The sequence below is a fragment of the Mesoplodon mirus genome (genome assembly GCF_964341445.2).
Source record: "Mesoplodon mirus genome assembly, chromosome: 2".
Taxonomy (NCBI): Eukaryota; Metazoa; Chordata; class Mammalia; order Artiodactyla; family Ziphiidae; genus Mesoplodon; species Mesoplodon mirus.
In genome coordinates this window covers 80,671,995-80,744,083 of record NC_138977.1, presented here as the reverse complement: position 1 = coordinate 80,744,083, position 72,089 = coordinate 80,671,995, and positions in this window count along the sequence as shown.

Below are 72,089 nucleotides of genomic sequence, written 5' to 3'. Positions count from 1 at the left end.
TGGAAGAAATGGACAAATTCCTAGAAAAGCACAATCTTCCAAGACTGAACCAGGAAGAAATAGAAAATATAAACAGACCAAAGCACTGAAATTAAGACTGTGATTAAAAATCTTCCAACAAACAAAAGCCCAGCACCAGATGGCTTCACAGGCAAATTCTATCAAACATTTAGAGAAAAGCTAACACCTATCCTTCTGAAACACTTCCAAAATATAGCAGAGTTGGGAACACTCCCAAACTCATTCTATGAGGCCACCATCGCCCTGATACCAAAACCAGACAAAGATGTCACAAAGAAAGAAAACTATAGGCCAATATCACTGATGAACATAGATGCAAAAATCCTCAACAAAATACTAGGAAACAGAATGCAAGAGCACATTAAAAGGATCATACATCATGATCAAGCAGGGTTTATCCCAGGAATGCAAGCATTCTTCAATATATGCAAATCTATCAATATGATAAACCATATTAAAAAATTGAAGGAGAAAAACCATATGATCATCTCAATAGATGCAGAAAAAGCTCTCAACAAAATTCAACACCCATTTATGATAAAAACCCTCCAGAAAGTAGGCATAAATGGAACTTACCTCAACCTCATAAAGGTAAACCTACCTTACCTCATAAAGGCCATATATGACAAACTCAGAGCCAACATCATTCTCAATGGTGAAAAACTGAAACCATTTCAACTAAAATCTGGAACATGACAAGGTTGTCCACTCTCAGCACTATTATTCAACATAGTTTTGGAAGTTTTAGCTACAGCTATCAGAGAAGAAAAAGAAATAAAAGGAATCCAAATCAGAAATGAAGAAGTAAAGTTGTCACTGTTTGAAGATGACATGATACTATACATAGAGGATCCTAAAAATGCCACCAGAAAACTACTAGAGCTAATCAATGAATTTGGTAAAGTAGCAGGATACAAAAGTAATGCACAGAAATCTCTTGCATTCCTATACACTAATGATGAAAAATCTGAAAGAGAAATTAAGGAAACACTCCCAATTACCACTGCAACAAAAAGAATAAAATACCTAGGAATAAACCTACCTATGGAGACAAAAGACCTGTATGCAGAAAACTATAAGACACTGATGAAAGAAATTAAAGATGATACAAACAGATGGAGAGATATACCATGTTCTTGGACTGGAAGAATCAACACTGTGAAAATGACTCTACTACTCAAAGCAATCCCTGTTAAACTATCAATGGCATTTTTCACAGAACTAGAACAAAACATTTCACAATTTGTATGGAAACACAAAAGACCCCAAACAGCCAAAGCAATCTTGAGAAAGAAAAACGGAGCTGGAGGAATCAGACTCCCTGACTTCAGACTATACTACAAAGCTACAGTAATCAAGACAGTATGGTACTGGCACAAAAAGAGAAATATAGATCAATGGAACAGGATAGAAAGCCCAGAGGCCCAGAGATAAACCCATGCACATATGGTCACCTTATCTTTGACAAAGGAGGCAAGAATATACAATGGAGGAAAGACAGCCTCTTCAATAAGTGGTGTTGGGAAAACTGGGCAGCTACATAAAAAAGAATGAAATTAGAACAATCCCTAACTCCATACACAAAAATAAACTAAATGGATTAAAGACCTAAATGTAAGGCCAGACACTATAAACATCTTTGAGGAAAACATAGGGAGAATACTCTATGACGTAAATCACAGCAAAATCCTTTTTGACTCACCTCCTAGAGAAATGGAAATAAAAACAAAAATAAACAAATGGCACCTAATGAAACTCAAAAGGTTTTGCACAGCAAAGGAAACCATAAACAAGACGAAAAGACAACCCTCAGAATGGGAGAAAATATTTGCAAATGAAGCAACTGACAAAGGATTAATCTCCAAAATTTACAAGCAGCTCATGCAGCTCAATAACAAAAAACAAACAACACAATCAAAAAATGGGCAGAAGACTGAAATAGACATTTCTGCAAAGAAGGTTCACAGATTGCCAACAAACACATGAAAGGATGCTCAACATCACTAATCATTAGAGAAATGCAAATCAAAACTACAATGAGGTATCACCACACACCAGTTAGAATGGGCATCATCAGAAAATCTACAAACAAATGCTGGAGAGGGTGTGGAGAAAAGGGAACCCTCTTGCACTGTTGGTGGAAATGTAAATTGATATAGCCACTATGGAGAACAGTATGGAGGTTTCTTAAAAAACTAAAAATAGAATTACCATATGACCCAGAAATCCCACTACTGGGCATATACCCTGAGAAAACCATAGTTCAAAAAGAGTCATGTACCACAATGTTCATTACAGCTCTACTGACAATAGCCAGGACATGAAACCAACCTAAGTGTCCATCGACAGATGAATGGATAAAGAAGATATGGAGCATATATACAGTGGAATATTACTCAGTCATAGAAAGAAATGAAACTGAGTTATTTGTGGTGAGGTGGATGGACCTAGAGTCTGTCATACAGAGTGACGTTAAGTCAGAAAGAGAAAAACAAATACCGTATGCTAACACGTATATATGGAATCTAAAAAAAAAAAAAAAAAAGGGCTCTGAAAAACCTAAGGGCAGGACAGCAATAAAGATGCAGACGTAGAGAATGTACTTGAGGACGGGGGGAGGGGGAAGGGTAAGCTGGGATGAAGTGAGAAAGGGGCATGGACTTATATATACTACAAAATGTAAAATAGATAGCTAGTGGAAAGCAGCCGCATAGCACAGGGAGATTAGCTCGGTGCTTTGTGACCACCTAGAGGGAGGTTGGGAGGGAGATGCTAGAGGGAGGGGATATGGGGATATATGTATATGTATAGCTGATTCACTTTGTTATAAAGCAGATACAACTAACACACCATTGTAAAACAATTATACTCCAGTAAAGATGTTTAAAAAAAATAAAATAAAAGATGCCTAGGGGCTTCCCTGGTGGCGCAGTGGTTGAGAGTCCGCCTGCCGATGCAGGGGACACGGGTTCGTGCCCCGGTCCGGGAGGATCCCACATGCCGCGGAGCAGCTGGGCCCGTGAGCCATGGCCACTGAGCCTGCGCGTCCGGAACCTGTGCTCCACAACGGGAGAGGCCACAACAGTGAGAGGCCCACGTACCACACACACACACAAAAAGATGCCTAGAGAGCTCTCTTGCCCCTTCCACTACGTGGACATAGCAAAAAGACAGCCATCTATGAACCAGGAAGCTTCCTCTCACTGGCCTCTAAATCTTGGGGTTTCCAGCCTCCAGAACTGTGAGAAATAAGTTTCTGTCTTTTATAAGCCACTCAGTCTAGGTATTCTGTCATAGCAGCCCAAATGAACTAAGACACTGTATATCAGAAACTTAGGAATCCTGAATTTTGGTTATCAGGGGCTATACTTAATTTTTTTTTGTTTGTTTTGTTTTTTTTTTGTGGTACGCGGGCCTCTCACTGTTGTGGCCTCTCCCGTTGCGGAGCACAGGCTCTGGACACGCAGGCTCAGCGGCCATGGCTCATGGGTCCAGCCGCTCCGTGGCATGTGGGATCTTCCCGGACTGGGGCACGAACCCATGTCGCCTGCATCGGCAGGCGGACTCTCAACCACTGCGCCACCAGGGAAGCCCTATACTTAATTTTTAAAATATTCTTTTGGAGACACGTATTTAACTGGACATGTCCTGACATTTAAAGCAAATCAATGCTTTTGGAGTTAAATATTCTTTAACTATATATTTTTATTTTTTAAAACATCTTTATTGGAGTATAATTGCTTTACAATGTTGTGTTAGTTTCTGCTTTATAACAAAGTGAATCAGCTATACGTACACATATATCCCTATATCTCCTCCCTCTTGCATCTCCCTCCCAACCTCCCTATCTAACTTTATTGTTTGAAGTATGTATTTATACAGCTTAAATGTCAAATTGAGTTGGGGATGCATAGGCTGGAAGACTGAGAACAATGAAGAAAGGACCCCTACATCCAGCACCCCAATATTCCTAATGTCCAAGCTAGAGGGGAACTTTTGGTCTATAGGGTCTCAGGCTGTTTTGCCAGGGTCCTTGGACTTCCCCGGTGGTGCTTCTGGGGCTGCCTTGGGGGGATGAGAGGAAGCTGAGTAGATGGACTCCAGCCCTGACCCTCGGTTAACCAGAACATCTCCACTTTCATCTCTGCTCTCCACTGGGATTCCTTGTAAAATTAATTCAGGAGAAAAAGGTGGAGAAGGTTTATGTTGTCAAACCCAGTTTAAAATTACTTGGATAGTCAAAATTAAGTTTAAAAACCACTTATTTTCCCCAACATCCTTATTTTATAAATAAGGAAGCTGACACCCAGCAAAGTTCAAATGACTTGATCAAGTGGCAGACGACAACTGAGTTCCCCAATATCCTCCCTTCCTGCTACCAGTATATTGTTATTCCTGAATTAATGCTCAATTTCCACAGATTATGAAAGGGGGAGTTTCCTCCAAAAACGTTAATCCCTGCAAGGGTGGATTTCTTTGGAACAGCTACACATGCAGGAACCTCACACGAGGAAAGGCTTAGGGTTGTAAACCCTTGTCACAGAGGGGAAGGACTTAATGCAACTGAAAATCCCAGAGGTAGATGGACTTTAGGTTTGGTTTGATCAGGGCTCTCATCCTGTAAGCTCTGCTCTCTTCCACGGGTTAAGTTCAGTCTGATACCCCATGTGATAGTTGTCTGAGGGGACAAGCATGAAAATCCTGAAATCAGGAAGTAATCCCAGTCTTTGCTCTGACTGGCCCATCTACGAATAAGTAACTGTAGCAAGCTGACAATTACCTTGCATTTTTGGTATCTGGAGCCCAGTGTTCTCTTGATCATGCTTGTGCTTATTCACAGTTTAAAAGTATCTCTTTAATTCAATTATCTTCTATGATCTAGTGATAAATTTCCTTATTTTTTCCCATTCCTCCTTTTCTGCTAAAGCATTACCTGAGGTGTTTTTTTTTCCTAGTGTCTTGTGATTTAGAGTTCCATATTGTGTCCCTTTAGTGCTGGCTTCACTTTTGACATTGTCCAACCTGAAAATCAGGATGGAATTGCTCAGCTTTTGCAGCTTTCTCCATTAAAGTGATCTGGAGAGTGGTCTGTTCATCTTTCCTAACTGATGGGGTTGAGTTTATATTCCCTGTGCAGCATTTCATGAGTATCTTCTCTTTGGAGAGGACTGTGGCATGTGAGGCTGGGAGAAACATGGCAAGCACCATAGTGAGCTGAAGTTGTTCAGGAAAAGTCATGTGCCCAGATCTCTCTAGCTTCAAACACTGTGTTTTCAGCCACACTGACCCACTTCCCCAGCCAGGAGTGGGGACGTGGGATTAGGGCTGTGGGATATGCCCCAGACTCAACTTTTGGGACATCCCTAGACTTTCTATTTTGTCTGGATTAGCAGCTAGTCTCTTAAATCAAAATGACCTGTGTCTTTGTTCCTAAGCATAATGAAAAAGGATAAAGCTGGCTTGGGGAAGAGGAGCCCTAAAGCATGAGTGAGGTATGATGGGGGGGCTTGGAGAAAGGGATGCGAGTGAGGCCCCACCAAAGGATTTGGGAGCGGAAGACCTGGGTTCTTGACAGAGTTCTTGCTCCTGCGGGTATGTAATGGGAGGATAAGGGAGACAGGTGGGAGCTCTTTGGGGATTTTGAGGAATATCTCAGTCAAAACACTATGCAGTTGTAATTTCATTTGCAGAAGATTGAACTAAACAAATAAATCAAAAGAAAAAGATGCCATAAAAACAACAATTTTTATGTCAGTGTCTATATAACTGTATTTGCTGAAATAGCAAAAAAATGAAAAGTGTTTTGAATATCCAAGGACAGAGAAACTATAAAATAAACCAAGATACCAGTACTATGAAATAGTACATATCCATTGTAAGAAATACATACCATGAATCTTTAGAAATGTATGGCCAGTACTGGAGTCATTTACCCACAGGTGGTTGTCTAAATTTGCATTTAATGAATTAAAATTAAACAAGATAAGAATTCAGTTCCTTGGTTACACTAGCTCCACTTCAAGTGCTTAAGAGTCACATGTGGCTAGTGGCTACCGTCAAAGTGCAGGTATGGGGCATTTTCATTATCACAGAAAGTTCTGCTGGACAGTGATGCTCTAGAAAGCTGGAAAGATGTTTACACGTGACTGTTCAAATGAAACAAAAGTAGCATGAGAAGCACAGCTACAGATTACATTAATATAAAAATCATATACATGCCTGGATATGGATTAATCAAGACAAGGAAGCATTAAAATTATTTCCACAAGGGAAATAAATACACCAGGTGGATTTAAACGTTACCTTTTAGAGTGGTCTAGAGTTCAACTACTAATACATGAAATTATTATGTGTTATAATAATTCGGGAAGCCAATTGTACCTGCTGCTCCTGGGCTAGACATTGAGAAGTTGTGGAGGCACCAGGGCATGGGAGAGTAAGATTCTGATGCTGGCTCTGCAACTGAAACAGCTCTGTGATGTCATGGAAGTCACTGCAATTCTCCTGGCCTCTTTTGTCAGTTGGTGTCTAAGGTGTCTTCCCGCTTAAAGGAATGGTTGTGTTTGTCTTCATGGAGGGCGGGTGTTCAAGGGACCCATTATGTTCCTCCCTGGGAGACTGTAGGAATGGAGAGATGGCGGCAAGTTATCAGGAAGTGAGGGAGTTCGGCAGAGTCTGGGGATAACCATGGATCCCAGGGACAAAGGGGGAGAAGTCGAAGGGATTCCTAAGGATGGAGAAGCTGGGGGATTTGTATTCCAGGCACTAAAGACCTATAAGAAAAAGTGCATCTGTTTTTATTAAATGTTAGAGATTACTTTGATCAGAACCTAAGTGAAACTGCAAACTCAGCTGAGAAAATCCCAGTTCTGTCTGGTTCCAGAAACTCTACCCCCTTTTTCCAGCCAGCTCTCTAGTTACAAGTGGTTCACCAAAACCCTTCCATTGGCTAGTTAATAACACTCCAGGGTAGGGCAGTTCTTTCATTTGTTCAAGTATTTCTCTGACGTCAGATCATAAAATCATACTTCTTGAAAATCACTTATTCTTGATATTTCCTCCCTGAATTGATTTTACAGTTATAACATTTTATCTAAATCATTTTACACTTCTTTTTAAAGTTTGAAAGTATGTAGTGTCTCATCCCATTTCCCTCCTTGTGTATTTTCCTATGAAACATCACATGGAGAAATGTTGCTACTAAGTAAGTGATGTTGTCATCCACCTTTATGAGTTTTGATGCATAATAGCTACACATTCACATGCCTTTGATATGCATCATTTATACTATGGTGTGCTTTACTGTTTATACTTTTATTGTACATTTAAACAAAGCAAACTGAATCTGTACCTTTAAAACCCTTTAATGGTGCAAAAAGTACACGTGAGTTGGTGTATATATATGTGTGTGATCTACACATTCATTGAATAATGAGCCACTTACTATATGCCATGCTCTGTGGGAGATCGAAGCTGAAAATAGTCCTGTCTGCCAAGGAGCTGATAATCAAACAGACATATGCTTTGATCATTTCTTTTTTTTAATTTAAATTAAAAAAAAATTTTGCATCTATTTATTTTGCTTTGATCATTTCTGAACAGCCCCCAAATTAAAAAAAAATTGGGTCCCCCCAATTTTTTTAAAGCTGATGTTTCAGAACCCAAAAGGCTTTTTCCTTATAAAAATCATACACGTTTAATAGTTTTCAATTTGTCGCCCCCAAATGACTGAATGCATACTGTACCCTGAGTGAGTATAACTATATTTGGTGTAATTCAATTTACCAATATGTTTATTGCCTACCTTGTGAGGAACTAGAATACAAAGATGAGTAAGAAGTATTTCTTGCTCTCAAGCAGCTGATATTTTGGTAGGGAAAGCAAACCAGTAAGCAACCAATAAGTTCCAAAAGACACAATGGGTGTTAAGTAGGTCCGGGAAACTTCATGGAGTGCATTGATTGCCAGCCTACCAAGTTCATGGACACCATTGCTTAGGTACAAAACAGGAGGCTTAGAACACATTTTCTACTGTGAGAACCCTGGTGGTAGAAGAGGGAGGATGTGCCTTTCCTACTCTTCCAGTCTACTGATGAGGCTGTGGAGAAGCATGAGCTCCAAGGTAGTAGGATCACAGCCCACAGCAAAGGTTGAAGGACCTGTCAAACCAGGACTTCCTGCCAGTGCCACTGTGCAGGCTAACTTCCTGTTTCATCAGGAACCAGGAAGGACCCCAGGTTTTCTTCCACTGACAGCACCATTGATTTCTTTCCTTTCCTGGCCCACTGTGCAGCTAAGAATAGCCTAAGAAACCCATAAGAGCTTCTCACTACCTTTAGGATAAAATCCAACCTTGCTTCAGGGCTGGTCCTCGTCTACCTCTCCATCTTCCCCCAGCCATACCCCACCATGTTCTCTTTACCACAGCCGTGCTGCACTCCCCACGGTTCCTCCAGCACTCCACACTTTCCAGTCTTTCCTCCAATCTCTTATCTATACTCTTCCTTTGGCCTCAAGACTTTCCCTTCTACTCTTGGACTGGCTGAAGCCTAGTCATTCATCCATCCTGAGATTACACGTCACCTCCTTAGAAAGCTCTTCACTGATCCTCGATGAGGGAGCTCCTGGATGACCCAGCACTTCCCTGATCTTAGTCCTCATCAAACTTCAGATGATTACTCTTTACACTCCTTTCTCCCGTGCACTCCAGAGGGAGGGTACAGACCACATGTCTGGCTCACCACTGCATTCCAGGGCCTGGCCCATCATTTGATGGATGCCGGGTGGGCATCACGGGCGTGCAGCCTGTGTAGTTGCACAGTGTCTCATGTGCAGAAAGGTGAGTTTAATGCTTGGTTTAATGATTTGCTGTCACCATCTTGGAAATTCTTAGTAATGTTGAACAAGAGGCCCTGCATTTTCATTTTGCAGTAGGCCTCACAAATTGTGAGGCTGATCCTACATGGATGAATAATGAATTAATGGATTAATCTTCACAGTTTGTTGAACCAAGGAAATTAAGATTTCTGAAGTCCTAATTTCAAATAAGAAAAAAATATTTTAGGAAGAGGTTGCAATGTATGTTGCAGATATCTTTATGACCTATTTTGCTACTTTCTACATGTTTGTTCATATGAGAAAAGAGAAGCAGTGCCTGAGAGATGCGCATTCTCTCTTTTGTGAGGACTATTTTCATTTAAAGTCACATTTTATTCAACCACAACGTTTATGAATTTACAGAATGATTTACTTTGTCTTGTGCCTGTTTCATTCTAGTCATTGGAAAGATGGGTCTAACTTCTTAAAAAAAGAAAGGCAAAGGAGGTGGAAAATTCTGCAAAGAGTGAGTGCTACCTAGATTGTACCTCTTTAGGATGCATGAACATCAGGAGGAATATCCAAATTTGGATAGTAAAAGTAATATTAGAAAAGAATGAATCTCAAAGGAAAAAGAAGCAAGGTGGGGGCATTCCATTCATAAACTCGAGGACACCATTCAAGTCTGGGCTTTCAGCTTTGAGCTTTCAAGGTCTATAAAGGACCTTGTGGTAAGCTTTGTGAAGACAGTGGGGCGCCTTCTAGTTCTTTTATTAAGGGTCTCTCTGAACCTTCACCACCACCTCTAGTAGTCAGTGGCTGCCTTCACTACCTTTGACCAACTGTGGAGAAGGCAGCTCTTTGGAGAAAGGAGGGTGGGAATGTGGATTCCAGCAGAGAGGGGTCTGGAGCTCTTGACTGTTTTATGAAGCTAATTTCTTCTCACTCTTATTGGTCCAGAGGCCCAGCTCCACTTCTGGCTATGCTGATCACTTGCTGTGTGACCTTAATGATTTCTCACCTCCAGACCTCAGCTTCCTTATGTGTAAAGCCAGAGGTGGATAAAGGTTTCACATCCCCTTCCACCTATCTTTCTAGTACCCCAGCTCTCCACCAAAAGACATTCCCTTCCCTGGCCCTGGGAGCTTGGAACTCACATCCTGATCTCATCCTCTGGGTTCTTCCTCATTGGATCCCCATTTGCCACTTCTTGACCCTCCAATCTTTCTTGGATGTGCTGTTGTCTCTGTCCCTGTGTCCTACTGAATACTCTCCCCTCCTCTCCACACTTTCTTGCTGTAACTGCCTAATGCCTACTCTCCCTTCAAGAAGTTAAATTCCACCCTGCCCAGAGCTCTTTTCAGCTTCAACCTCTACTCCACATTCTACCTAGTCCTGCACTGACTCCTGTGTGTTCTCACAGCCGGTGCTTTCCACCGTTCCAGCTCTCATCACCCTGTATCGTTGTTGTCTATTTCCTTGTTAGTTTCCTTCGGGAGTCCCAGAGTTCTTTGAGGGACTAGACCGTGCCTCTTCAACATCTGGCGCAGTCAGTGGGACACAGTTGGTGTTCAATCAATGTTTGTAGAATGAATGAATGAATGGAACAATGAAGGAAGGAATGAGACCTCATTATCACCCATTTGCAGTATTGTACTTACCTGGGCCTCCTGGAAACACACTGTCTTAATGAGGGAGGGCCAAGTGGTAGAGGTTTGGGCTGGTGGGGCAAAGAGGTCTCTCTGCCACTCAGCTGGCCCTTCTGCTTGGCCTAGGCCCAGCTGGTCCAGCTCGTAGCACAATTGTGGGGAGTAGCAACAGGAGGCATCAGGAAGCTCTTCGCCCACATTTACTGAACATTCTCACCCTGTCTTAATGGTATTGGCAGTAGGAAGGAAGGAACGGGAGCAATTATCCCCATTCATTGTAGCTTCTGCCAGGTTGGCACAATTCCTTCCTCAGAGGTACCTAGGAATGTACGTTAGAGGCATGATCCTCAGGCTTGGCGAGGAGAGTGATGTAGCTGATGGAAGTCATGTATTCAACAAACACTCATGGGGCAGGCACTGTGCTGGTGCTGGCACAGGTACGTGAGAACCAGACATAACACCTGGCCTTGAGAAACTAATAGTCTACTGGGGGAGCCAGACAGGGAACAGAAGCACTACAGTGGAATGGCTATTAGGTAACCTTTTTTTTTTCCTCCTTAGGATATAAACAGCTAAAAATCCCAAATCCCTGCTTTTATGGAAATGGAAATGTCAAGCTAATATTCAGAAGGTTTTAATTAATCAAGCCTTTCTATATACATGATCTTTAGCCCTCACAGAAACCTCATGAGTTAAGTATAATTGTCCTCTTTTCAGGTAAGAAAACTGAGGCTTAGAGAAGTTAAGCAATTTGCTTGAAGTTACCTAGTGTTTAGGGGTGTCTTGGGATCAATACCATTTAGATCATTCTCCTAACTCTACTCCTGGATTTTCCACCCTCCAAAAGCCCTGGTACTCAGGAAGATGTGCCTAAGGCACTGCTAAGTACCCAAGGTGCTTTTGAAACGATCAAGAAGATTATTAGATTCAATATTTAAGTCATAAGTATGTATTTTATTTTCTTGAAAATCAGAAACCCATAGAGGGCACATGACATAAATAAGAGCGGGTCTGGGCGTAAGGGTGGGAAGCTCCAGCCTAGGGTGGGGGACTGGTTGGGAGGGAGGTGAGACAAGCTGTAGGGCTCCTTGGGGTATAGGGAGTGACTTGGGTGCTACTCTGGCTGCAGAGGCCAGGCTGGGAGAGGAGGCCGGATGGTCCAGGCATAATGGGGTCAAAGGGCAGTGCATGCTCCAGCCAAGGCTAGACTAGTGTTGGCACCAATTGGCATCAACGAGTGTAGTCCAGCAATTGGGAGTCAGCCAGACTATGGCCCAGAGCATAGGAGCCAGAGTACGATGGCCGAGGTCAAGACCAAATCTGAAAACAGACCTGCCTGACCCTCCTCCCCAGCATAGGGTGGACAGCAGTGCTCCAAGGAGCTCCAGGACACCCAGGGTGCAACTCTGCTTGACTCTGTGACTGAGTTATTAGGTCCCCGGTATTTCCGAGGCCACTGACTTCTTGCCCCAGTCAGAAACAGAGGCATGTCTGGGCCTGCAAGTAGATGGAGCCAATAAGAGAACTAGCCCAGGGTAGGCAAAGGCCAGGGAAAAGAGGAAGGGCCTGGTGGTAAATGTGGTAACTTGCCATTAAGTGGAAGAGTAAATTACTCAGAAGACCACATTCCTCAACCATTCTGAAATGAGTTTACTGTATTTCCACATAAAAATAAAACTTTCAGAGCTGATACTTAGACACTTGAGTCAAGGTTGGTTTGGTTTTTTCTACAGTTTCAGTATAATTCAGCACTTTCACTTTGTGAAGACAGACCTGAACTTTACGTGGTCTGCAGAATGCTGATTCAGCATCAGGGTAACCAGTGGTGTGATCATGACATGCAACAAGGCTGGTGGTTGTCAGGGTTTTTAAATCTCCTGACTCGGGTTATCCCACGATCTCTCGACACTCTGCCTTTATCTGAAACAAGAGCCCTTGCTGAAGCAGAGGGCTGGGTGTGGTAACATGCATTCAAAACCATTTTTAGAAGGATTTTGTTGTATTTTATGAGGGGTAGAGTAGAGTGCTGATTTAGCACAGGTCTTTCCTCCTTTCCTATAGTAGTTGGCAGCTGAAGGGCTGATGAAAAAAGAAAAGGGGAAGGAAGAGGAGAGAGAAGAGGAAGAGGGGATGGGGAAGAGGAAGGGCCAGCAAGGAAGGCTCACTTTTCCTTCCTTGGAAATATTGTGTTCATTTCCAAACTGTAACTTGAGACTCGCCTGGAAAAGAAGAAGGCTTGGGTTCTCCTAAATGCTTGTTTGTATGATTTTTCTCTGGCTTGATTTTATGGTTCCTCTGGAATCAAACTGGGCATTGAATTATTCCTCCGGTGAAAAACATAGACAAAAGTTCCACCCTCTTCTCCAAAACACAGTGCAGCACCCACCCCCTTACCCCTACCATACCGCAAAGCAACAAATTGACGTGTTCGACATACTTATCGTGAATCAAATCTGCTGTGCACACCAGTAAATAGTGCCAGTAAGCCAGGTGTAACCGATTCAGATTTTGCAGCCTTGACTTCCAGTGGCGAGAACAAGTAAGTGCTGACAGAGAGCAAAAGGACGAGGCGCGGGTGCCCTTTCAGAAGACGGGGTGCGCCGCTGGAGTCTGGGATGAGGGGAGCCTGGAATCAAGGCTGACACAGTGCTCTTCAGGGACAGGCTCAGCAGAAGCCAGATTGGGTCACGTGGCCTCAGGGTGCTCCCCGTAGTTTCTCTGCATTTTCTCTGCAAGAGAGGAGTGAACTCTGGTGCAGATAAAAGGGAAGATGTGAGAAATGATCTGTTCTCTGGCTGGTGGGACCCAAGCCCTGGAGGCAGCCTAAAGCAGCAGCCCCTGATCCAGTTCTTCTCACTTGTTCCTGACTCTCACGGCCCACCTTTGGTTCTTGTTCTGGAAACTCAATTCTTGCTTGAGTCCTTATTGCATTCCTCGAGTCGAGTTGTATCCCTGATCGCCGATGGCTGATATTCTTCCTTGATGCTGACCACAGCTGTTGCTTTGATCCTGCTAGTTTTGCTTCCTCCCTATTCTCCATTTCCGGGCCGTTTCTTCCTTTCCAGCCCCTTGCACTCCCTGCATCCAGCCTTGGACCTCCTTGTAGCTGAGTGTCTTTAGGAGCAAATGTATAGATCTATCATCGCCAGATCCCTTTATGCATTACCCTTCCGCAGAAGGTTTATCTCGTTTCATTTTCTCCATAAAGAAACTCTTCAGTCTCCTTACACAGCATTTTCTATAGTGTACTCCACCATACAGTCTGTGAAAATAGAACTCTAAAGTCAAATTATGCAATCTCTATCACTTTCAGATTCTTTTTTTTTCCCCACACCTTTATTGGAGTATAAATTCTTTACAATGGTGTGTTAGTTTCTGCTGTATAACAAAGTGAATCAGCTATACATATCCATATATCCCCATATCCCCTCCCTCTTGAGTCTCCCTCCCACTCTCCCTATCCCACCCCTCTAGGTGGTCACAAAGCACCGAGCTGATCTCCCTGTGCTATGCGGCTGCTTTCCACTAGCTATCTATTTTATGTTTGGTAGTGTATATATGTCCATGCCACTCTCTCACTTTGTCACAGCTTACTCTTCCCCCTCCCCGTGCCCTCCAGTCCATTCTCTACGTCTGTGTCTGTATTCCTGTCCTGCCACTAGGTTCATCAGTACTGCTTAAATTCCATATATATGTGTTAGCATACGGTATTTGTTTTTCTCTTTCTGACTTACTTCACTCTGTATGACAGACTGTAGGTCCATCCACCTCACTACAAATAACTCAGTTTTGTTCCTTTTTATGACTGAGTAATATTCCATTGTATATATGTGCCACATCTTCTTTATCAGATTCTTATTAGCATATTACAGATATTTTGTTAGTAAAGAAAGTGGTTTTGCTCTGTAAATCTGACTGAGAGTTGTTTTTGCCATTGTGGCTCGCATGGTGCCTAGTGTTCCACAGCACCTGCTTTGGGAAACATTGCCCTTCCTGCTGACGGGCAGTGTGGTACAACAGCTGAGTACCTTGCTAGGGGACCATACTGCCTCTTACTAGAATCACCTTGGGTGAGTTAATCTCTTCTTCATCTGTGAAATCAGGCTGATCATAATATATTGCTTTATAAGGACACAATGAGATCATTGAAGCAAGGTGCTCAGAATAGTAACTAGAATATTATATCCACTCAATAAGAGACATTAGTTAGTATTATTTTTCTTATGTTCTGTTGGGCCACCTCCAGTTCTTCAGTCTGCAATGTCTTCAAGGTGCTCTTTCTTGGCAATAACTAACACCCCAGGGCCAGCCATCCTGTGCAAACATTTTAGATAATTTTCCTATAATTTATGATCTCACATGTGTATACAGTAAAGCCTCTTTGCCATATTTTTGCTCACTTCTGCAAACTCGGGAGGTTTTCCTGCACTTTACTTAGTCACTTGAGCTGTGCTTCAATTTAAACAAAATCTCCATGATGGTTGAGAGGAAAAAAATCAGCTTGTGTCTCTCCCACAAAACAGATGGGAAATGATTCAGAACAAGACTGTTTCTAGAGTTACAAATAGTGCCCTTTCTTTTGGGAGAAAGAATGACTTATTTTTTTGTGCCTATGCCAAAGTCTGGGATAAAGTTAAGTTACTGCTTGTTTATTTCTTTTTTCCTATGTTATCTCCAACTGTCTGGCAACTCTGCCCACTCCGAGTGAAGCATCCTCTCTCCACCCAGAGGTTGTAGATCAAAGGAATAAAACACCTCTCTTAGAAACAAACAAACAAAAAACAAACAACCCCCTGAAAACCCCCCAGACCTCCCAAACAATAAATTAGAAAAACTACTTTATTCTTAATTACAAAGTGACACATCAATACATTCTCTTACAGATAAGCCTGAAATCTCCATTGACTATTGACTCAATCTCAGGACACTTAGTTTGTACACACACACACACAGACACACACACACACAGCATTATCTTGTGTTTGTTTTTAAGTAAATTGCATACCATTTTATTTTTCAGCCTATAGCCTTTGATTAAAAAACGTCTTTCAGAATGATTTCAGTGATTCATGTGTTAGCCATTATCATTCACAGCTATAACTTCATCCAGTGAAAATGCACTCCAATTACTAATAATTAGTATCATTAATATCTGTGACAACCTTTTCTTATTAGATTGCATAGGTCAATAATTCTCAAACTTTGTTACGTACTAGACTTATTGGAAAACTTAAAAAAAATCTTAATACCCAGGCTTCACCCAGGGCCAATGAAATCAGAATTTCTGAGGGTGGGCAGAGGCATCAGTAGTTTAAAAGATGACCAGGTAATTCCAATGTGCAGCCAAGTTTGAGGGCCAGAGGCTTAGGAAATGTCTGGATTCTGCCTCCTCAAGCCTGATTCTTGGAGAACTCTCCTCTCCTTCAAATCCATGTTTAGAGAGGTTCTTTTTTTTTTTTTAAATTAAATTAATTACTTAATGTCTGCGTTGGGCCTTTGTTGCTGCGCGCAGGCTTTCTCTAGCTGTGGCGAGCAGGGGCTACCCTTCCTTACGGTGTGCGAGCTTCTCATTGCGGTGGATTCTCTTGTTGCAGAGCATGGGCTCTAGGCATGTGGGCTTCCGTAGTCATGGCTCATGCGCTCTAGAGCGCAGGCTCAGTAGTTGTGGCGCACGGGCTTAGTTGCTCCACAGCATGTGGGATCTTCCTGGACCAGGACTCGAACCTGTGTCCCCTGCATTGGCAGGCAGATTCTTAACCACTGCGCCACCAGGTAAGTCCTAGAGAGGCTCTGAATGAGCCATTCATCCAGGCTCCCAGGGATGAAACTTGGCTTGCCCAGGCAGATCAGGTGAACCTATTCTCTCGTGGCCACCAACAAAAAGAAAAGTTGAGAAATAGCTTTTTATTGTCATTTCTTCTCTGATAATTTGGAAATATTGTAACAGGTTTCTTCTGAGCCATCAGTAAAAGTTTAGGGAATAATCTGGGATATCTATGGAGGTTTTTTCCCCTTTAAAATTTACATATCAAAAGAGATTTGTTTTCCAGAACTCTGGGATAAGTCCACAGAACTCCTCATTTAAATGTTGCTTTGGTGACAATGCCATGGGTCACAAATAGCACAAGCATGGAATTACAGATCCCCAGCTATATAAGCAATGAAGGGTAAATGATGTAAAATGTTATGGAAAGCAGAATAGTGAAGAGCAAAAGCAAGGACTTAAATTTAGACAGACTCATGTTTAAATATTGGTGCTGCCACTTTATGTGTAACCTTGGTCAAATTACATCATCATCATCATTTTTGAGGTTGTTCTCTCATCTGTAAAGCATACTATTGTCTTCCCCATATATTTGTACTGATGATTGTTGAAAAATTTGCTAAAGTACCAAATAGTTATTGGCACACAGAGGCAGTCAACAAACGTTATCTGATATTTCCATTTCAAAGACTGAAAATAATCCATTATCCAGTTGTTTGTTGGTTTAAACAGAATTTGAATATTGATTCCCCCTCCCCCATATTGGCATTCCACAATTTAAAGAGTGGTGAGATGGTCCACAGCAACAGGAAACAGATTCTTTTTTGAAGCAGAGGGGACTGAACAAGAGATGAAATATTTAAGTATCACCAGTGCTCATTTTGCTTGGTTCTAACATGCACAAATTTCAGTTTACCACAGTTTAGTTAAATAGCACCAGATCTCAGCAACATAGTTTAAATTTCAGTCACTGTGAGCAATTGTGTAAGTACAAGAAATTACAAGCTTTGTTGCTAAATCTTTCATCCACAAGTCCCTATATAAATAACATGTGTGGTATGATTGTGAGCAATCACATCACTTCTTTCAAAGTCTGCTGTGATTGGTCACTGGGCATCTGTTATTAAGTTCGTACACAGACAGCAGAGCCTGCAGTTGTGTTGCTTCCTTGTCTCCCAGTGATAAACCCATATGACATTTTACAAACATGGATAGTCGGAAGAAGGAATTGGCCACAGAAATGAAAGGGAAGCAAGAAAACAACAGCAGCAACAAAACAATGCTGGAAGTGAATTCGAATTGCACGTAAATAGAAGAAATGGCTGAATCTGAGAGGTTTTAGACATGCAGCCAGAGAAACTTAGTGAAGAGGAACTTAGCAACATAAATGAGGAAAGTGGTTGTGATAAAAAAGATGAAGATTTCCGAGAAATGATGCTAGCAAAAACTAAAGGAATTCTCAGATGTCTTTTAGAACCTTGAAAATGCAAAGGAAGAGGTGTTGGAAGCTCATCCAAACTTAGGAGTACAACAGTTTGGAAATTTGGCATAGGAAAAAAGGATTGTTCCCTATCCTAAGTTACATGGTGAGAAGACAAGCACCATCCACACGGCTCTTGATAAGTTTTTGACAAAGAACTAGAACACTTCAATTTTCAATGTCTCTAATATTTTAAATTACCATCTACTAAAACAAACATTAGTTTTACGATTTTTTAATTTCCCTATACATTTATGGTTGACAGTGTTTTTAATGTTTTGACCAAAAATTTAAATATCACAAAACCAGCATCATTTCTCCTTGATTATTAAGATTTGCTCAGCACAGTTTCATCTTGTACGGTCATTTTTATGGTCCCACGCTGCCATGCAAACCCTGCATTTCCAAGCTGTATGAAAGAGAACTTGTAGTTGAGTGAGTGAGATTAAATGCAATCAACAGGAAGCTTGGCTCCTCCCTCTGCTACTTCCGGGGAAAGCAAATATGAACATCTGTGCCCCTCCAAAAGCCACAAGTGAGAGGAGCCCATGGAAAACTACTTAGATTTTTTCTGAGGCTTAGTCTTTTCCTAAGAATTTCTTTAAGGTCTGTACTGTGAACTATTACATCTGCTTCTGTAGAGCCATCAGCTTCTAGAGTTGCAGGCAGGATTTGATGAGAATACAAGCATAAAGCACTTGCATTGTGCCTGACATGTAGTATGTGTTCAATAAATTATTATGATTGTCAAGAATCTTGTTGTTTGACTTTATGCTGACTGACTGTCCCAGTTTGTCCAGGAACCAGGGGGTTTCCTGGGTACAGGATTTTCAGTGCTGAAACTGGGACAGACCCAGGCAAACCAAGATGGTTGCTTACCCTATTTGACTCTCTAGATCTGGGCCAGACAAAATACTGAAACTATTGCAAGAAATTTTCTTGGGATTTAGGAAGTAATTAGAAGAGAGAACATTCCCCATGCATAGTTTCTAGATTAGAACTTTAGGGGTAGAAAAGAGGTTGGGGCCCATGCTTCAACACCACACAGCAGGGCCTATAATTCCTCCCATGCAGACTCTGTTTTTGAAAGCTTACAAGGGGAGAAAATGAATGACGTATTCAATTGATAAATGTCATGCAGCAATCACTCTGCCAGAGGCTGAGGGAAATACTAGGTAAATGAGACTCATTTGTGACTCTATAGAAGCTTACATTCTAGAAAGAGAGAACACCAGTTATATGCACCATGAATTACCAAGAAACCACCCTTTACAGAGAACTGACACTGTGCAAGGGGCTTTAGACATGTGATCTCATTTAGTCTTCATGATAACTCCCAAAATGTAGTATTATGGTTCCATTTTACAGATGAGAAAACTGAGGTTCAGAGAGATTGAGTTGTGCAAAGTCACAAAGCTAACAGGTCCTGTAATTGATCTCAGGACCCAGGCTGAGAGCATGGGCTATGGAGTTTGCAAGTCTGTGTTTGAATCCTGATTTCCACTGGCTTGCTACATGACAAATGCCCATGAGCTGCTGTTTCCTCCTCTGAAAAATGGGACTAATAATAATATCCACTTGTGTGAGCTGTGAAGATTAAATGAGAAATGCACTTAGCATGTGCTTGACATATAGTAAATGTTCAAAAAATATTTATCAGTGTCACCATTAAACCAAAGCCTGTGTATTTCCCCCATAGCAAAGTGGCCTCTTCCATGTCTTGGCAAATCCTTAGAGGAAGGAGAAATAAATGAACTGCTTCAAGAGTTCAGAGGTGAGGATGACTATTTCAATCTGTGATGATAAATAAAGGCCTCTTGCAATGCTGGAACTTGATCTTCAAGAATGGATAGACTTTTAATAAGTTGAGCTTGGCGCAGGCAGGGGAATATTCCAGGCAGAGGGAAAGATTTTAGCTGAGGTAAAGAATCAGGAAAGCACAATGAGTTTGGGGAATGATAACTACTGATGGTTGGAGTGTAGGTGTCTTGTAAGGAGCCTGGTGGAGAAAAGGCAGAACGAGTGAACGCCTCACAAGTCAGGTGATGTTCTAGGAAGCATTACGTGAACCTTTCCTTCATAGGCTGCTTCCACTGTCTTCTCAAAGCTGGTCTCTCAAATGGGCTGAGATCAAGAATTGCTTCACCTGTGCTCACTCCTGCCTGGGGCTCCTCCCCTTGACCCTGCACATCACTATCTTGCTATCTGTCTTCATGCCTCTCCTGCGGGTGCTGGAACTGTGGTGTTGCATTCTTCCTCCTCCAGGGTGTTCTCAGATAATGTCCCAACTCCTCGCCGGCTGCCTGGGATTGGGGGTGGGGCCGAGGCTGAAAGAGAGTCACAATGGACTAGCCAGTCTGGACAAAGACAGGAAAGACAGCGCTTGTTTCCAAGATGAACAAGTTTCAGGTTTCTTGGCTTTTTCTAGAGGATTAGATCAAATCAAAACAAAACACAATACAGCAGCCTGTGGCATGTATTGGAGACGTGTATTTCTCAGAAGGTTTATTTTTGAAAAGACGGTCCTGAGCCCTCAGAGGAAATTTAGAAGGATGAGCTTTTATTTCTAGAAAGAGAGGATTACATGGAGGGAAATCTCTGGAAAGGATAGAAGAAAAGGAACAAATGCAGTGTTATGACCTGGAGAATAATAACTGCCTTTTCCAATAACGTAGGCAGCAGGAAGTTGTTCTGCATGGAGGGTGTTATGGGCTGGATTGTGTTCCCTCTCAGATTCATATGCTGAAAATGTGACTGTATCTGGAGACAGAGTCTTTAAAGAGGGAATTAAAGTTAAATGAGGTCAGGCTTCCGTGGTGGCGCAGTGGTTAAGAATCCGCCTGCCTAATGCAAGGGACACGGGTTCGAGCCCTGGTCGGGGAGAATCCCACACACCACGGAGCATCCAAGCCTGCGCACCACAATTACTGAGCCTGCACTCCAGAGCCCACGAGCCACAACTACTGAGCCCGCGTGCCAAAACTACTGAAGCCCGCGTGCCTAGAGCCCGTGCTCCGCAACAAGAGAAGCCATGACAATGACAGGCCCATGCACTTCAACAAAGAGTAGCTCCCGCTCACTGCAACTAGAGAAAGCCCGCGCACAACAACGAAAACCCAGCGCAGCCAAATAAATAAATAAATTTATATATTAAAAAAAAGTTAAATGAGGTCATCCGAGTGGGCCCTAATTCATATTAGGACACAGACACACAGAGAGGAAAACTATGTAAAGGTGAAGGGAGAGAAGGCCATCTACAAGTCAAGGAGGGAGAGGCCTCAGCAAAAAACCAACTCTCATGACCCTTTGGTCTTCTATTCTCCAGAACTTTAAGAAAATAAATTTCTGTCATTTAAGCTACCCAGTCTGTGGTCCGTTACAGCGGCCCCAGCAAACGAATACAGAGGGCGAGTGAATACTCTTGGCTCTGTTCCGATAGCATTTGTCGATGTGTCGATTCTTTTTCATTTCGCTATAATATGTTCCTAAAAGGCCACACACTTCAAGGATTTACATGTTTATTTTTCAGGATGCTGTCAAAGGTACAAATGAAGACAATGAATTCCCTCCACCCGATGGATCCCAGAGACCTGCGTACCTGGATGTGGCTCCTCCAGTGGCGGCCTTGAAGCAGGTGCCCCAAAGCGAACCACGGAGATTTCACGGAGGACCGTGAGGGGAGCGGGCAGAGGGTGGGTCTATCACACAGCCAACAGTAAACCACTGAGCCAATAACCCTTTAAGGTCTCTGACCCTTTAGGCCTCCTCCCCTGGGTTTTCTCTCAACCCCTTCCTCAAGCCGTCCCTGGACCTCCCCTGTGTTTATGCAGCGTGATTCAGCTCTGCCTAGCTCTGCCCATCCAAGGGCTCCGCCTCTCCACTCGCTTACCGAAGCCTTGACTTGACAAAAGTGGGTCTTTCCTAGGAGCTTCTTCTGCTGCCGAGGAAACCATGGTCCTTTTCTGTACGTGCCTCTCCCGCTGGGCTAATATTTGCCACCTTTGACTCACCGATCAGACTTTCCTCTGTAAGAAGTGCGGGAAGAGAAAACGAGACACAAGACCCAGCTCCACCTGGACGTGAAGGGGTGCCTGGCTGGCCAGGCTGGGGCGGGAGGCCCTCAGACAGGAAGCACGGCGACCCTTCTGGAAGCTGAACAACCGGGCTGAATAAGGAAGCAGCGTCTCAAGAGGGGTCCAGCCAGGGAAAGGAGAGGGGAGGTTGACCTTGGATCTGAGGAGGGAAGAGCAAGTGTAAAGACCCTGCGGCGGATGCGGCTGCCGTCAACGTGAGAGGAGGAGAGTTAGCACAGGGGCAGCAGAGGAGGGGTGAGGCAAAGGTTAGGGAGGGGTGCTGGTCAGACAGAATGATCTGGGGACTCGGAAAGACTAGGTTATTCATGACTAGAATTAGCATCGTTTTGTTATATTATCTATCTTACCCATAATTTTTACAAATTGCATATTTTATATATATCCTGCTCAATCTCTGATAGCAGGGTTTGGAGAGATTATCATTGTCTACTACATTATATATTTCCATAATGTTTGATTTTGTATATTTTGGTATTGTTTACAATTAGATAAATGGTATTTTAAAAATAGAAAAAAATAATGCTGAGAGGAATAAAGGGTAGAAGAACAAGAGCCAATGAAAGAACTGGTGAAAGAGCATCCAAGGTAAGAAAACAGTCAGCATAGGGTTCTAGAAGCTAAGAGTTTAAAAAGGAAGAGGTAGCTTTCAGGTGCAACAATGAAAGCTGAGAAGAGGGAACTTTGGGACAAGTAGAAGGTCGTTGGTGACTCAGAAAAAATAATTTCTGTGCATTTACAGAAGCTAGACACAGCAAATGAGACCCAAATAAGTGGCAAAAAAGGTAAAGGCAGATTTAGAGTACATTTTTCAAGGCCTTAGTGAGAATGGGAATCTCTGGGATATAACAATTTTTTAAATTGTAAAATCATCAAACCATTTTATGTACCATTTGTTACACTGTTTGCAATTCCTAAATTTTGGATTTAGGAATTAAATCCTTTTAAAATAAAGATATAAGATACACACACACACAGCCACACACACACACACACATACACACACAGACCCTGCGGGCGGGAGCAAAAGCTGGTGTGTGCCGAGGACAGGGCGGGGCAGGGGGGAGGGCCTGTGCCGGGGACCGGGCGGGGCCGTGGGGAGGGACGGTGGTGAGCAGGCAGGGCGGGCAGGGGCGGCCCACAGACAGCTTCGCTCCGAGCGTCCGAACCTCAGAGGCCTGAGGCGCACTCCTCGCCTCCCAACCCTAAACCCAAAGAGGTGCCTCCGCACCATATCGCTCACTTGTGTCCCCTGCGACAACCCTTTCCACCAGCCTTCGCTTCCTCTTCCCGAGTGAATCTGGGAGCCTCCCTGTTCCCTGGTGAGGTGTTTGTTTATTTTTTTTCTTTATTTTGTTATAAACACTCCTTTAGGCCTGATTTTCAAAACTGTGTTTACACAGCTAGGAGTAGCTGCGAAGTCTTTCGATTCTGTCACAGAGGGGTCTCTGGCCTTTCTGTTGCTGCGAGGTCAGAGACTTGCCATATGGAAGCCAGCCTCTCACTGCGCCAGCGTGTGCTTGTTTGAGGGCCAGCGGGCGTTCCACCACAGAGAGGCTTCTGTGGCTTTGAGGCCTCGCATAATCCCTAATACCAGAACCTTGCAAACTTTCCACTAATTTGTTGCTTCTCCACCCGGGGGTTGCCAGCCAGGTCTGCAGCGTGTCTGCTGCGTAGTCAGTCTACAGCTCGAGGTCTCCTCTGCTGTCCTTGGCTGGTGCTCTCCCCAGGTGTCCATAGCCTCGGGCAGTGCTTGCTGGACAGTCAGCCCCTCAAAAGGCCTCCAGGCCCCAGGTAAACCCATAGCAGCAGGTGAGGCTGGGCTCAGGAGTGCAGTTCATCTCTGCACTGGCTCTCCTGTCACCTTCTGGGACAGAATCCCAGTTCTCAAGGACTAAGGGGCCTCCAGCAAGGCCAGCTTCCACACTATCCATTCGCCTGGGATTTTATGGTGCCAGCCTGACGTCCTCTCTCTCCAGCAGTCAGGTTGAGGGTGCCCACGTCAATCTCTTCTCGGAGGATGGTTTAATGTGAGCTAAGGCTGGCTCCTGCCCTAAAGATCCTGAGTGGGACTGAGAACCATAGCCCAGGTTTCTCACACGAAGCCCGGTTTCACCCCAAGCCAACCACAAATTTTGTCAATACGTTTTCATATCCCCAAAATGAAATACAGAGTAATGTGTAAAGCTATAGAGTAATGTAGATTACACGGAGAATTTAAGGAGGAGGAGACGAAAAGGGCTCACATGACACACAGTGTAGCAAATAACAAAACTCTCTGTCGACCACTTTGGTTTTCCAGACCTCCAGCCGATTAAGTCCCTCCTCAACCGAACAGCTGCTTGGTCTCCCACTCCCCAACGCCCCAGTCGTCTCTCTGAACCCCCCTTTTTTTTAATTTTTTTTTTTTGGCTGTATCGGGTCTTTGTTGCTGCGCGCAGGCTTTCTCTAGTTGTGGCGAGCGGGGGCTACTCTTCGTTGTGGTGCGCAGGCTTCTCTTTGCAGTGGTTTCTCTTTGTTGGGGAGCACGGACTCTAGGCGTGTGGGCTCACTAGTTGTGGCACACGGGCTTAGTTGTTCCGCGGCATGTGGGATCTTCCCGGACCAGGGCTCAAACCCACGTCCCCTGTATTGTCAGGCAGACTCTCAACCACTGCCCCACCAGGGAAGCCCCTGAACCCCTTTTTCACATTTATATTGTTCAGTTGTTTGATGGCGTGTCCCATAAATGCCAGTGAGGTCAAATTGCTGGCAGTGCTGTTCAAATCTTCTGTAGTCTTACTAGAGTCATTTTCAAGTTATCTTTTGTTCCTTCTACCCACACTGTTATCTCTGTTTCTTCTGAGTTCCTCTTCCATTTGTCTATTTGGTTGTTTGGGTTTGGTCTCTGTTTGTCACGTTAATTTTCCTCAAATGTCTGATGATCCTTGGATGTCCATTTATAGTTAAGAGTGAGGCACTCTTTCACGGTGATGAAAGCTCTGTGTTTGCACAGGATTTGTTGATCTGTGGGTTATAAGGTGATTAAATGGGACTCAAAAGGGGGGGACTCATAAATGCCTGTATTTCTGAGTCTTTTTTATTCCAAGTTGTATTTCTCTGGAGAAGAATTCTCTGGGGTCAAGAGGGGGAAGGCATAGAAATCTCACTGTTCAGGGAGCACATAACCCCCTTGACTTCAACAAGGAGCTCCCCACTTGCCCTCCTCTGTCCACAGAAAATACCAGTTTGGCTTCTCTGAGAATAAACCCAGTGGGAGAAGGGCAGCTGCCTCACTCTTCTGGGTGAAGGGAGGAATCTAGGTATCTGATTATCCTTCATTAAGGTTTTGAACCAGTCCTGATATTTCCAGACCTACCTGTCCCTGCATGGTTGCAAACTGGGCTTCCAATTACTGAGTCTTTCCAGGGTGCTGTGATTTGAATGGGCTTGCTTTTATTGGCACCATCCCCTGACCCCAAGAGAGTTAGGTTTCAGCTTTCTTCACTTTTTCACTTTCTTCATTTTTTAAAAAATTGGATGTCTAGCAAATAAATTCATCAATGGATGGTGGAGAGAGAAGAGAAAAGGGGGCTTTGAAAGGTTTACAAAGGAAATGGCATTTTGATTGGGTCTTGAAGAATCAGTGGATTTTGACTATTGTAAGACTGGCTGGAGTATTAGGATATGGGGAAGAAAAATTCTAAGTCGAAGAAATTACATGAGCAAGTGAGGAGCAAAGTGATTTAGGTTAACTGATTTCTTTACTAAGGCCGTCATCAACTTCACCATCTGCTTTCCATATGCAAGATTTGGACAACTCTGGCCCACTTTTGTCTCTTCTCCTAAACTTTGGTCTCTTTCCATTTTTGATCTTTCTAAATACCTTTACTGCCAATTTAATGGGGCTTGGCTGTAGGGCAGTAATAAATACATTTGTTTAATCCAGGATTTCTCAGCCTCAGCACTGTTGCTATTTGGGGCCAGATGGTTCTTTGTTGGAGGGAAAGGGCTTCCCTGTGCATTGAAGAGGTTTAGCAGCATTCCTGGATGCCAGCGCCTCCCCTGCCCCCTGTTGTGATAAGCAAAAATGTCTCCAGCCTTGCTAAGTGTCCCTTATGGGGGCAGGGGGAGGAGGTGAAAGACTGTCCAGTTAACCATTGGTTTAATCCATAGTTTTTATTGTATGTCTAGAAAAATAGATTTATGAGTGGATGATGGTGAGAGGGAAGAACAGGGGTTCTGGAAGGCTTACTAAATGCATTTGACAGGGTCTTGACGAATCAGTTGGATTTTGATTGGCTAGAGTGTTAGAATGCAGGGAAGGAAATTCTAGGCCAGAGAAACTACATGAACAACGGGAGGAAAGTGATTCAGGTTACATGGTTTTCTACAATCTCAGTGTAAGGTACCCATGGTGGGGAAAAGGCTGCAAAAGTGAGAGGCAGTTTATGAAGGCTTTGACTGCAAACAAATGGAACCTGACCCTTATCCTGCAGTGATGTGATCACATCTTTGACCAATAACTCGAACTTTAGAAAATGAGACCTGAGGACTGGGAGATGAGTTAGGTGTTTAGGGAAATAGTCAGGGATGTCGAGGCCTGACTGGGGCAGTGGAAAATGGAATTAGAATCTTCAAGTGTCTTCATTTTCGTGATAATTAATAATAATTAAAGGGACTGAAGGGGAGCCGGATCATGAGCTCACTATATATTTGCAGATTAAAAGAAAAACTATGTCTTCCTTCAAGGAAAGTACCTTAACTGGTGGGAATTTCACAGGGTGGATACCCTAACAACCACACCCATGAAACAGCAGCCTGCTTTATTGGTGTGTTGTCAGCCCAGGGTCCAATTATAGTAATTGCCTATCACAAATGGCATTGATGCTTGAGGTTAAAAAGGGAACTAATACTTCCTAATGAAGACCGTTTAAATTTGCATTTGAAGGCAAGGTGATCTACAGAAAAGCCAAAATGCTTTCAGAGGGAACATCACTACTGCCACCCTTGACACCTCGGTTCCTAATCTTAGTAAGAGAAACGGAACTACCCTTTTATCTCGGGTCTGCTTGGAAGATCAAGCCAATCTGGCTCTCTGACAGCTGCTGCTATTTTTTTTTTTAAGGTAATTGTAGAAACTGTCTTTGAATAATTTTGTTTTACAAGTAACAAATTCATTAAAAGCAAAAAAGAGAGTGAGAAGAAACTGTTCAGAGATCCTGGAATTTGGTGGGTTAGAGAAGAAATATTTATAGAGGTAGACTTCCTAGAGGTAAAACTGTAAGTGAACAATTGGGACAGCGGTCGTCTTTCCCAGGGACAGGGGAGGTGTCCCAGGGGACAGGCCTTGACCACACCGCTCCAGCTACCCTCTCCACTTTCAGTTTCTCCTTCCTATCCTGCCCTCCTCATTAATGAAATGATGGGGAAGTTTTGGTGTAAAGTGAATACTTCCTGATTTGACTAAAATCAGAAAAAAGTACAAAAAGGAGATATGGTTTTGAGAGCAAAGGGAAATTGACTAAATGTGAAATCTTTGGTGACTATATTAACCTGGGAACCTCCATGGGGAACTTCATGCTGCTGACGGTTTTGGGGGACACAAAGTACCGAGATTCTCACATCTCACAGTGGACTGAGGAATCAGGCCTGATTTAAGTGTCTCTCTGTGATACCTTCACCTTAGATTTTATTTTCAGGCCTGGCTTCCCACTGGAAAACGTGTCACACAGCTGACTGCTATGGAGTTAGAAAGTTGTTCTATCAATAGAGAAAGTCACAATGAAGTTTGAAGATTCCGAAGGCATAAATACTGCTAACAGTAACTTGCTGCTTGAGAGGATAAAACATTAGCTTTTGGAACATATGGTTAATTTAATTTCATATTATCTCCTCTGAATTAAACAAGATGAGAGCAGATACATTTAAACAAATTATTCATCCAAGCCTGTTCTCTTTCCATATAAAATATCCAAGGCAATGGTAAATATACATATATATTTACAATATATATATATATACATACTTACATATACATATATATTTATACATATTAGTCCTAGTCTGCAACGTTTGTCTTTTCTTTCAACTCAGCAGAAGTTTTTATTTTTGTGCAGTATGCCATATTAATGGTACAGTGTCCTGCTGTTTGCAGCTGGGTAGAGATATAACAGTGTACATCTGTAAATTGCCTAATTTGAATTGATTATCGGTATAATAAGGGATTATTATACCCTTATTGACACTGTTGACAGGTCCGTTTGCAATAACAATTTGCCTATAGAGAAGAGTACTGTCTTCTGAAGGTTATTAATAAATAAGTAAACCTGATACGTATTAGACTTGAACAAATGTTGGTAAACTTTGTCACAATCAACAAATGTTCTTTTTATGTTCTTCCAGTTGCTCAGAAGGAGGGCAGTCAGCGGTTAAATAAATAAGCTATAGGATGAAACCCAAATATCTACACAGACTCAATCTATCACTTGCTAATCATTGCTAGACTTTAGCTGGGTCAAGGACCATACCTTTGATAGATACATTGAGAAGAGTAATGTTACTAGATGGTCAATTTCTCCTTTTAAAATTCTCTAAATGTTAATTATTAGCTAAAATCAGTAAACCTCTTGAACTATTTTCTTGTTCTTATGATATAGTGGGGTGCTGATGGGGACTAGATCTTGACTTCTTGCAGCCTAGAAAACTGCCATTTGGAAGACTGAAAGCATCTGATGCCTGTTTGATGGAGCCTGCCATCTGTCTGTGGTACAGATTGGTCTGGGGAGGGCTACTTTGTGGGACTACGTGTCAGGCCCAGATACTAACAATAATGACAACTAGCATTTGTGTAGTGCTCACCATGTGCCAGGTACCCTTCTAAGTGCCTTACATACGTTAATTCATTTAATCCTCAAATGGCCCTTTGATGAGTAGACTGAGGCACAGGGATATTAAATACATTGATTGCCAAAGCCAGGCTTTCTGAAGCCAAAGTCTACCTTTCTAATAATGTAAAAGATATTCCTCTTGAGATAATGATGTCAGGGCAGATAGGGTTATGGCCAATCAAAGGGACACTCATCAACCAGGACAGGCTCGTGGAATATAGACTCCCAAGGATTCCTAGAAACAAGTGGGCAAGGGTGGAGCATGGAGAAGAGAATCAGGAACTCCCCATGTTTAAGGAAGATGGTGATTCAGACTATTATGGGGGGCATTAAAGATTGGAGGGGTTAAGGGTATCTGCATTACATATATTATTATAGTCCAAATTCTAACTATGCTACTTATTTTTAAGCTGTGGTCATGGGGGTGATCAATGTAGGAAGAAGATACAACTTATTACTTAATCTGTCTTCTTATTCAACAAGTATCTATTGTGTGTCTACTGTGCTATCTGTAGCAGATAGTCACACAAAGCAGAAGGCACTGTAGAGTTCCCCTGGGGGGACTTAGGCAGGGTCTATAGACTCTGGACTTCTGTGGCCGTCTCAGTGAGTGCCAGCAACTCAGGCGTGGCCCACCCTTCTGCCTCCTCTGTGCTGGGACTGTGTTCCAGGGAACATCCTCAGGTGTGCTAGACATGGCTGCCAGCACAGTTTGTGGTGGTCCCTGGCAGGACTGGGAGGGGCAGCAGGAACACACAAAGCTGAGGGGACCCGCCCAGGGGAGTGACTTGGGAAGCACTTACCATAATGCCTCTCCTTTCCTGGTACAGGCCTTAATTCCTTACCTATACCTCTGATGGGGTTGGGAGCAAGGGGACTCATCTTTATTTGGCAACGCTACCTGACTGATAAGGGACTGTTTCCTCTCTATTTATTCCACGCAGTGTAAAGTTTTGTATATTTTGCTACAGAGATGTTAATGTGTTTGATTATGTGGCCCCCACCCAATCCCACCAGGTGTGAAAATGTATGATGTGCACACCAGGTTCCTGCGCTGGATGCTTTTTGTTTGCCCAGATCCACTCTCATTCCTTCTCCACTTTGCTCTGGCCCCTGGGAGGCAAGCCGTGAGGGTACTTCAGTGGATACTTCCTGTCCTCCAGCTTCCTGGTCAGGATCAGCCAATGGAAGGCACCAGCTGAGATCAGAGAGCAGGAGGAGAGGGAGATGGGGTATCTATTCCCCTGGCTGCCCTGCTGCTGGGCCAAGAGGTGGCAGTGGCCCAGGTCCTCTATGAAAGGCCACAGCTCTGGTCAGACAGCCTCTCCTAGAGCTGCAGTTATATAGTCCTGTCTGGGTTCCTGTAACCACCAACTTTCCCCTAGCCTTTCAGACCTATGAATTATTAATGTGCTGGGATACTTAAAATATAAGATACAATGACAGGACATAAGGCATCATCTGAAAACTACCTAGGTTGTTGAAATGGTGGAATAAGAGGAATTACAGCTTGGAATGTGGAGTGAACCTTATTGGCTCAGGAGAAAAAGGGAAGGAAGAAGCAGAGAACCAATTAAGTTCAGAGAATGGTCATTCCCTGAGCATCTGTTGTGAGCCAGGTTCATTCACATTTATCATCTTGCTTAATTCAACCAACAGCGCTGTGAGATCTGTTATTATTCCTATTAGAGATTAGGGACTTGGCTGTGGTTACATAGTAACCCCTGCTACTTAACCCCTTTTGACCGTAGGCCTCAAGAGGGGATGAAAATTGGTGCTTCTGTCCCAGGCACCTCCTAGGAATAGGTTGCCCCTTCCTGGCACTGTTGGACTAGGAGTAAAGGGTATAGGAAAAGGGAGGCTGAGATGTCCCAGCGATGGATTCCAGATATCAGAGCCTCTCCTACTTTGGCAAAGGGTGAGCCACAAGGAGGTGGCCCAGGTACCAGAACTAATGGAGGAATCACCTCTGGGAAGGGGGAAAAGTCGCACCAAAAGCCACCCTCAAGTACATCAATGTCAAGTCTCCTGTAAGCGCACCCTGCTTACTTTTAACCATATCAGAAATAAGAGGGAACGTCGTCAGTTTCTTTCCTTTAATGGAAACCATGAATGTGAATAGCTCACAGAGACCGTTGGCCCTGTTACTACCTAGGAATGCCACACAAACTTTATTTTATAGAAGCTTCATACTAAGAGGGTCTTTTAATTGGACACCGTTATTCTTTAGAATCAAAAAGTCAAAAAGTGGTCCTCTGTTTTAAAGAAGAAATTACAAATACTTCTCCCATTAAGAATTACTGTCCACCTGATAATAGCACCTAGAATGATAACTGCATGGTGGATAAGAACATGGCTTTAGCATCAGGCAGAACTGGGTTCAAATTCCAGCTCAGCTTTGAAATAAGTTGGGGTATGGGTTGGCTATATAAAAGAAATCCAAATAACAGAGGTTTCAACAAGAGAGAAGTCTATTTTTTCCATTACTTAATAGTGTGAGGTAGGTGGCTCAGGAATGGTATAGCTGGTCTGTGCTCTGAGGCTGTCAGGAGCCAGGCTCTTTCAACCTTATTTCACCATCTATAGGATGATGCCTACGACCGTAAGGCCCAAGATGTCTCACTACTTCAACATTTCAAGCAGCAGGATGGTGGAAGAGGAGAGAACGGGGAAGCCCCTTCCCTTTAAAGGTAAGTCCAGGAAGTTACCCATACTGTGCTGTACCATTTCCCCTCATAGCCCATTGGCCAGATCTCAGTCTGCGTCTGTAACCAGCTGCAAGGGAAGCTGGGAAATGAAGTCTTTGTTCTAAAAGGTTACATGTTCAGAAAATCAGAGATATGATCACTGTGGGACCAGCTGTGTGATGTTGGGCTAATTAACTTCTGTGTCTCCATTTCTGTATCTGTACAATGGGAATAATAAAAGCTTACCTTGCAGAGTTGATGTGATGATTAAAGAGGAATGTGTTTCAGCACTTAATAAAGCTAGCTATGGTTATTACTGGCTTCCTGAGGCTGGGAACAGTTACAGCACCATCCACCCAGCTTGCCAGGATCCTGACCTTGCCACTTCTTTGCAGTGGAAACTCATGTTTGAATCTTCTAAAGACCTTTCTGGTTAGGGTTCAGTGACCAGAACAATTACCTTCCAACAATGATAAACAAAGGTACATTCCACATGATTCCTAGGAGAAAAGGGGTTGGCAGTGGCTATGATTTCTTTCCCCTGTTTACTAGTTCACCGAGGACCATGGGCTAGGGGTGGGGGGTGGAGGTGTGGAACAGAGTTTGGCTCCATCTTCTGCTGCCTGGCCATGCCCAAAGCTTACCTTTCATCTCCCAAACCCAGCAATCCAGTTTCAAGCTGAAGTATGCCTACTCCCCACACAGTCCTCTTGCTTCCATTCTCACGGCCTGGCCCCCGGCCAACCCACCACAGAGCCAGCCACATTTAGCTGAAGTTGACAATGAATTCTTATTAGAAAATAATTTTTACCAGATTGCCTTTTGCTGGCTTTGTTTCAAGAGGCTGGATAATGGTGCAGGTGCTAAATCAGATGGGAGGGAGAAGCTTCTTCCTTCCAGAAGAAGTATCACCTAGAGCCTTGTTGGAGAATACACTCGCGCTATGACATGGCTAATCCATTTTAAAAGACCCTGTCAAATATCCGGAGTTAAGAAAAGCCACCCAAACCTCTCTGAGGGATAATTGGTGCTGTGGCTTATAAAATAGCAGCTCTTCCTTACACGTGACCCAAAAGGCACTCCTGTTTTCAGGTAGCCACAGTTTTGCTGAATGTCCTCAGTTCAAGGTCTGCAATCATTTGTTGCAGGCTACTCTGTGCCAAGGTCTTCCATAGCCCTTGGGGCTCCCGCCTTCTGGGGTGGCAGGGGTGCTGTCAGCCTGCTTTGTTGATGAGCAATATGACCACTTAGGACAGTTCAACCTCAGACTTCTGTGGTCATTCTTACTGCATTTCAGGACGTTGTTTTCTTGCCCCATTCCTCCCCATGGAAAGAATTATCTCCTTAACTTTATCACTACATCTGGCAGCAAAGACTGAGAGCCTAGGGCAGTTGAAAACATGCCTGTATTTTCAGTCCACAGGGGTTGAAGTTCTTCTTGGCTGTAAATCATCAAAGAATTCCTCAGCTGCAATGGTTCCATTGTTAACACACAGAGATGCTTGTGAAAGATGTTATGTCAATAGCTTTTCTTATTTCCATCCTTCCCTCCCTCCCTTCCTCCCTCCTTCCCTCCCTTCTTTTATTCCTTTCTTCCCTCCCTCCCTTCCTTCTTTCCTTTCTTCCATTTCCCCACTTTTTCTTTGCTCTCCTTTTTAGGGGTGCATATAAATCACTGCGATTGCAATAAACAGTCTAGATTGGGGTTTCAGTGAACTAAGGTTTATGCATCATAGCTAATCACTAGTTTGTCCTCACTGCAGTAAACTTACTTGATGCCCTCTGCACAGTTAAGGGAACCAAAATAAATTCAACTCCTCAGTCTGGTTATCCACAACGAGGACCAATCCCTTGATATGCATCACTTACAATAAAAACTTTGGTTTTTCAAATTGATTCAATGTCCCTCAATTCCATCTGGATAATAGAAGTTGTAATGTAAAACAAAAGCAACTCTTTTTTCTGCATAGAATAAGGGCCATGTGTGGAATCGAAACCACTCCTTTTCAAAGTAGATTATTTTCCAACAGTTTGGGCAATCCCCATTTGTGATAGCGAGGAAAGCTCACAAAAGACAGAAAAGATTCCCTGTATACCCCACCCCCAATCCAATCCTTTAATCTTTTTATGTTGATTCTTTGCCACTTACCTAAGGAAATAACTTGGCTTGAACATAATAGCTATGCATCACCATAACCTGTTGCTAGGTGTGGTTTCAAGACAACTTTTATTTTTCAATATATGTCCTTTGATAATAAAGTAACATGACCCTTCTAGTAATTAGTAATGCTTTTCAACAATCACTCTCACAAGGGAATTGGCATAATTCTGCAAGTATAGTTATGTTTCATATTAGTATTTGTACATAGATACAGGGAGGATCTTATAGACATGCAGAAATACACCCTGTTTAACAACATAGAAACCAATAAAACCCCAATTGGAAAGATTCTCATTCTCCTGTTAGATTCAAAAGGAAAAGGCTAGAAAAAGGCATTCTGTATTTTTAATGGTTTGCTTATTAAAGAAAAAGATCTTATTTCTTCAAAGAAATATAAAACAGAACATAAAGATTCTGGATAACTTTAGTCATGGAAATTGGCTTCAACTACCTTCTTCTTTATTCTAGACCAAAAGACCATTTTCTTTTTTTTTGAATTTTTGAATTTAATTTAATTTATTTTTTTATACAGCAGGTTCTTATTAGTCATCAATTTTATACACATCAGTGTATACCTGTCAATCCCTATCGCCCAATTCAGCACACCACCATGCCCACGCCCCCGCAGCTTTCCCCCCTTGGTGTCCATAGTTTGTTCTCTACATTCGTGTCTCAACTTCTGCCCTGCAAACCAGTTCACCTGTACCATTTTTCTAGGTTCCACATACATGTGTTAATATACGATATTTGTTTTTCTCTTTCTGACTTACTTCACTCTGTATGACAGTCTCTAGGTCCATCCACGTCTCAACAAATGACTCAATTTCGTTCCTTTTTAGGGCTGAGTAATATTCCATTGTATATATGTACCACAACTTCTTTATCCATTTGTCTGTTGATGGGCATTTAGGTTGCTTCCATGTCCTGGCTATTGTAAATAGTGCTGCAATGAACATTGGGGTGCGTGTGTCTTTTTGAATTATGATTTTCTCTGGGTATATGCCCAGTAGTGGAATTGCTGGGTCATATGGTAGTTCTATTTTTAGTTCTTTAAGGAACCTCCATACTGTTCTCCATAGTGGCTGTATCAATTTACATTCCCACCAAGAATGCAAGAGGGTTCCCTTTTCTCCACACCCTCTCCAGCATTTGTTGTTTGTAGATTTTCTGATGATGCCCATTCTAACAAGTGTGAGGTGATACCTCATTGTAGTTTTGATTTGCATTTCTCTAATAATTAGTGATGTTGAGAAGTTTTTCATGTGCTTCCTGGCCATCTGTATGTCTTCTTTGGAGAAATGTCTATTTAGGTCTTCTGCCCATTTTTGGATTGGGTTGTTTGTTTCTTTAATATTGAGCTGCATGAGCTGTTTATATATTTTGGAGATTAATCCTTTGTCCTTTGATTCGTTTGCAAACATTTTCTCCCACTCTGAGGGTTGTCTTTCCATCTTGTTTATGGTTTCCTTTGCTGCGCAAAACCTTTTAAGTTTCATTAGGTCCCATTTGTTTATTTTTGTTTTTATTTCCATTACTCTAGGAGGTGGATCAAAAAAGATCTTGCTGTGATATATATATATGTCAAAGAGTATTCTTCCTATATTTTCCTCTAAGAGTTTTATGGTGTCCGGTCTTACATTTAGGTCTTGAATCCATTTTGAGTTTATTTTTGTGTATGGTGTTAGGGAGTGTTCTAATTTCATTCTTTTACATGTAGCTGTCCAATTTTCCCAGCACCACTTAATAAAGAGACTGTCTTTTCTCCATTGTATATCCTTGCCTCCCTTGTCATAGATTAGTTGACCATAAGTGCATGGGTTTATCTCTGGGCTTTCTATCTTGTTCCATTGATCTATGCTTCTGTTTTTGTGCCAGTACCATATTGTCTTGATTACTGTAGGTTTGTAGTATAGTCTGAAGTCAGGGAGTCTGATTCCTCCAGCTCCGTTTTTTTCCCTCAAGATTGCTTTGGCTATTTGGGGTCTTTTGTGTCTCCATACAAATTTTAAGATTTTTTTGTTCTAGTTCTGTAAAAAATGCCATTGGTAATTTGATAGGGGTTGCACTGACTCTATAGATTGCTTTGGGTAGTATAGTCATTTTCACAATATTGATTCTTCCAATCCAAGAACATGGTATATCTCTCCATCTGTTGGTATCATCTTTAATTTCTTTCATCAGTGTCTTATAGTTTTCTGCATACAGGTCTTTTGTCTCCTTAGGTAGGTTTATTCCTAGGTATTTTATTCTTTTTGTTGTGATGGTAAATTGGAGTGTTTCCTTAATTTCTCTTTCAGATTTTTCATCATTGGTGTATAGGAATGCAAGAGATTTCTGTGCATTACTTTTGTATCCTGCAACTTTACCAAATTCATTGATTAGCTCTAGTAGTTTTCTGGTGGCATTTTTAGGATCCTCTATGTATAGTATCATGTCATCTGCAAACAGTGACAGTTTTACTTCTTCTTTTCCAATTTGGATTCCTTTTATTTCTTTTTCTTCTCTGATTGCCGTGGCTAGGACTTCCAAAACTATGTTGAGTAATAGTGGTGAGAGTGGACATCCTTGTCTCATTCCTGATCTTAGAGGAAATGCTTTCAGTGTTTCACCATTGAGAATGATGTTTGCTGTGGGTTTGTCATTTATGGTCTTTATTATGTTGAGGTAGGTTCCCTCTATGCCCACTTTCTGGAGAGTTTGTATCATAAATGGGTGTTGAATTTTGTCAAAAGCTTTTTCTGCATCTATTGAGATGATCATATGGTTTTTATTCTTCAATTTGTTAATATGGTTTATCACATTGATTGATTTGCGTATATTGAAGAATCCTTGCGTCCCTGGGATAAATCCCACTTGATCATGGTATATGATCCTTTTAATGTGTTGTTGGATTCTGTTTGCTAGTATTTTGTTGAGGATTTCTGCATCTATATTCATCAGTGATATTGGTCTGTAATTTTCTTTTTTTGTAGTATCTTTGTCTGGTTTTGGTATCAGGGTGATAGTGGCCTCATAGAATGAGTTTGGGAGTGTTCCTTCCTCTGCAATTTTTTGAAAGAGTTTGAGAAGGATGAATGTTAGCTCTTCTCTAAATGTTTGATAGTATTCACCTGTGAAGCCATCTGGTCCTGGACTTTTGTTTGTTGGAAGATTTTTAATCACAGTTTCAATTTCATTACTTGTGATTAGTCTGTTCATATTTTCTATATCTTCCCGATTCAGTCTTGGAAGGTTATACTTTTCTAAGAATTTGTCCATTTCTTCCAGGTTGTCCATTTTATTGGCATAGAGTTGCTTGTAGTAGTCTCTTAGGATGCTTTGTATTTCTGCAGTGTCTGTTGTAACTTCTCCTTTTTCATTTCTAATTTTATTGATTTGAGTCCTCTCCCTCTTTTTCTTGGTGAGTCTGGCTAATGGTTTATCAATTTTGTTTATCTTCTCAAAGAACCAGCTTTTAGTTTTATTGATCTTTGCTATTGTTTTCTTTGTTTCTATTTCATTTATTTCTGCTCTGGTCTTTATGATTTCTTTCCTCCTGCTAACTTTGGGTTTTGTTTGTTCTTCTTTCTCTAGTTCCTTGAGGTGTAAGGTTAGATTGTTTATTTGAGATTTTTCTTGTTTCTTGAGATAGGCTTGTATACCTATAAACTTCCCTCTTAGAACTGCTTTTGCTGCATCCCATAGGTTTTGGATCATCGTGTTTTCATTCATTTGTCTCTAGGTATTTTTTGATTTCCTCTTTGATTTCTTCAGTGATCTCTTGGTTATTTAGTCATGTATTGTTTAGCCTCCATATGTTTGTGTTTTTTACGTTTTTTTCCCTGTAATTCATTTCTAATCTCATAGCACTGTGGTCAGAAAAGATGCTTGATATGATTTCAATTTTCTTAAATTTACTGAGGCTTGATTTGTGACCCAAGATGTGATCTATCCTGGAGAATGTTCTGTGCGCACTTGAGAAGAAAGTGTAATCTGCTGTTTTTGGATGGAATGTCCTATAAATATCAATTAAATCTATCTGGTCTATTGTGTCATTTAAAGCTTCTGTTTCCTTATTTATTTTCATTTTGGATGATCTGTCCATTGGTGTAAATGAGGTGTTAAAGTCCCCCAGTATTATTGTGTTACTGTCGATTTCCTCTTTTATAGCTGTTAGCAGTTGCCTTATGTATTGAGGTGCTCCTATGTTGGGTGCATATATATTTATAATTGTTATATCTTCTTCTTGAATTGATCCCTTGATCATTATGTAGTATCCTTCCTTGTCTCTTGTAACATTCTTTATTTTAAAGTCTATTTTATCTGATATGAGTATTGCTACTCCAGCTTTCTTTTGATTGCCATTTGCATGGAGTATCTTTTTCCATTCCCTCACTTTCAGTATGTATGTGTCCGTAGGTCTGAAGTGGGTCTCTTGTAGACAGCATATATATGGGAAAAGACCATTTTTCTATCATGTGATAAAATAGCCCATAAGGCATTATTCAAGGAATGAGGAGAAACATTTCATTTTAGTCACCTTTAATATTGAAAAGTTTGCAGGAAATGTTCATAATTTAAATTTAAGTGAAAGAGAGCGAAATCCCAGATATCATGAGCTCAATTTTGTAAAAACTGGGAAAATACACATTGAAAAGATTGAAAGAATATGTACTGAAACGTTAGCATTTGTTATCTGTGGATATTGAGATTATTTATTGGGAATGTTTACCTTCTTTATTCTTTTGTGCCACTTTCCATTTCTATAGTGGTTCTTTTGTGCCACTTTCCATTTCTATAGTGGTTAAGTTATATTCTTTTAAGAGAAAAATATGATTTTAAGAAAACACAAAATAATGAAAGAGCTCCTTTACCAATAGAAATAAAACAGGAAAAAAAACAGAAAAAAACCTTTCTTTGGGAAAGTGAAACTTTAGGTTTTTTTTTTTTTTCCTTTTTTGTTCCAGGGGTTGACAAACTTTTCTATAAAGGGTCAGTAGTGAATATTTTATGCTTTGTGGGCCGTCAGTCTCTGTTGTAGCAACTCTACCTTGCTATTATAGTGTGAAAGCCGACGTGGACAATACATAAATGAGTGGGCATAGCTGGGTTCCAATAAAACTTTATTTACTGACACTGAAATTTGAATTTCATATAATTTTATAGATTATGAAATATTATTCTTCTTTTGATTTACCCTTACTACTTAAAAATATAAAAACCATTCACAGCTTGTGGCTCATATAAAAACACATGACAGGCCAGATTTAGCCTTCAGGCCATCCTTTGCCAGCCATTGCTCTATTCTATTCTTCTATGTTTTCCCCCAAAATGTAAATAGAAATGCATTAATTTTTTACCAGTTTTCTTAGTTTAGTAATTTGAATGATATCAAAACATTTAACCCACTGATATAGAAAACAAACTTATGGTTACCAAAGGGGAAAGGCGGGGCAGGGATAAATTGGAGGCTGGGATTAACATATACACGCTACTATATATAATACAGATAACTAACAAGGACCTACTGTATAGCACAGGGAAATATATGCAATATTTTGTAATAACATATAGGGGGAAAGAATCTGAAAAAGAAGATATATATATATATATCAGTGTTCTGTACACCTGAAACTAACATGACATTGTAAATCAACTATACCTCAATAAAAAATTAAAAAAAAAATTTTTACATGAGTGCATATACTCAGGTCACTCATAGTACAAAAGTTTATTCCTGTGGGTAGAAACCAAGTTGGGTTCCGCTGCTCCAACTGAAATCCTAGGTCTGGTCAGTCAAGGTTAGAATTCAAGTGGCTGCTGTGTGGCTTCACCGTGCTGATGAAAGGGAAGAGGGTCTTTCCCAACAAATCTGGCCACGGCTAAGCCTCAGAAGCCGTTCCTCTCAAGGTATCTGGTGATGGTGTCAGTGACATTTCCTGAGGCTTCATCAGGACCTCAGTGTGGAGGAAACAATCATTCTCTCGTGGTCACCACAAGGGCTGAACCAGGAGCACTTTCCCCACTAGAATGAGTCAGGAGTAACCCCACACTGGTATCTCACTGGTTCAAAGAGGATGTTGTTTATCGGAGAGGGGGTATGTAAAACTAGAGGCCAGCGCGGTTCAATGTCAGTAATTCTGTGGTCCTTCTAAGTGACTGTTGTCATAAGCTGCGGTGATTTGGGGGTGGGAGAGAGTAGAGTCAGACCCTAACTGTTTTTTTTTTTTTCCAAGTCTTGACAGACTGTTTTGAAAGCTTGTGCATTCCTGGAAACTTTTGTTATTGCTGCTTTTGTTGTTTTTCAAAAATAAGACTTTTCCTCCAGATGTGCAAGCTCAGCGGCCATGGCTCATGGGCCCAGCCGCTCCGCGGCATGTGGGATCTTCCCGAACCGGGGCACAAACCCATGTCCCCTGCATCGGCAGGCAGACTCTTAACCACTGCGCCACCAGGGAAGCCCAAGATGGTTTTTTTTTAACTGCTTCATTACCTCATTCAGTAGAGAACAGAGTCATCTTGGCAAGGTCCAGGTAACTGAGAAAAAGAGAGACAGTGGGCCTTGGGGAGGGGCACAGTTGTGGGAGACTGTCAATGCCATAAACCCAAGAGAGAAGATGGATCAAGGAAGGCAGGGCACGTGCTTCATATCATCAATCAACAAATCTATGGCAAAGCACTCGTTAAATACATACTGTGTTCTAGATTTCTATGGCCCTGGCACATTCTACTTGCTATTCTATACTAATGATCAGACAAACACCATATGCTTCCAGGGCTGATGTGAGGTCAGTGGAAAAGTACAGGGAACATTTTTTAAAAATACAACTTTGCAATTACTGTAAACTCAAAATTATGCTTATCATAACAGGTCTTAGTTTAGGAGACACTGTAGAATTAATTAATATTCTTTGTTTGTGTAAGGATATGTTTCTTAATAGTCCACGTTAAAAAAAGAAAAGCATATCTACAGGTTTCCTATTCAGTAGAGAAGGTTCCCACTGTACAAAGGCACACCTTATAAGGATTTGAACAGAAGAACAGATGAGTCTGATTCATTCACTGTGGGAGGAGTTCCTGACTTTGGAACTCCCGAGGCCCTAACAGTGAGTCATATGAGAGGTTCTCTGCTGATGATCTCCTGACAGTTGTCACCACCTTCTGAGTGTCCCCAAAGGACATCAAGACACCACCCTCGCAGGAGATCAGGGCTAGAGTGTGACCCCAATGGTCTGGAGAACCGGAAGCACCAGAGACGCCCTCCCTCCTTGACAGATTTGCCCTTTTATTCCATATTAAACCAGCAAGAGCCATAGGTGGTCACTTTAGGGGAAGAAATAAATTTAGGTGCTCAGGCCCCTGCAGGGTCTGGGCAAGGGTGTGGCGTGGAGGTGGCACAAAGAGGCTGAAGTTGCCTCACACGTTGGCCTCTTGTAGGCTGGACTTAGTCTCTTGCTGGTTAACAAAGCACAACACTGCTCAGGGATGAAAGGCATTTCAACTTGGAACTATATTTTTTTTCTTGAGGTCAAAACATTCTGTAAGTACATAGCTCTGGAATCACAAATGGGAAAATTTGACTTGTTTTGCAGAAATTAACTTTTTTTCAGGGACATTTTGTTTTCTTTTAATATAAGGTACTGCTATATTATTCCCATCTTAGTGAATCTTATGTTTTCTGGGATTTTTAAAAATTAAACAAAAATGAACTGGAAGAGGAGGTCAAAAAGAAAGATAGGAGTGTGTGTGTGTGCATGTATGAATGAATGAGAGTTGCTGCTATATAAAGAGTTTATGTAAAATACATAATTTTTGAATCAGACAGGCACAGGTTAAAATCCTAACTCCAGCATTTATTACCTAAGTGATTTGGGACGAATTAGATGACCTCAGTTTTTTAATCTGCAAAATGTGTATAACCTCAACTGTTTAGTGCTAACACAGAGGAGGTGCTCAGTGAATGACAGCATTCATTATTACGTGTAATGAAAGCTCAGAAAAAGTTGTATGGAACTCATGGTCCACTTCCATAGTTTTAGAAGTTCTATAGATTTTTATTACTTTACCCATTTGACTAGTGAATCTTCCTACCTGTTAACTTCAGCTTCAGGATTCCAGATTTTGAAATGTGTATAGATCTTATGTCATAGGATTTGAAATGGGACGCCCAGACCCATGGGTTACGGATATGAGGGTTGACCAACCCACTCTGCACATCCCACATCCCAGATCTTAAATCGGTCGTTCTTGATGTCTAACTATGCTGCTGCTCAAGAAAACTTAGAGCTACTAAAGTTATACCGTACTCGTTTGCCAGAGTGAATGAATAAGAAAGAGTATACAGTGTCTGAACTTTACTTCCAGGCAGGAGGGGGCCCAGAAAGTGAGTCCTGGACAAGAGTTCTGGGGATCTGAACTGAAGAGGCAGGGAGCAGGGGCGAGAGAGCAGAGGAAATCCAAAAGTCAGAGTTGAGAGGTAAAGCCAGATTGCAAGACAAGCAGACAGCCCACCTGAAGCATTACTCTAATGAGGCTGAACAGAGCTGTGGATGCATGAAAATAGAATCAATGGAAAACCTTTGGACAAAGTAGGAGGTTTGGGATGGGGAGAGAAGAGAGGCCTGAGAAAACTCCCCAAGATCTTAGAAAGTCACCGCAAGATGTTTGTACATGGGAGGGTCAGGGTCAGAGATTCGGGGCAGGGGAGCTGTCTAGAGCTCCGAGCTGAGTCACACACACACACACACACACACACTCACATGCAGTACAACCTTTATACCACATTCTACTGGGGAGTAAAGAGTCCCTCAAATATATTTGTTTTGCAATAGCTGAATTTTAGGACTTAACACCTTAAAATGATGGTTCTCAACTTTGGCAATCATCTGAGAATCATTGGAGGACCCTTTTATAGAAATGCCAATACCTGGGTCCAAACCCACACAACTGAATGGAATTTGGTGGGGGTGGATCCCAGATGTGGATGTTTTTGAAAAAGCTTCTCCAATGATCCTCCCACACATCTAGATTTGACAACCACTGCCCCCAAACATTTTATATTTAACTTATTTTTTATGAACTGATTGCCACTTACACTAAAGAGTCAGGATGCATAATGCTTTAATTTGCCATTTAGATGTCTTCTTGCTCTGCTGTTACTGTCCACCATTCCACCTCTAGGAGCCATCTGTCCTCCCTCCTCCTCTACTGTGTTCTCAATTGAATCTTCCAATGATGTTCTGATTAACTGGGAAGCTGCTAACCAAACATGTTAGAATTGCGGTTCACGATCATTCTATCCATTCGGAAGCCCTCTGAACTTCCAGTTTCAAGGTCTCCAAGTATTAAAGTGTCAGTAGTTCTTAGGTCATGAGGATTGAGAACTGGAAGCCCAGAAACATAAAACATGGACAAGAGGGTAGGCCAGTCCATTTGATACACGGCAGCCTCACACTTCTTAAACTGTGGAGTTTGAGCAAAAGCCCAAGGGAATCTACTAGATATGGAAAGACAGAACAGAAACAACCCAGATCACTGAGACCTGTGTTTTAATACTGTCTCTCTCATCAGCTGTGTGATCTGAGGCCAGTTATTTTACTTCCTTGGACCTTGGTTTCTTTACAAAATAAGGGAGATGGACTAGAGGGTCTAAAAAGCTATGAGAAAAAAAAAAAGCTGTGAGATATTTCAAACAGAAGTTCGTATAAGATATTTTAAACAGAAGTTCATATAGAATAACATAACATTTAAGTATGTGCTTGTCACGCACTCTAATAACTCCTATTACTTTGCCATATTTGCTTCTTTATATGTTCTTAAGATACCTTTGAAGCCTCCTCTGAACCCTGGCCTAATCCCATTCTCCTCTCTTCATCCCGAGAAACAATCACTATCCATTTAATGGGGTTTATCATTCTCACGTGTATTTTTGACACCCTATGCCTGATGGCAAACAACGTCTCACATCATTTTGCTTGTTTTTACACTTGAAATGAAGGGGATGGCTATTCTCATCCTTTTTCGGTTTGCTTTTCTAAAATTTAATTCCATGTTTGGAGGTTAATCCATGTTGACGCAAGTGGCTCTGGTTTATTCTGTATAATGTCCTGTTAAATGAATATACCATTTGATTTAGCCATCCTTCTGATGATGGATCTTAAGTTGTTCAGAACAGAGAAATTCTAAGGTGCCCACCAGTTTGAGCCTTCCAGAATTTGACATAAAAATACAATTTTTCTGAAGAAGTTTTGTAGCAACATCTTTGGCTTTTCCCATTGTTCTCAGGTGTCCACTTTTTCCAGTGGTACCTTGTGGGTGGGTGTGAGATCTCCAGAAGCCTAATCTTGGACCAACAGGGTCATCCAGATGGTTAGTAAGCACCAGAGAGGCTGCATCATGCAGTGGTTAAAAGCACAGACTTGGGAACCAGTCACACTTTGTTTTGCATCCTAGCTGTGTCATCTGTGAGTTGTGTGGTTTGGGCAAATGATGTAACCTCTCTGAACCTGAATTTCCTTGTCTGGAAAATGGAGAAAACAACTTCTATCCCATAGGGTTGGCCTGAGGATTAAAAAAGATAATGCATGGAAAGTACTGGGCAGCATGCCTGCCACCTAGTAAGTACTAGACAAAGTGATAAGAGATATTATATGGAGAGCTATAAGACAGATATATAGCGAGGGAGAGCACACTGCCACGACCAGAGCTCATGTTTATCATATTCTCTAAGGCATTTCCAGCTCAACATGATGCCTAACACATAGTTTACACTTAATAAATGTTTGCTAAAAAAAGAATGAGTTTCTTACAAAATTAACCATACTTTTACCCTATGATCTGATCGCATTACTTGGTATTTACTTATAGGAATTGAAAACCTATGTCCTCACAAACACCTACACATGGATGTTTGTAGCCGCTTTCTTTATACTTACCAAAACTTGGAAGCAACCAAGATATCCTTCAGCAGGCAAATGGATAAACTTGGTACATTCAGACAATGGAATATGATTCAGTGCTAAAAGGAAATGAGCTATCAAGCCATGGAAAGACATGGAGGAAACTTCAATGCATATTACAGAGTAGAAGAAGCCCATCCAAAAAGGCTACAGACTGTATGATTTCCATTCTGGAAAAGGCAAAGCTATGGAGACAGTACAAGATCAGTGGTTGCCAGGGGTGAGAGGGGGAAGGATGAATAGGCAGAGCACAGAGGATTTTTAGAGCAATAAAAATACGCTGCATGATACTATAATGATGGATGCACATCATTATGCGTTTGTCCAAACCCATATAATGTACAACACCGAGAGTGAACCCTAATGTAAACTGTGGACTTGAAGTGATTGTGATGTGTTAATGTAGGTTCATCCGCTGTGACAGATGCACCGTTCTGGTGGCGGGTGTTGATAATGGGTGACGCTGTGCATGGGGGAATGCAGGGGGAATATGAGAAAGCTTTCCCCCTCAATTTTTCTGTGAACCTTAAACTGCTCTAAAATACAGTTTAATTTACAAATAGAATAAGCAAGTATGTAAATATATAAGTGAGACTATTGGAAAATGCATTTACCCGTGGGATCGAAGAAAGCGTAGCCTATGAAATGACACAGAGGAGCCTTCCAGCGGTTCCTATCAGAAAAGTTTGAGGCAGAAAAGTTAAGAGAATTTTTCCTGAAGATCACACATTCTGTCATCTAAATCAGTCGTTTCTTTCAATCCCCCAAAACAATCTTGCTGAAGCTTCAGAATAGCCCCAGCCTACAGCTCAGATATTACCTACAGTCTCCTATTTGTCACTGTCACAGCTCCTGGCCCTAATTGCTCCATCCTGTCTGATCAGAGTTCATTCTCGAGACAGCCTGACTTCTTAAGTGAATGTCCACGTTTACCCTGGAATAGCAGGCACTTCCTGGCCGGCTCCTTCCAGACAAGGAGCCTCTGTTCGCCTTGGGACTGGGGAGGAAACAGCCTCTGACTGTCCCAGCTGGTGAGTGAGGAGCCCCAGCCCTGGGACAGCAGACCTTACATACATATTTTTGAGCCGTGGATGGGAAGCAAACCAATAGGTTATGAAGTTGCCAGCCTTTTCAAAAGCAGCACTTAGCAATAGCGTTCACAGGCTAGCCTTTAGTACAGCAAAAACGCCTATCTACCAGGAATTCCTTTTCAGTGGTAGAGAGTTTGCAAAGGTGTGTCATTTCTGAAAAAAAAGAGCTTCTGACAGGAGCTCATGCTGAAAAACGGTGGAGTATTGTCATTGTTCTGTTTTACTTTGGAGGTTGTGTTTATATCCTGCTTCAAGCCTTTAAAAATACCGTAGATATGTTTGAGATTGTACTAGTTTACTTGGCTCCTATTTTAAAAAAAAAGAAGATAACTTGTGTTTCTGCCTGACTTAGAGGTTAGTAAATTGAATGTGGCGGGTTTGTGGTCTTTGGTCTGCGCAGCGTAAATACATTCAAATCCCTGCTTTGAATCAGCTTTTGCCTGCCTTGGGGGTCAAACTGGGGCCTTTTGTTAGGGGCCGTCCTGAGTCGGGGGGAGGGCCAGGGAGGTGGAGGAATGACAAGTATTACAGGACTGTAGGTTGCTATTATCTCACAAGCAAGCTCATACAACTAAACTCCTTTCTTCTGTTGAGGAGAAGCTGGATGAAGTGGGAGAGGGGCTCCTGGGCCTGGGGAGAAGGGAGGAGAGGTGAGAGGGGCCGGTGTAGCCACTGAGACCTGCCTGTCCCTCCCTACTCCAGCCCCTGACCCCCCAATCCCATCGCCTTTCTGCTGACCCAGAGAGGGACTAGCAATGACGTGCTTTGCCGGTACAGCGCACCAACTGGCAGTGGCCTGCTTGAGCAGAGGCCGTTTTCTAAGCCACTCACTAATCAGAAGTGACTGAGGCTCTGAAGAGATACAGCCCAGCCTGGGTTCCACCCTCCAATGAAGAAGGCAGGGAGGTGGATAATCAAGGGCGGTGATGTGAATAATTCCACACCGATAATCCAGAGGTAATGAAATGCATCATGAGTTGTGGGTACAGCAGATTTCCTTTACCAGCCAAGGCTGTTTTATGATCAAATGAGCTTGCCTTTCCAAGCACAGAGCAGCTGACCCTGGGAGGAGCCCGGGGGGTGGGGGTGGGAGGGCGGGGTTGTAGGAGGAGCTACCCTGGGATTAAGAATCCAGGCAGCTATTAAAAACAACACTTAGAAGCCTGCATAATCATGCAGGGAAACGCTTGTGATGCGATTTTAAGTGAGAAAATAAAGAAGCATGCAAAGCGAGCATCTTAGACAACCACAGCAATGGACAAAACAAACAAAACTAACCCCAAACACAACTTTATATACACAGAAGAAAGCCTGGAAAGAAATACACCAGAATATTAACAGTAGTTATCTAAGTAGTGGGACTGCAGGTGATTGCTTTCATTCTTCTCTCTGCTATTATTTTCTAAATTTTATATTAACTTGGATTATTTTCCTAATGAAAAAAGGGAGTGTACTAAAAAAAGTATTTGGCTTGGCAGAATTCTTCCCCAGAATAGAGTGTGGAGAAACAACTCCGATGCTAACTTTCTAACTAATGTGGATGGGTACCGTGCCCAGGCAGGCTAGATTTTACTGCCCAAGCTGTTAGAGGTCCCAGCAGCCCTCTTCTGGATGAGAACACTTCCTCTGTCAGATTCAGACTGTATGTGAATCTCCCTGGCCTTGCTTCTCTGAGAATTGAAGAGATGTTTTCAGAGGCAGCAACTTTTTGGCTACATGTTCTCCTTAGGATATAACCAATTTCTACCATATTTAGTAGCTTCCTGGAACCTCCTCCTAATTATCTTTCTTTCCCAAGTTTTCTAGTTTTCAAACTAGTTTTGAAAATAACACTGTCAAATTAAATGGACTCCTTATTTCACTAAGTCATGGGACTGTGGGTTTTATAGTAGATATCTAGGAGGAGATGACTGATTATTCCTCACTCTTACTAATGAGATGAATGTGGGAGAGTTGGTAGCAAATTCTTTGTTGCTTTAAGCTTTTTAATGAATGAAGGGGATCTGCCACCTAAAAACAGAATCCATATTTCCTTCTACAAATGTTTGGGTGTTAAAACAGAAAATCCTTAGGAACCCTTTGAATACTCATTCTTACAATGTTGCTTTTGGCATTGAATCTGCCAGATGTTTCTGCTGCTGTTGGCCACGACCTTCTTTAGGGTGGAGTGGGCGCATTGCTGGAGAGTTACGATCTGCCTGTCTAATGGAGTTGAGTTGATTGCATTACTTAGTGCAATCTTATATCATCCAGATTTTCAAATCTTGTCCTAATACCTTAACATTGATATTTGTGCTAAGGTATAATTATTTCACAGTTCTATGTACTACCACCTAAAAAATGAGGACAATGATGCCTTTAGCTATTCAGAGAATTAAATGAAACGTGTGAAGTGATTAGTACAGTGATCAGCAGATGATAAATTCTGTACTGGACACATCAATCAGGTGTGTGTGAGTTACAGTCCTCACCTGGAGGAAGCCAGAGGATGCTTACAGTACTCACAGACCCTCCTGAGCACTTCTTTGTCAAGTGCTATGAAGTACTTAGGAAGTTGAGTAAGTTCCTTATGTAGTATGGAGACTGTAACAGGGTATTTTTGTTTTGTTTTGGTTTGGCTCTTTTGGTTTTGTTTTTGAGGGATGATGGTCCAAAAGCTCATCAGGAAGAAATATAAACATTTGGGTATGTAGAATACAAAGTTGGGTACTGTCATAAAAGGGAAATTCTGAAATAGAAACTTAAAATGGCTTTCCTGTTTCTTCTTTGAAACATGCGACCTGATACCCTGGGTTGGTGGGAATGCTGCCTTCAGCGTCCTGCTGCATTTCCCCAGGACAGATTGAGAAGAACGTTGGAGCAAGGCTCTGGTTCTTCCAAACATGCTTTTTGTATTGTATTAATGTATTCTTAGTTAAACGAATTAACTTACATTTGCTTTTAAGCAATTTTTTTTCCAAGTATTAAAAACTTTTATTCTAGCGTTCCCCAAGTTGACTGTGGAAGTACAAGTTTCTACATTTAAAAAGTTTATATAAATTACATGAATTGCAATTTTCATAAAAGTCAGAATGAAACATTCTGCATAGAACAGAAATATGCCTAAGCAACATATCACGTTTGCACAAGGCCACTGAATGACATGGATATTAGTAACAATTAAAAAGCTTGTCTACAGCAGACGGAGCAAAGATTTCAGTTTGGTATTCTGTAAGCCAAGATTGTAAACTATTCTCACTATACGGAAGTTCTAATGACATACAGAGTTTTGTGTAGGAACTTTTGTGCTTCTGGTTGGCACATCGCCTACTTTTTAATATGTGAAATTAATACAGAGGTTTGTGAGAGGTTGTGCAAAACCATTGTATTTACAAAAATGGCATAAAAGTGAATTCAGTCAATGTACATGCACACTTTGCTCACATCTTTAACAACAAAAGGCGTCTTAACACCACAGAACTGAATAAGAACGCTAGCTCCAATGGCAGCTGTTAAGCATTAGAGTCACATAAGTTACACCAGAATGGGCAAATATTGTCAAGTAACATTCTATTGTTAAAGCTGAAACAGGTGACAGTGCAGCCACGTCTGCACTCCAAGCCATGTCCCCTTGTCTGCTGCAGATTGGACCAGAGGAGGCCACTGGACCCGAGGACAGTCCTTCTATAGGCTGGTTAATAGCTTATGAAGCTCTCCGCATCTCTGCCCATCTGGAATATTGGCGGCTCTCTTTCTCAGTCAGCTCTCTGAGTGAGCTGGACTCATGATGTACTTGCAGGGTCAGTTAGCAGAAGCAGAAGAGACCAAGTCAGAGGGTAGCTGAGTCGCTGAAGGGGCTGTAGCTTTTGTCTGCCCAGCTTCTTTTCCTGTGCCCCCTTCTGGAAACAGACCCCAACCTTCTGGCCATAGCTACCCAAGCCATGTCAGAGGTCTTCCTCAGCTTTTCCTAATTAAGTTCTCTTTCTTCTCTGCGAAGGAGGCTCTATGGACGCTGGCTTCACAAGCAGATGCCTGCAGGGGCCAGACAGATAACTTCAGTGAGAAATGTTCAGATGCCAAAAAATGGGGCTGAGGAGGGCCTGTGACCAATGAGAAGACATGTCTGCCAAAGGCAATCAAATTAAAGCAGAATTGACACCTGTCTTGGCTAATAAAGTAAACGAGGCCTTTTCCCCCAGGTTTGTTGAGATATATTTGCCATACTAGTACTGTGTAAGTTAAAGGCATACAGCATAATGATCTGACTTATGTATATTGTAAATAAAGGCAGTTCTTCACATGGCCCTTGCTGGGGATTTACTGCCCGAGATAACATCAGCTCAGAAGCCTGGGCCTCATCCACTCACCCTATAGATGGACTTTCTCCAAGAAGTGGCCACTGTGGAGGATGTCATGGGCCAAATGTTTTCATCCTCCTCAAATTCAGAAGTTGAAATCCTAACCCCCAAGGTGATGCTATTAGGAGATTGGGCTTTGGAAGGTGATTAGGTCATAAGGGTAGAGTCCTCGTGATTGGGATTAGTCCCTTGTAAAAGAGACCTCAGAGTTCCTTCACCCTTTCTACCATGTGAAGACACAGTGAGAAAGCATCATCCATGAACCAGGAAGTGGATCCTACCACACACCGGATCTGCCAGCATCTTGCTCTTCTTGGGCTTCCCAGTCTCCAGAACTGTGAGAAATACATTTCTGTTGTTTATAAGTTATTCAGTTTATGGTATTTTTTTATAGCAGCCTGGATGGACTAAGACAGAGTGGTTACTTTGTTTGGTGACTGGCCATCTAAATATTAAAGATGAAAACCCTAAAGGAATAGATCTATTTAACTGAATAAAAAAGATAAAACTTCTACAAGTCAATAAATCATAAGGCAAATGAGAAACTAAAAAAGTACTTACAATAGACATTTTTGATGCTGCCAGCTACAGCTGAGCATTAATGATACATGCATTTCTCTTTCCTTCTGCAGTTTGTCAACTTCCTCAGGCTGGCAGATACAGACAACTTCCTCGGTGAGGTGTATCTATTAGCCTGTGGGTCTTATGTTCTACTCTATCCGAACAACTAATCCCCCAAATCAATCGCAGTTCTTAGACTGTGGGGGAAGTTAAATATTTCATTTTTGAACTTTTTATCGTAATTTCTATGATATGTTAGCTCCAAATGGGACTCTCAGATAATGTATATTGAGGGGAACTTTGAAAGCACAAATTTGTTTTCTATTATTTGGTCTTCTTGGGGTACAACAACAAAACACCACTGCCCAGTTGGGAATGATGACTTCATCTCCCGTGTGCCCCTGGCTCCAAGTCATGTAGGATTGGAAGGATTATGATACCTCCATGCAAAAATGAATGCTTCTATATAAGTACATGGCTTAAATAAGCTCAGTTCAGAGAAAGCTCCCGAATTTCCTGCTTTTGTTGGTCCTATCTTCTATCCTGTGAGAATTAATTAAAATGCCTGGGGTTTTTTTTTCTTGTTTTTTTGTTTGTTTGTTTTGTTTGTTTGTTTTTTTGAGATACGCGGGCCTCTCACTGTTGTGGCCTCTCCCATTGTGGAGCACAGGCTCCGGACACGCAGGCTCAGCAGCCATGGCTCACGGGCCCAGCCGCTCCGCGGCATGTGGGATCTTCCCGGACCGGGGCACAAACCTGTGTCCCCTGCATCGGCAGGCGGACTCTCAACCACTGCTCCACGAGGGAAGCCCAAATGCCTGGGTTTTAAACTAACAACACCATTTCCCAGCTATGATTTCCTTTGTGACCCAGACAACCCCCTAACTTCTACTTCTACTTCATAGAATTAAAACTACTTGTTAACATCAAATAATTGAAGCCTATTGTTTTACTTTGGAATGTGCTGGACCTTGTAACTTCATCCACAATGTCATAGAACTTAAACAGCTTTGGAAAATAAGCTATGAACTGGATGTCAGAAACACTGTTTTAAGGAACGATGACAGTAGAATATATAGTCACAGAGATATTCTCACTGTTAGGGACTATTGAGGTGCTCTTGAAAAACCGATTTTTAAAAGACATAAGGCAAGAAAACTGGAGGACAAGCAGGGGAAATCATCACTTCTTGTTGATAGACAAGGTAGGGCTAATTCATGTTGGAACCCTTAGGATGATCCCCTTTGGTTATGGGGACCCTAGTGTCAGCATCCAGGAAGATACCTGGGAAGGGGAAAGGAGAACAAATCACAAAGGTGAAAAGAAACCCATCATTTTGGTCATCTTGTTACATAATAAGCCACATAAAAAGTTAGTGGCATAGCACAACAATTCATTATTATCTCTCATGATGCCTTGGGTTGACATGGCTGGAAAAGCTGGGACGATGGGGCATTGCTGTCCCCAGAGAATTTGTTACCATCTTTAATCCACCACCATCATCAAGATGATCTTGAAGGGTGAAAGAAGGACCAAATTAGAGCCTGAAGGAGCTAAGTAGAAGGATGGCTGTTCCCTTCCACCTACTGAGCTTTAGGGTATGTAGTTGTGACTTCAGTGACAGGAGAGGGAGATAAGAAATTTGGAGATGTTTTAGAGAGAAGAGGACCCCATGGGGATGATTAAATGTTGGGAAGTGAGATCTGTATAAAGGGATTAAATGACATAGAATTGATATGACCTGAAGCAGGGAAGGCTGAGGAGTAGCTGGATAATCATCTTCAAATACATGAGGCTTATTACGAAAAAGATGCGTGGCCATCAAAAGCTGAACATAAAGGGACTGGGCTGGAAACACTAAATAATTCCCCACTGAGAAATGGGCATCTTTGGGACCTGAAAGAAAATCCCTTTTCCGGAGCTGTTTAAAGAGAACACATTTTATAAGCCTGTAAAACTTTAGGATTAATTATGCTGAAGATAGAAATGTTAGACCAGACCATGTCTTTTTTTTTTTTTTTTTTTTTTTTTTGTAGAAGAATCATTTTTTCAAGTGAAACCTTACATGCAGCAAATGAATGAAAAGTGACGTTGTTTGTGTTGAAGTGATGGCATGGTCATAGTGACACTTACTCTCTTCCCAACTCTTAACACCCCAGGCAGCCCCAAAGTCACCATATGAGACACAAGGACCCCGTTAAAATTAGTTTGAAAATAACAAAAACCAATGAAGAGTCTCCTGACTTTCTACAGAAGGCTGTGGGTGCTTGGAGATTTATTTCAAATGGCAGTTCGGCCTTGAGGGTTTTGTGAGATTGCCGAATTCTTCTCCTGGTTCAAATTTGTGAGACGATGTTATTTCTGAACTCAAGTCCTGTTCTTCTGTGTATTGTCCAATGACATTCTTGTATACACTCTTTAGTAGCACATTTGGTCCTAAGTGTACCAAAGTATAAGGAAAACAAGGGTTGAAATTTTTCATCTTTTGGTAAATTTATTTCATTTGCTTAAATAAAGTTCCAACAAATGAAATCAGCAGTTTTACTTCATTAATGGTCAATGAAATTAAGGGTTTACTTTATTAAGTCTTAAATAAAATCTTTGCAAAAAAGAGAACATCTTATAACCACTGTCATCCCAATGTTACTATCCTAATAGTTTCATGAATAATCCATTTTCTTTGGAATTCTTCCTACACGAAAAGGACAAAATGTATTCTGGCACCACTTTAATACACATCTATTATTATGACTTAATAATTAATAAAGTTTACATAAAATTTTTAAAATATATAAAGACTTCATGGTTGACACAACTTCTAGTTTCATGATGGCGAACTGAGAACCTGCCATTCATACCAAGGCCATGTAATTGGTAGAAAATATTGAAAATGACACACAACTGCATTGAAAATCAAGTATTGTACAGACAGTCCTCAATTTACGATGATTCAACTTATGATTTTTTGACTTTACTATGGTGTTAAAGTGATAAAGTGTTCAGTAGAAATTGTACTTTGAATTTTGATATTTTCCTGGGTGATAGGCAGTACAATCCTCTCTCGTGATGCCAGGCAGGGCAGCAAGCTGCAGCTCCCAGTCAGCCAGGCAATCACAAGGGTAAACAACTGATACGCTTACAACTATTCTGTACCCAGACCACCATTCTGTTTTTCACTTTCAGTATGGTGTTCAATAAATTACATGAGATATTTAACACTTCATTATAAAATAGGTTTTGTGTTAGATGATTTTGCCTAACTGTAGGCTAAAAGAAGTGTTCTGAGCATGATTAGGCTAAGCTAGGATGTTCTGTAGGTTAGGTGTATTTCAGTTTAACAATATTTTCAACTTACTGTGAGTTTATTGGGATGTAACCCCATCGTAAATTAAGGAAGATCTGTGTAGTCAGATTAGATTTTTTAAAAATCCAGCTATGTTTTTTACAAGCAATAACTTAAGAATAAGAGGAAGGTTGAAAATACAGGAATGAAGCAGCTACTATGGAAAAGAGCATGGAGATTTTTCAAAAAATTTTTTTAAAAACTACCATATGATCAGCAGTTCCATTCTTGGATGTATTATCTGAACAAAACAAAAAACTATAGAAAAGACATAAGCACCCTTAAGTTCATTGCAGCATTATTTACAATAGCCAAGATATGTAAGCAACCTAAGTGCCCATCATTAGATGAATGGATAAAGAAAATGTGGTATATATATACAATGGAATATTACTTGCCATGAAAAATAATGAAACCTTGCCATTTGGGACATAGATGGGCCTAGAGGGTATTATGCTAAGTAAATAAGTCAGATAAAGACAAATAATATATTATTTTACTTATATGTGGAATAAAAGAAACAAATGAAGAAACATAACAAAATATAGAGTTATAGATACAGAGAATAGACAGGTGGTTGCCAGAGGGGAGGGTGTTAGGGGGAGGGAAGAAAAAGTGAGGGAGAGTAAGAGGTACACACTTCTGGTAGCAAAATAAATGAGTCACAGGTATGAAATGTCCAGTGTGGGGAATATAGTCAATAACTATGTAGTATCTTTGTATGGTGACAGATTGTAATGACTTATCGTGGTGATCAGTTTGAAATGTACAGAAATATCAGATCACTATGCTGTGTAACAGGAACTAACATAGTGTTGTAGGTCAATTATATTTCAAAAACAAACAAACAAACAAATTCACAGAAAAAGAGATTAGATTTGTGGTTACCAGAGGTGGGGGGGGGTAGGGGTAGGAGGAATTGGATGAAGGTGGGCAAAAGGTGCAAACTTCTGGTTGTAAGATAAATAACTACTAGGGATGTAAAGCACAACATGATAAATTTAATTAACATGGCTGTACGTTACATACAAAAGTTGTTAAGTGAGTAAATACTGAGTTCTCATCACAAGGAAAACATATTTTTTTCTGTTTCTTTAATTTTGTATCTGTTTGAGATCACAGATGTTCACAAAACTTACTGTGATAATCACTTCATGACATATGTAAATCAAATCATTATGCTGTATATCTTAAACTTATACAGTGCTGTACGTCAGTTATATCTCAATAAAACTGTAAGAAAAAGAGGTAATCATAAAGCTAAAAAAAACACAGGAATGAAAAAAGCTTACTAAGCAAATGCTGACAAAAAGAGACTGTAGCAATATTAATATCAAACAAACTAGAATTCAAGGTGAAAAGGACAATATCAGACCAAACATTCAAGGATTAAGGAAGGTATTTCATATTGAGGAAAATAACTCTTCACTAAAATATATGGCATTATGAGCTTTTATGCACCTGATGATGTAGCTTTGACAAGCAGACAGGCCGAGGTTGTAGCAACGTAGGTTGTAGCACTGTCTATGGTTATAAAACATAAATTAAAACAAAATTGAAAAGAACCTAAAAGCCCATCAACTGATTGGCTAAACACTCCGAAATATTGTAACAGTTACAAAGAATGAGGTCAATCTATATACTAACATAGCTAGCTCTCTAAAATGTATTGTTGAGTGAAAAAGCAACTTTGCAGGAGCGTGTATACAACAATATAAAAACCACTTATGTTAACACACATACAATGTTGCTATGTATTTACTTTGGCTACAGAAGTCTTTATATAAATAAATAAGAAAAAAAATCAAGAAAGAACACATACAAAAGACATAATTGTGATTACCTTTGGGGAGGGGGAAAGAAGTAGACTGGGGTTGGGGGTGCTTAATCAGAAGACTTTAAATTTTATCTCAAATGCTTCCATTTTTTAAATAAGGAAAATTCATTTTATTATCACTCATGTTATTAAATTAAAAAAAAAGATTCCATGATTTCAGAAAGTTCTGAAAGCCCTGTACTAGCTGATGTGTCAAGTTGGATGCCTTTGGATACAAATACCCCAAAACCTGATCTGAGCAATAAGGCTTGAAGAGTAGGCCAGTTTATATTATTTCATGTAACAGGATGTTCAGAAGAGTGGAGGGTTGAATGAGTACAAAGTTCAAACACGTCATTGAGGACCCAGGTTCTTTCTATTTATTTGCTTCAATGAATTCTGAAGAAATTTACTTCAAATTCTCTTTGCATCCTTGGAGTATGTTTAATCCTCAGGCTCAAAGCAAGATGGTGCCAGCAGTTTCAAGCAAACAATACCCAGAAAAAAATAATAATAAGCAACAGTTATAGAGTGCTTACTATACACCAGCATTTTACATAGATTAATCCATTTTTTGTTCCCATAACTCTTTATGCAGATGAGAAAGCAGAGGCATTGAAATTTGTTGAATGTTACGTAATTAGTAAGTGGTAGATTCAAATCCAGTCAGTCTGGCACAAGAATATATGCACTTAATCTCTGTGCTCTACTCTGTATGCTTTTCCCTGTGACTTTTTTTTTTTCCCTTTCTTGTCTTTTCTTGTAGTTTTTTCTCTAAGAAGTAAGGAGACTTTTCCCAGAAACTTCCCAGCAGACAATTCTTTACATCTCATGGGCAGATGCCCACTCCTGAACCAATTAGATTACCCTCAGCCCAAACAGACCACCTCTGGAGTTGAGAGTGGGGTCAGCTGCCCCCAAGGACATTGCTGTGTGGGAAAGTGTAGGCACATGAACCAAATTTGGACTCTCTTTGGAAGGAAAAGAGAGTGGAGGGGGCTGATGCCGAGAAAATAACCAACAGTCTCCAGTAAAGGTAATTTCTATTGTCCTTTGTAGCTCAATGACTCATTCATTTGAATGCCTGTTATGTTGGGCAAACAAGTGAAAATTTCCAGGAAGCATGTATGATTTGAACCTTGAGGAGAAGAACCTAAGCTAGAGATAGAGATCTGAGTATTGCCAACACACAGATTATAATTGTTTTTAGTCACCGTGATGGAGAGAATTCCTACAGAAGAGAGTGTAGAGGTTTGAGAGAAGATGGTCTAATAAGATAAGATTCAGTGTTTGTAAGATTTAGTATTTGATAAGATTTAGTGTTTCCCTCTTCCACGGTATTAGATTAAAAGTAGTATGATTAAAAAAATAAAAACTATAACTGCATCTAGTATACCTAATTGTTATTAATAAAATAGCTACACCTTCATTCATTTAATTTGTTTATTAGTTTATTTACTTTATTCTAAACATCATGAATGGGACTTCCTTGGTGGTCCAGTGAGTAAGACTCCACGCACCCAATGCAGGGGGCCAGAGTTCGATCCCTGTTTGGGGAACTAGATCCCGCATACATGCCGCCAACTAAAGAGTTTGCATTCCACAACTAAGACCCGGCGCAGCCAAAATAAATAAATAAATAAACAAATATTTAAAAAACAAACAAGCAAACAAAAATAAACATCTTGAATAATCTTGTTCTTCACCAATCCAAGATGTTGAAGGGTCCAATAATCAAACCTTCACAAGAGTAACCTAAAATTGTCCCTGGCTAAATACAAGGGGTGAAGCAATCTTGCACCAGAGATTGTAGCTGAGTTGTTCCCTGGTACATGTAGCCTACCGACTTTGCCTTGGATGTCTCCTGTACTTATTGATCTGAAGAGATTACTCCTCAGTGTGTGTTAGTTGGGCTAATCTAACAAGCCCCATAGCTCAGTGGTTTAATCCAATAGAGGTTTATTTCTTGTTTACACTGTAGTCCAACTTGGGTTGGTAGGGATGGGTTCCTTCTATCTAACAGCTCCACTAAGCTTTTGAGCCCTGAAGTCTGCCCCTGGATCCTCAGCATTTAGCTAGGAGATGAGAAAAGAGAGAAAGATCATAAAGGATTGCATGGGAGGACTTACGGACCAAGCCTTGGTGTGGTGAACATCACTTCTGACCCATATTCTATTGGCTGGGACTCAGTCACATGGTCACAGTGAACTGCAAGGAAGTCTGGGAAATGTAGTCTAGCTGTACACCAGGAAGAAGTAGAAAATGGGTTTGGTGGGTACCTGGCTAGTCTCTGACATACAATGGATTGAGTGAAACACCTCCATCATGTTAAAATGTAATGTTTTTATTTGTTATATTTATGGTTTCTCTCCCAATATCTTGTTCCCATTTATAAGAGACTTTTCTTATGTTGTATTCTTCCTTACTGATTACAGCTTGGTCATTTTCCATATTTCATTCTTTTAATTATTTGAGGTTCTCCCAATTTTGCTTTTGCTATTTCCAGCTATTCCCTTCTTTCTTCAAAGTTCTCTGTCTTCTGTATTTTGGACTTGCATCTCAGTCAAAATCCATTTGATCTTTTCTCCAGTGCTTTAGTAGATTTTTCTTTCTGTGTTTCCTAGAGCTTTTACATATGGATCCGCTATTTTATGCATCTTAAAACTTAAACCCTGTGGTAAGTGGACATTCAAAATACACTACATTATTAGATTAATTAAATAAAACCTCAGACATGCACCCAACTCTTAGAAACACCTTAATGTACTATATTAAGTTCAAAGCAGGTAACTTGTATTTGACATTATAAGTTGTGGAAATTGTAAGCTTGATTTTAAAAAGATTAAACAAGTAAATGCTCAGAAACACAATTGTTCTTGAGAAACAATCATTATATACCCATCAACTGTCATTGTGAACATTTAAAAATCAGCCAGCAAGGTTTTCATGTGATCCTGGCAAGATCAGGTAAAAACCACACCTGGCTGAACTTTGGGGAAATATCCTTGAGCATTTCAAATATATTGTTATTATTTTTTCCATTGTTGTCACTACCATCAAGATCAACCAGGTGCTTATGGACACATTAAGCCATAGCTGTTGTATTTAATGATACTCTTATAGCCTCAAGAGACAAGCCCCAGCCCTGGTGGCCAGCTGAGTCCCGGGGAGTGACAAGTCCTAACAAAGGCACCTTGGCAGAGTGCTCTGTGAGTCCCTCCCTGAAGACAAATCAGTAGCTTGATTAGGTGGGGTTGGGGCCAAGCGTGCCCTGAGATGGGGCTGGGGCTGGGCCTGGGTGGTGGCAGTCCCTTAAGTGCCTGACTTTCATTGGCTTGGCTTCGACTCAGTTACTCTAACTAGATGACTCGACTTGAAGCCAAGTGAAGCAGTTTGGGAACCACAAACACGGCACCTGATAATGAGCTGCAATTTTACAAGGGTGGGCCTTAAGGTTACCATTTTACAGGCCTAACTGGCTCACTGTTAGAACAGCAGGGAGCAGTGGCTACAGCTCTTCATGGCAGAGCAAGTGCAGCAATGTTAGATTTTGCTGAAAATTGTGACCCTCGCCTGCCCAATACTTGATCAACATTTTACTACTCACATCATGTCACACAAATGGTGTGTAATATATCTAAGGTTTTTATTCTTTTTTTACTTTGTTTAAATAACCTGTTTTATGGCTTGCTCTGTAGCCAGAATTAGATTCTTAAGTGCTCTAGGAAAAGAGTTCTAAGCAGAATTCAATCTAATCTGGCCATTGATTATCTGCTGGGTCTAAGTACCTCTTCCTCATACTGTTCTCGCCTCAGTGGGATAATAAACTAGCAATTCTATGAGGTGTTTGTGGAAAAACAAGGTTTGGGGCGGGGGGGATCCCATGCTAAACAAACGCCCCAAATGAAACAGTGCATCATTTTATCACCTGTCTCTTGGAAAATGTAAACCTTATTTTCATGTAGCCAGATTTCCTGGGGCAAAATAGGAAATCAGGGCAATCAGATGGAGATGTCAGCAAACAGTTTGATCCTGTGGGCCAATCCCTGGGGGAGGGGAGGGGAGAGAGGGGAAGGGGGAGGGAAGTATCCTCACATGCAGGGAGGTTGGTCTCAGAACAGGGTTCCTTTGTGCCGTTTCTTTCTGGATGGAGTCAGCCTGCTCTGACTCTTGATTATGTAACACAGTCATTCAGCTCCCAATAAACAGGTCATTGCTGAAAATGAGCAAAAATAGACATCATTCTAGGTTGACAAGGGAGAGAAGTAGGAAAATCGGGCTTGGTCTCATGGAACTTCAGCCACTCCCAAAGTTCTCAGAAAGGGTCTTTAAGCAAAACATCGTGAATAAGGATGTAAGTCCAGAAGGGCCACAGGATGATATGTCTGACTTTAAATGTATACAACATAAGTGACCCAAGTTGGTAGAACAACATCCAGAGATGGAGGAGATGCACCAGAAGGTTAAGTGATTGAGTGGGGTATGGAGTAGCTAGGGTTAAGCTGCTCCAGGAAATTCTGAGTTTTTTCTTTTGGGGGCAGTGGGGTGAGGTTGAGGGGGAGTCATGAATCAGGGCTTGACTGGGCAGGCTCCCAGTCACGTATCTTCTGTAGATAACAACCTGGGTGCCCGAGGACAGGGAAGCTACATCGCCAAAATTTCCGACTCTCAGCATCAAGGGTGTTAACTGGTTGTTTTTCCTTTAACACCAATTAAGTGTTCACTTGGATGTTTTAATTTGGGAACCTTTGAGTCTTCTGTTTTACCATCATCGAGGTAATATTTAGCAGTTTAGGTGCTATAAGAAACTGGCTATATTTATGTCTAAAAAGCTTTACAGTGCCTTTTAAAACATTCTCACCAAATCACTGGAAATTATATCAGCACTAAGGATGTCATCCTGATGAATATCCTTAGAATCTCACCGTGAATATGTGATTGACAAGCATAACGTGTGGCCACCTGGCACACCGGGCGCTACATCAGCCTGACTCCTCAGGTAACTTCCTGGGAGGGACTGGCATAAACGTCCTCCAAAACGGCCTCGGTCTTGCTGAAGAATTTTCACGGGCTTCCCTGGTGGCGCAGTGGTTGAGAGTCCACCTGCCGATGCAGGGGACGCGGGTTCGTGCCCCGGTCCGGGAGGATCCCACATGCCGCGGAGCGGCTGGGCCCGTGAGCCATGGCCGCTGAGCCTGCGCATCCGGAGCCTGTGCTCCGCAACGGGAGAGGCCACAACGGTGAGAGGCCCGCGTACCGCAAAAAAACAAACAAACAAACAAACAAAACCACATCCATTTATTTTATTTAGTTCATGCAAGCTTTGCCTGCGTGAAGAACGAACACATCTGAGGCAGCACCCTAGCTCTAAGTCCTCCTGCAGGGCCCAGGTGGTGGTTTAAGTCGTGGAGAGGCATTTTCACAAGCAAAGCCCTATGCAAGAGTCAGGTTCTCCTAAGGCAAGATCTCTTTTGCCAAGACTGGACCTGGAAAGGGTGTGAGCTCCACCAGGTATGCTGAGCCTCAGGACAGCCTCCAGGCCCAGCAAGCAGCTGGGCCAGAATCTCCCTGGGCTGGGCAAATTGGTCAGGGGAGGTTACGGAAGGACTGAAGAGACGCACATGCAGGAAGGCAGATGCCACACACCATCAGGGTGGAGACCCCTAAGGGGCTTAGGAAAGGGGCCAGGACCTGGGTGGGGTTAAATCCGAAGGGGAAGATCTGTGGGCCTGCAGCTATTAATACTGTTTCACACTGACAAAGCAGAGTGCCAAGTACAGCTCTCTAAGTACTTGAAATGTATTAACTAATTCGACAGTTCTCGAACTTGAGCATATAGCAGAATCACGGCTGCTAAAACACTGATCCCTGGGCCCACTTTCAGAGTTTCTGATTCAGTAGCTCTCTCTCTTTCTTCTTCCTAAAGCCTCTCCTTTATCCATATCCTGTTTTGGGTCCCTCCCTCTCCAGGATCTCTTCCCTGCCCCTGCTAACTCTGAGTGATTTCTCCTCTGAGCCCTTCTACCTTGAAGCATATTGATTAAGGGCACCTCCCAGATCTGGGTTTGAATCCTGGATCTACCACTTACCAGCTCCGTGACTGTGAACAAGTTATTTTACGGCTTCCCTTCCAAAATATAAATTCAAAGATCAAATTATTAAGAATTTCAAGGCAGCGACTGGTGAGCATTAAACCCCGAGCAAGAGGCCCTTCTGAGCACTAGGCCCTGAGCAACTGTATAGGTCAAAGACCCATGAAACTGGCCCTGGTTGCAAAGGAGAGAACTTGCCACAGCTCAGAGCCAGAGAAGACAGTTTGGGCGTGAGTGGGAGGACCAAGAAGCAGGATCTGATAGAGGTTAGGGCTTTCACTAGACTGGGAAGACTTGTCAATCTGAATCTACTTTGAAGAAAAACTCTGAATATTTAATTTTAGCATACAGCCCAGATAGGAAGGGTAAAGGAATGAAAACTGGGAGTTCAACTTGTGAGTTGTACTACCAGTCTCAGTTTAGGTAAACATGGTTTAGCAAAATACATTCAGTAAGCTCATCCAATTGTAGTCTTCTGGGAAACTAGTTTTCTGTTTCCTTTCTTAGTTTCATTAGTAAAAATTCCTTTAGAGGACTGACCATCTTGATTTGGCTGAGCAAAGAGGACAAGGAATTTTTCCACATTGAGTTGGACAGACAGGACCTCAGTGCCTCTCTGGAGGCCAAGCTCAGGGGAAGGCTGGGGCTGACTCAGCCTAGAAGGGGAGACCAGCCTGCCTGGATGGGTAGTGTGGGAAGCCCAAGGCTGGGGACACGTTCCACTGTGGGTTTTGCTCCCACTGGCCTGAAACCACCCGTTCCCACTGGTGCACCACTATACACAAGGGGTGACAATCACAGAATGACAATGATTTTCAACCTTCTCAAGCAGACTACACACGGGCAAGCATTTCCTTCCCAGACGTCATTTTCAGGGCTATGCACACACTCTGATGATCCTGAAGGTCAGTGTGGCACCGTAGAGAGAGTTTGGACTTTTAAAGGAGTCAGACCTAGAATAGAATTATGGCTTTGCTGTGTTTCCAATTTCTCCCTCCCTTCTTTCCATCCTTCGTCTCTTTTTCACTCCTTCCCTTTCTCCCTCTCTCCTCCCTCCCCTCATTCCATCAATTCATTCACCAAATATTTATTGAGTTTTTATGCTGGTCTGTACCAGGTGTTGGGGATACAGTGGTGACCAATGCAGACACACAATCCCTTCTCTGATGGAGGCTGCAGTGGAGAGGGCGTTGAACAATTATTAGGAGAGGTGTGTGTGTGATGACAGGCAACCAACCCAGTGCGATGGGAGGATGTAGCAAGGGGGTTCAACCAGGGTGAGGGTCATGGGCAAGGTACTCACAGCTTCACTGTCCTCTACTCTAAATTGGGAGAATTAATGTATGTAAAGTGTCCAGCACCAGGCTTGGTCCATGATGACACTGTGACTACTCAAGCCAGCTTTGGGATTCTTCTGGGGAACTGTCACCAGAGGGAGTGTCAAGCTCCATTGATGGTCATTTCTTTATTATCCTGCCTCATCTTTCTTGTGTTAATTATCTTTTCACCCTGGTGGGACTTGCTGCCTCTCTGAGCCCAGGGTTCCCTGGAAAGCAGGGTCAGCAGTTACCCTCTTTGACTCTCCAGAGCACCTACAACAATGCCCAGCACATAGTAACTGCTCAATAAATGTTGCTGGATTAAAAAGAGCTGAATAATTAAAACGAAAATGAGTCACAGAGAAAGGACATCTGGCAATCCAGAGAATGAAAATGTTTTATGGAAAGAAGTTGGAACCTATACAGCTGTTCTGATATTATCTTTATGACCTCTTGGGAGAATAAAAACCAACACACATCACACCCTTTGTCTCATCGTTTCCTCTGCTATCGGGCAGGGAGGATTAATAAAAGAATATTTAGTTGGGGTTTTACTCCAAGGGATCCTTCTTAATTAAGTGGTGAGGCATTAATTAAAAATCTAATTAATCATCATAAGCTGTTGCTGTTGTGCTTGGCAGTCAGGTGCAGGCTTTCTGAAGACATGAAGCTGCAGGAGCTCTGAGCTGCATGTAAAAGAAATACCCCCCCCAACCCTCCAAATAGATGGGAAATCACTGAGCAAGGCATCCTCCTGGTGGGCCTCTTACAAGCTAATATACAGAGATGGACTTACCATGGAGCCAATGAGGCTTAACCTTTGGGCCCCTCACTTGCATAGACCTTACCCAGGTCTAGGGTGTAAGATGGAGCCCAGGTGGAATGACGTTATTATTTATTTATTTATTTATTTATTTGCGGTACGCGGGCCTCTCACTGTTGTGGCCTCTCCCGTTGCGGAGCACAGGCTCCGGACGCGCAGGCTCAGCAGCCATGGCTCACGGGCCTAGCCGCTCCGCGGCATGTGGGATCTTCCCAGACCGGGGCACGAACCCGTGTCCCCTGCATCAGCAGGCGGACTCTCAACCACTGTGCCACCAGGGAAGCCCTGGAATGACGTTATTAATGAAGATGGTGTTGATAATGTCGGTGTAACTGTACAGAGAGGAACTGGAAAGAAGGGCTGCACAGAGCCCAGGGAACTTGTTGGAAAATTGTTTTGGATCAAAATGAACAGAAAAGGCCTCATGAAAGTGTCTAAAAGTCAATTTATCAAGGTTAGAAGGCACATACTAACTTGGTCTTAACCCAGGATTCATGCAGGGGCTTCTGGGGCTCCATGGGCACCCTGAAATTGTATGCAATTGTCTCTGTATGTGCATTTTTTCCTAAGGAGAGAAATTCTATTCATAAAGATGGGAAAGTCTGAAATGGACACAATAGACAATGGATTTTGTAAGATTATACTATTCTAGGGAGTAGAACATATAATGGTAGGAGGAAATAAAATTTGTAAGTAAAAATAGTATGTGGAATAATCTTGGTTCTGTCTTCCCTGTGTCTTATTTGAGTCCATGTCCTGAGGCAGGTGCAGGAAGACAGGCTGGATGGAGGCAACCTCCAGCTTGGTGGAGGTTGGGGGGTAGGGGGCTGTGATCCTAGAACCAACCTGGGGTCAGAAGGAAGGAAGCTACGGTCAACAGGCTCACAACCCGCCAGAGAGGAGGCCAGAGAAGGGCAGTGGGACAAAGAGAAAAGTGTCTCCTAGGGGCCTTTTGTTGTGGTATGATCTGACTGAGGGTTCCAAGATTTGGGATCCTGGCCAAATCTTCTTCATGTCATGATTTATTCCCATGCATAAATGGCCAGAACCAAGGATTGAAATAATTAACTGAGAGAAGATTAAAAAAAAAATTCTTGATGACAAGATGATACCTACTGCCTAGAGATTCATCTTAACTAGAGGTTGAAAATAGTCTGGGGCCCAAGAGAGAAAAAACTCTGGGAGGGTCCTTATCAGCCCTAACAGGAATAAGAGTAGGATTGATCTTAGTTAGACACAGAGGGGGAAATTAGGACCAGTCTATGGCAAAGTTAAAATCACAAGATAAAAGCCAGACTGAGAAACAGGCTGGGAAGAGGGCTCCTGGGACTCCAAGGAGGGAGCCAGAGAGTTCATGGTTTATGAGGTTAGGGAGTGGCATTGGATAAGAACCAGATCTGTAGCCAGAAACCAGGTGTCTCTCTCGTTCCCACCTACACACCCACTCGAGCCAGGTGCAGCCACTTCCCTGCCTGCACCTGCAAGGCCAAGGCTAGCCGGGCCCAGGGTCTGGTCCCACCCCGCTGGAAGGATGTGAGGAACTTCCTGCCTCAGGCAAACCTTGGCTTTCAATCAAGGTCTCCTGGCTATTCTTCCCTTGTCTCTGCCTGCCCAGCACCGCCAGCTCTCTGACCCCTCACAGCTCCTGATCCCTGGTCCTAGAATTCTTCCAGCCGAAGTCAACCCAAGCCCTAATGTTTTGTCCTGGCTTTTCTGGTCCCAGCCTCTTGCAGTCTTCCTGTGATCCTTCAAATTCCATCCTTGCACCTACATCAGGAAATAAGGCCAGTCCCCAACACTTTCCCTCAGGATAAGGAGTGGGGATATCTGAGAAGAAAGAGAATAGGGTAAAGACTGTGGCTCAGGCAATGTTAGAAATAGAAATTGTCCCTTTATTCCCCAAGAGTGTCATTAACATGTTAATTCAAAATCCAAGGAACCAAGGGGGTGGAGGAACCTATCAGGTGTGTACATTTTGTCACTCTTGGCCCCTAAGGAAAGAATAAGGGACTGTCAGAAATTCTCTATAATGTTCTGAGAGCCCCTATCACAAAAGCCTATCCACCCAGGTGTCGTATGTTTCTGAAGAAAGAGTTACAGCTTATAGAAGTAGAGTCTATCCTTCTCCAATACGGGGAATATGTGCTCAATCCGGGCAAGGGTTAACCATTGCAGGAGATTACATCGAGCTTGGGTTTAACTTTTAAACAAGATGCTGGGGGGCATGTCTTAACTGTCATGCTGCATTGTAAATTTAGAGTTTGGGTGTGGAAGCCCTGCCCCCCTGCTTTATAATCTACACAGGTGTGCAGAGGACTTCAAAGCTAGTTCTAGAAGAAGGCTGTTGAGAATTACCTCTGGGGGAAAAAAGAAAGAAAGAAATCCCACAGAACAGCTGCTGAGAGAAGTGCACTAAACCCTCCTGGAGTAATTGCCTTCACACTAATTTAAAAATTCCAAAATCTTTTTTTGTGCTCTTGTTCAAGAATGGGGACTTCCCCATTCCAAAGAATGATTTCAGATTTGATCGCCTCTATTCTTTTCTGAAAGTGATTCAAATAGAAAGTTTACCCAGGGAAATTTTGGTAACACCTTAGGCTGTTGAGCAGGACACATACTAGCTCTGCAGCCAGCCTAGTGCACTATGCATTCTCAGACATTGCTTCTCGCCACTGCACTAACTGTCAACTGTAACGGAGAACGTAAAATGTGGTCATTTTAGTATTAGCTGTTCTCCTTGAAAAGCAATTAAATTAGCGAGTAGAGTATCCTTTTTAAAAACTGAGATGATTTTGCCGAATTCACTAATGTTCAATAGGGTATATACACTTGGAGTTTACTTTTCAACAATAATGTTGGGGCTTGATTGTAGTTACCATATGGGGAAGAAAACTGCTCCTTCTAAATGTCAATATTTGAGTCCTACTAAAAGCTGAGGGGGATTTATGCATTTAGCCTAAAGCATATTTTACTTCTTGGTATTTTTGATGATTTGTGGCCAATGAATCATGAAAATGAAATCTTAAAACCCCAAGAAACCACCAGAAACCAAGCTAGGCACTTAACATATTTCACAGTAATTATTCCCACCCGACTCCAAAATGAAAATGTTTGTTTTCTCCAATTTGTCTACTTTTTTCATTTACTGACATTTGGGGAATTTACAGATTAAATTGCCTGTTCTACTGAGGACAGGATAACTGACGTTGGAGTTTGGAAAGTTCTGTTTAGTTCAGTCAATCTCACTCTTCCTTGGTGAACAGGAAAACTAGTCATTTTTCTCATTTCACAGAGGTTTCTTTTTTTTTTTCTTGGAAAGATGATTTCTACTAGATTGTTTCATAACTGTAACATGTAGGACTTAAAAAATGCTTAACTTCTTAACTTCTAACTTAACTCTCTGGTGAAATCATCCACCAAGTTTAGTCATTCATTTTCCAGGTAAAGATGATAACAATTCCACTTATGTAGCCATTTGTCATTACCTTCCAGCTTGCCACATAACAGAGCTACAGATACCCTGTTTAGTATTTTCCACCATTTCCTCTTAGCAAGTTTTCCTTATTCTTGCTAATTATTCCTAATTTCTTTTAATTTGGAGGACTTTTAGCTTTTTACAGTTTCTTATGGCAGAGACTCAGTTTTCTTTCTGTGTCCATTCTCCCCTTCTTCCTGGTAATAGAACCCACTTCCATTAGAGCAAAGTACAGTGTTCCACCCTCTTTCCCTTCCGCCAAAGGAGAATTACATTACCCGGTCTCCCTTGCAGCTAGTTGTGACCATGTGATTAAGTTCTCACTAATGGATGGAGCAGATGTGTTGAGCATGTATTGTGTTTGCCTCCATATAAGAACATTGCTAACCCGCCACTTCTCCTTCAATGTAGGCTGGGACCTGGATGTGGCACTGGTGAGCCAGCTGTAACCATACATGAAGACATCTTAGCGGAAAGGAAGACCTTGAAAGTGAAAGAAATCTCAGGGCTTGAATAAGCCACGCACCTGTCCTGGACTACCTGCTTAACCCTGGACTGTTAAATGAGAGAAAAAAAGATTTCTCTCTTATTTGAATGAGTGTATTTTGAAGTTCCTTTGTTATAGTAGCATAACTGATACCCTAACCCTGACTAGTGCATTTCTTAAACAAAAGAGAAGATGCTACCACTGTACTCTATGCTACTCAGATCTTACTTGGAGTGTAAGTGAATCACGTTTTGAGCATAAAGACAAAGCAGAGGTTTTTCAGATAAAAGCAACAAGAATGGTGAGGGATTCAAAGCAGAAGAAACTGGAAGAGCAGCCTCAGAGTATGAATGCTATTTTTAGATATCCAAAGAACTGGCAAGCAGAAGAATGATTCACCTCGTTCTGTGTGGTTTTAGGAGTGCATAGAAGTAGGACTCAAGGTGAAAACAGATTTTGCTTGAGACAAAGAACATTCCTGGCTGTCAGCTCTGCATAGAAATGGAAAGGGCTACCCTGGAAGCATTGAGCTCCCTGCCCGAAGAGGCATCTTAATAGAGCCTGGATAACCATGTGGCTGGATTTCATAATGACTATGTGTCATGCATGTATACTATATAAGTCATCTCAAATTCTTAGAACAACACTAAAAATTATATATTTTTACCTCCGTTTTATAGAAAGGGAGTCTAAGTCTCAGACAGGTCAAAACTTACCAAAGGTCACGGAGCTAGTTAGTAGCATGGTCCATGTTCTTTCTACCAATCACTATTAAAGCTGACTTACAAAATGGCTTAAAAGTGTCTTCCAAACCTGAAATTCTGTAGGTCCTCTGGAAAACTTCTTTCCTTAATTAGTGCTTGAATTCTGAGGTATCAGAGCCAGACATCTCCTAAAGGTTGATGTGTCTAATCTCCTATGTTTTAACCCAGTTGCCAACTTACTTTGAGCCTTCCTTTTTGAGTCAGAGATTGCCAGCTGATCATCAACCCATTTTCTCTTCTTTCTTGGCACACAGTGGGAATACTTTTTCAGTTTCCCTTGCAGTGGAATGTGAGCAAAAATCATGTGGGCCACTCCCAGATCTGGCCTGCAGAAACCTCTCATATACTTTCTTCTTCTGCTGCTGCATATTGGCTCATGGAGTGACCTTGAAAGTTGAATATTGAAGAACTTCTACCTTGGTTTCCAAACAAGGTGTTGAACAGAGCCTCCTGGCAAGCCGAAACTGTTTTGGACTGTGTAAGTGAGGGAGGCATAAGCTTTTACTGTGTTTAAGCCATTTTATACTTTAGAGCAGGGGTTCCCAACCCCCAGGCCATGGAAAGCTACAGGTCTGCAGCCTGTTAGGAACCTGGCCACACGGCAGGAGGTGAGTGGCGGGCAAGCGAGTGAAGCTTCACCTGCCGCTCCCCATTGCTCCCCATCGCTCACATTACTGCCTGAACCATCCCTCTCCCCTCCATCCATGGAAAAATTGTCTTCCATGAAACTGGTCCCTGGTGCCAAAAATGTTGGGGACCACTGCTTTAGAGTCTATTGGTAACAGCAGGTAGCCCACCCTCTGTAATACTCTTTATCCTCAGCCACTAAATATCCAGAGTTGTTACCTCAATCATAGGACTATGCCCAGGGTCATGGTGTTTACCAACAGCTCTACTAGGCTAATTTTTTTTTTTTTTTTTTTTTTTTGGCGGTACGCGGGCCTCTCACTACTGTGGCCTCTCCCATTGTGGAGCACAGGCTCCGGACGCGCAGGCTCAGCGGCCATGGCTCAGGGGCCCAGCTGCTCCGCAGCATGTGGCATCTTCCTGGACCGGGGCACGAACCCATGTCCGCTGCATCGGCAGGCGGACTCTCAACCACTGTGCCACCAGGGAAGCCCTAGGCTAATCTTTTTGACACTGCAAATATTCCACCCTTTTTGACTTAAAAAAAAAAAAAAAAGCAGAACTTTAATATAGTTCAGCCTAAAATAATAGAAGATAATCTGATTCCTTCCACCTCTCACTCTTTTGACCCACACACAACCAGCCCAACCGATAAAGAGGGATCAACTTCCTTACATAACAGTGTCAGAGAAGTTTCAAATACAGATTACCCTTGATAGAGGTTTCCCACAAGTTTGCCAAATGGTGTCCTGTGGTGCAGTCTACTGATTAATGTTGTGAGATTCCTTCCTTCCTTCCTTCCTTCCTTCCTTCCTTCCTTCCTTCTTCCTTCCTTCCTCTCTTTCCTTCCTTTTTTTTTAAATATCAGGAAATTTCTCATAATTTCTCATAGAAAAAACCCTTTCCAGATTATTTTACAAATTGAAAGAATTAGCAACACTCAAATCACCATCAGCTGACATTCGGGGGATCTCTTTGGATAGGTCACACCTCCTCTAGGTCTCCACAGACCCAACACTCCCCTTTTATCCCTAACACTGACATGCATGCCAAATGCCACATATCTCTGTGATGTGGATTTTTTTCTCTACCTTGCCCTACAGGCTATTTGTACTTGCATTCCCTGTTAAAGCAGAAATAAAGTCAATGGTTAACAAAGAATTACTAACCTGAGAACTGCTTTTGAATGTGTTAGAGTGCCTTTGGAAGACAATGAATACTTTGTGGGCGTTGGCAGGAAGAGTCAGGAAAAATCTTCCCATTATTATTGGGTACTGGTCCTCCTCGTGGGGGAATATACTCAGGATATCAAAATTTATTCTCCTCAGTCTCCAACTTCCTTTCTGTAACACAAAATATAGATCATAAAGTGAAGATTTGTAAGAGAATAGAATAGAATTTTGTTGTTCTTTTTGTTTGTTTGTTTTTTTGGGTTTTTTTTTGCGGTACCGGGCCTCTCACTGTTGCGGCCTCTCCCGTTGTGGAGCACAGGCTCCGGACGCGTAGGCTCAGCGGCCATGGCTCATGGGGCCAGCCACTCCGCGGCATGTGGGATCTTCGCGGACCGGGGCACGAACCCGTGTCCCCTGCATCGGCAGGCGGGCTCTCAACCACTGCGCCACCAGAGAAGCCCTGTTTTTAATTGAAAGCTTAAATCGCAACAATGATTGGTTTGACTTTACCAAAGAGTTAAGCGATTTCCTTCCTTGTTCCCAAATCCCTAACTGTGTCAAGGTTAACTGTCGCCATCAGTCTCCTGAATGTTGTGCAGGTTCGGGTAACACACCCATCAGCTGGGAACCAGCAGAGCAGAGAGGATGGGAGCTAGAAGAGAAGCAGAGACAGAGGACCTTCATCTTTTGACTCAGGAGTGTGTAACTTGTCTTCAAAGCTCTGGAATATGCCAGGGATTAGGTTTTTCATACGTGAGCAAGATTTTCATATACAAAGGTTTCCTTTTTCCAAAAGTCTAAAAAACAATGGGTACAAAGTAGATTACTGGTCTCCCGGAGAATTTTCTATGCTCCTGGTATGAGTGGGGGAGGAAGGTGAATGAGGTAGGGTAGTCAAGGTGAATGCTTGAAGCTGGTTTTGTCCAACTTGTAGTATGGGTACTACTGAACTAAACATGATCATTTGAGGTGGTATACAAATGTACATTTTAAAATGTTAATAGTGTGATGTTTACTTTAACGTGCTTTATAATAAAGACAATACAGCAGTGTCTGAAATCTGTGATTACGTTAATACAAATGCTTAGGGTGAATAAAGGAAAAGTTAGGCTTTTTAAAGGAAAATAGTAGGTTAAATAAGAATATAGGGACTTCCAATTCTAGTCAAGCTAGAATAATTGGAACTAGATTTATCCACTTGCCTGAAACAGCTGAAAATAAAAATATACATATGAAGTAACAGTACTCAAGGTATTGGACATCAGACAATGAGTGGTGATCTCTGACTGACAGGAGACAAATGAGGTGAGCTCTACGTCTGCCTGAGCTCTTATTACCTGGAGAGTTTCCAGGTCATTCCCCACAGGAATGGGGAACCCAAGCAAAGCTGAACAGTAGTTTCCTTGGGTCACAGAGACAGAGCTGAGAGTCCAGGGAAGCCAGGCTATCTGCAAGTAGAAACAAACCAAAAAACAATCCTTTGATATCTATCTCATACCAGATACAAAAATTAACTCAAAATGCATCATAGACCTGACAAAGCCATAAAACTTCTAGAAAAAAAATAGGAGAAAATTTTTGATCTTATGTTAGACAGAGATCCCTTAGCTACAAACAAAAATCATAAAAGAAAAAAAGTTAATAAATTGAGCTTTATCAAAATTAGGACCTTCTGCTTTTAGAAAAGCACTATTAGGAGAATGAAA